The sequence below is a fragment of the Carassius carassius genome, chromosome 40 (assembly GCF_963082965.1).
Source record: "Carassius carassius chromosome 40, fCarCar2.1, whole genome shotgun sequence".
NCBI lineage: Eukaryota > Metazoa > Chordata > Actinopteri > Cypriniformes > Cyprinidae > Carassius > Carassius carassius.
Genome location: NC_081794.1, coordinates 7,437,090 through 7,498,037, shown reverse-complemented (window position 1 = coordinate 7,498,037; position 60,948 = coordinate 7,437,090). Strand labels below are relative to the sequence as shown.

Genomic DNA, 60,948 nt, shown 5'->3' with positions numbered 1-60,948 from the left:
AATCAAGGAACTGAAATCGTTCAGATGAACCCAAATAGAAATAGATGAGCATTTATAATTAAGAAATAACTGATATATTGTTGTAAAACATTAAAAAAAGACATCGTTATATTTACAAAATAGCACTACACTTGGAAACCTTTATTTTTAAGAGTGTGGTACAGTGATTTCATGTTATTTGATTAACACCCTGATACTGAATTATAATTACCACCATGTATTATATGTATTTATATCAAAGAAAACCATAGCATCGCAAAAATGTCGTGTCAAGATATAGTATTGCTTGTGATATATAGGCTAACATATTTGATGGTTAGTGAAAACTGAAAACTCCTTACACTTGCAGCATTTTTTCTAAATTAAAAGTGTAACACAATCTCCTGTCCAATCAAGAGACGCTACATCATACGACCCAATCGGATTGGTTTGTACTGCATCAAACAGACACTCTCGTGCAATCAGAGCACGCGTTCTTAAAGTCAACATGGCGGCGTTGGGGTGAAGGGAACGGAAGAGGATTGTAAATGAACAAAAACCTGATTCATTTACTGCATAAACTGGATTATTTTGTGGTAAGCGTGATTTTAAAAATAAGAAATAATGAATTTGCATTTTACCATATTTATTTTACACGTTATCTATATATTGTATACTATAAATATGTGTTATTTTTGTGAGATGAGATTGGAGATCATTAGTATCATGAGCTGATATCTGACTTTCTCCCTTCATACACAAGGATGTGACTCTAAAATCAGTTTATGCTTTTAATTAATTGATGTTTTGGTTTAGAGTTTAAAAACCAGACAGGATGAAGGTGGTGAATCTGAAGCAGGCTATCCTGCAGGCGTGGAAGGAGCGCTGGAGTGATTATCAATGGGCCATTAACATCAAGAAGAACTGTCCTAAAGGAGCCACATGGGACTACCTCAATCTCGCAGGTCATATCTAAATGTTTCACCTCATATTCACTAGACAAATTACTGTATCATATTATACACAACCCAGTCTCAGCCATTTGGGAGCAATTGATTTTGAAGACACATGCACATGACAGTGTTATAAGCAGTGCATGTTTTATTTGATTAAACATACAATAAATATATCTATCTATCTATCTTCCAGTCTATCTCTCTCTCTCTCTCTCTCTCTCTCTCTCTGTGTGTGTGTGTGTGTGTGTGTGTGTGTGTGTGTGTGTGTGTGTGTGTGTGTGTGTGTTTGTGTGTGTGGATATAGTGGCACTGAAGACTGGAGTAATAATGCTGAAAATTCAGCATTGCATCAAAGGAATAAATTATACCTGAAAGTATATTTAAGTTGAAGCTGTTATTTTAATTAGCAATAATATTTCACAAAATAAAGTTTTTTTTTTTCTGTATTTTTGGTCAAATAAATACAGCCTTTATGAGCATAAGAAACTTTGTTAAAAAATATTAATAATCTTACTGATCCCACAACGGGTGTGTGTGTGTGTGTGTGCGTATATATGTATATATGTGTGTATATATGTATTGTGTATGTATATGTTAGTGCTATCAAATGATTAATCGCATCCAAAATACCATTTTTCTTTTACATAATATATGTGCGTGTAGTGTGTATATTTATTATGTATATATAGAGACGCACACATACAGCATATATTTTGAAAAAATGTACATGACAATTTTTTTTTAAATATATACATGCATGTGTATGTATTTCTATATGCATAATGAATATATGCAGTACACACACTTTTATAAAAAAAAAAAAAAAAAAACAGTAATTTTGGAAGCGATTAAGTGATTAGTGTGTGTGTGTGTGTATATGTGGTGTATGAATATATACATATATAGCAGCAAAAATGTACTTGAATAAATAATATATTCTAATAGGATACTGTTATTTTCAATTGTAATAATATTTCACAAAAATACAGTTTTTACTCTGTTTAATCAAATAAATCCAGCATTGGTGATCATGAAATACTTCTTTTAAAAACATAAATTTTTCATACCTTTTTATATACTCATTAACTGCTAGGGGCTCAGAAATATCCAAAACTATTACACCATAAATTATTTCAATGAAAAAGATAAATTTCATAAAGATATGCTAATAATAAAAATAATAAATATGCTTTTTTCTTTGCTGCCCATAACCCTGTCAGAACAGAACTGCCGCCCTCTAGAGTTGCTGTGTTCGATAACACTGTGATACATGTAACCTGTCATGTAGTTGTTAAGGTATGATTACTGTTTCTCCTGATACAGAAGCTCTTCTGGAGCAGGCTATGATTGGCCCATCACCGAACCCTCTAATCCTGTCCTACCTGAAGTATGCCATCAGTTCACAGGTGAAAACAAGTCATATCATTAGTTTTTTTTTTTTTTTGGCATGTTCATTATCATCAATATAACTTGACTTATCATAGCTTTTTTATTTGTCACATTTGCTCGCATAATAAATGTCTTGCTAATAGTGCATTTCTAAAACACCAGGAATTGTAACCTTGTGCGTCACGAAACCACTAGGTGTCAGTGTATGTACGCTATAGGTCCAGCACAACTTTTTGGCATTATATTGATGACATGATATTCTTTCTTCCGCCTGTAGATGGTGTCATATTCCAGTGTACTAACTGCAATCAGCAAGGTTGGTGGTTTTTAATTATTTATTTTTTATTTTAAGCAAAGTTCTGCTTGACTGAATTGAAATAACCACACTATTTTTATTTGTTCACCTACAGTTTGATGATTTTTCACGGGAACTGTGTATCAAATCATTGCTCGAGATCATGGACATGTTCTCCAACCGACTCAGGTGCTCATCCACCTGTCAGTTACATCCATCGTCCTAGAGTCAGTGAGATGCAGTTTTTCTAGAATGTAGGTAATATGTTTTCTCTCTTGTGTTTCTCTCCTGCAGCTGCCATGGTAAGGCAGAGGAGTGTATTGGGCTGTGCCGTGCCATGCTGTGTACCATGGTTTGGCTTCTGCAAGGCTGTGCGTGGTACTGTGAGAGACTACGGGAGTCTGGCGCTCTGCCTGCGTTAGAAAACAGTCTGAGAGCCTGCCTGGAGCGCATGACCAATCTCTTACACAGCACCAAGAACAGAGCCCTGGTGCACATCGCACGCCTCGAGGAACAAGGTGTGTGTATTTAAGGATTTGTTTCTATAATAATAATATCTGACGTATTTACAAAGACTCTGTTGGTTTTATATAATTAATCAGCATTGTTTATAGTTTTAATTCTCCCTGTTTAGTGCACGTTCATTGTGTAAACATATCTTTTGATACTGAAAGCATAAATCAAACATTATAGGCTGTAGCAGGGGTTCACAAACATTTTTGTAAGTTGAACAAAAATATTAAAAGGGATAGTTCACCCAAAAATCTAAATTATGTCATTAATAACTCACCCTCATGTCGTTCCAAACCAGTAAGACCTCCATTTATCTTCGGAACACTGTTTAAGATATTTTAGATTTAGTCCGAGAGCTCTCAGTCCCTCCATTGAAACTGTGTGCACTGTATACTCTATCAAAAAACATCATCAAAGATGGTCAGTTAGAATATTTTGAAGCATCGAAAATACATTTTGGTCCAAAAATAGCAAAAACTATGACTTTATTCAGCATTGTCTTCTCTTCCGTGTCTGTTGTGAGAGAGTTCAAAACAAAGCAGTTTGTGATATCCGGATCGCGAACGAATCATTCGACTCGGCTCTTTGTTCATCTTCAGTTCTCTCTTCACACCAGTTCAGTCAGTGTACTGTTTGAGTAAATGAATTACTCCGGGATATTGGTTTGTTTGAACTCAGATGGAGTGTCAGCCAAATAAAAAAAGTTAACAGCTTAAGTCATTTATGGATTAATGCGTATTGGAAACGCGAACCGTTTAAAACGATTCAGTTCTATTTGGTGAACTGGTTCAAAAAGATCCGGTTACATCTAATGATTCGTTCACGAACCGGATATCACAAACTGCTTTGTTTTGAACTCTCTCACAACAGACACGGAAGAGAAGACAATGCTGAATAAAGTCGTAGTTTTTGCTATTTTTGAACTGAAATATATTTTCAATGCTTCAGAAAATTCTAACTGACCCTCTAACTATCCCTTTAAGTGTCCGCTGAGACTTTTAAGTTAATAAGTAAATAATTTAACAAACCATTTGCGTGTTTACAGTTATCTGATGTTGGTAAATGGTCACATGACATGCAATTAATTGGATAAAATGTTAATTTTGTTGTTGTATTTAATATTCACATTCTTTTCAGATCCTCTGAGTCATAAATACTCTGTAAACATAAGTGTATGGATAGTCACAGACACAGAGATATACCTTGAATTTCCTTTAATGTAAAACTTTAACCAGTGCTGTTACTGTTGGATAGTGTCACTGCTGTAAAATTAGAAATGTATACAGTATAATCTCATGTTTCACAATAGTGGCTTTGTTTTATTTTTGTACTGTGGTTTATTTTCTCATTCGGTTTTGAGGCACCCCTGCCAACTCTGTCAGTTGCAACATAATGAGGCCATGTGACACGACAGCGTACTGCTGTTTATTGCATAATCACAGCTGTTTTTTTTTTACTAAGTATTTCAAACAAATTGTGTCCACATCACAGGATTCAGTAGTTATCTAGTATTCCATTCCTAAAATAACCTTTTAATGTCCTGAATCAGCTTATTAAGCAGTGTGACGCTAAAGTCTGACTAATGTTCACAAATCATTTCTTTTAAATGCTCTCTTTCGGGGAATCAAATTACCAATTTGTTTGCATCACCAATCGGAAGTTTTTGTAGACATACGTACATGCATAAATATAATTTACCCACATAAATGTATTGTTTATTGAATAACAATGTAATATTAAAAAAGTAGTTATGTCATTATAAATAATAATAAATATAATAGTCATTATATGCCATTTAAACTTCCATGTGTCTTGCCTCATAAGCATCCTGGACTAATGTAGAGCAAGCTTTGCTGAAGTTGTCAGAAAATCTCAACGCTGTGACCAATCAGACGCTGAAGGAAAATCTTGAAGAATGTGTTTCATTGGTTAAGAGGTGAGAATCCAGAACTCAAGACCCACTATTTGAAGTGCACTTATGTTAGAGCTGGTTAAAAAAAAAATTACTACTCACAATGTGTTTGCTAAGATGTTGCTACCAATTAGAAAATTAAGCAACGATTTGAAAATCACAATTTGGCCATTAAGTCAAATTCAATTTGGCCACTAGTCAATTTGACTAGTTTCACAATGCTTGTGACTCACTAGGAAACATAGTCTCACTTTAAGTCATGTATATATTAGGTTATACTCTATATTAGGCAATGTATGTTAATTAATTAATTAATTAAACGTAAGTATTAGTTAGTTAAAATAACTACTGTGCACCTATAAGAAAATAATTGTTTGTAAATGATATATGTAATTACAGAAATATAAGTACATAACAAATGATCATTTTAAATGTTAGTATACAATAGTTACAATGAAGCTGGTTTGGAAGGAATATTATGAACCATTATGACAACATACAAAGATTCTTTTAAACTTTAAAACATTTAAACTTGCTTTAAAAAGAAAACAAAATCATTGAAACGTATTTTTATTAAACGGTGCACTTAGGAAGTTATAGTTAGAAGAGATTTTAACAGAGTCAACCCTTAATCAGCACTACAGTATTCATCTAAAGTGAAATCGCTCTTGTATAGTATTTCATCTCGTTACTTATCATAATAAGAGCAAAGGAACTAACCAATGAATTGGTATTATCAGTGTGTTTGTGACATTCTTTGTGTTTTGGTAGCATTCCTCAGATGTTGTGTCTTCAGAGTGATCCACCGGTCCACACATTGTTCCCTTCAGTCCATGCGTTTATCATGCTGGAGGGAACCATGAACCTCACCGGAGAGACACAGCCGTTAGTAGAGCAGCTCATGATGATAAAGAGGATGCAGGTGACTTCAGACGAAAGTGTTTGTACTTCAGATGAAGTGGTGTGTGTGTGTGTGTGTGTGTGTGTGTGGTTTTGCCAATGTGTTTTTCCCCCCCTCTCTTTATAGCGTATTCCAACTCCACTGTTTGTGCTGGAGATCTGGAAGGCCTGTTTCACTGGGCTCATTGAATCTCCAGAGGGGAATGAGGAACTGAAATGGACAGCTTTCACCTTTCTAAAGGTGTGTTTGAGTCACCAATCACTCTTGAACTTTGGATTGTAATATTGGATCTGGTAAATATTGGATTTTTCACTCCAGCAGCGTGTGACACAAATACAAGGATGCGTTTACTCTATGCAGAGCACAGTTAAGACAGAGCTCCATCTTGAGACAGACTCTTTCAAAAGAATGATTCAAAATACTATGAAAATATATAAAAATGTATGCTTTGTGCTCAACTATAAGTCGGTCATGACAAAAAATATGTTCATATTTTTTTTATGATTTAGATGGCCAGTAAAAGACAGCCTTCAAAGTGTTTTTTTATGGAGTCGTCAGCGAACTCCACAGCTTTTCTTAAAAAAAAAAAAAAGTCATTTTAAAAACATCATTTTTGTGATCAGTGTCTTTCTTATGATTCTTCTTTCTTGAATAAGACTATTGTAAGACTGACCGACTTTTGTAGGCTATAAGTAATTTTTGGTGTTTTTTTGTCCTCTTTAAAGTTTGGCAAACTTCTGCCTGCATTTGTTGTCATTCTGTGGAAAAAGCATCAGCTTCTCCTTTTGTGTTTGGAAAACAGTGATGAATTTTCTCAGAATTTTTTTTTTGGCTTTAGTAGCCAAGAATCACTTTAATAGAAGAACAAGGCTCCTCATCGTTATTGCATGCCTCTGTTCCATAAATTTTGTTTGGAGTTCACATAGTGTCAAGCTGTTGTTTATGGAGTGTGAACATTGAATCATTGTTTAGTTTTTCTGTTTCACGTCACATTTTCAGATTCCTCAGGTTTTACTAAGGCTGAAGAAGTACCCACAAGGGGAAAAGACACAGGTACTATTATTTGACTGTTTACCTCCCCTCCACCTACAGGGTTTGAGCTATATTGGTTCCGTTTCCAATTTGCGTTGCTCATGACACTTGTCACCTCATATGACAGCCATCATAATAAATCTTTCCACATCGTTCAAAATTTGAATCACTCCATCTGACCTTCCCGTCTTTGTATGTTTGTCAGGATTTTATGGAGGATGTGAATGTGGCATTTGATTATCTTCTGAATCTCACCCCACTTCTGGATAAAGCTGACCAGAGATGCAAGTATGTCAACAGCTCCTGTATTAATTATGATTGGCTATGAGCTGAACCGCAGGAAGTTAGAATAATGATCTGTATGGACAAAAACGTATTTTATTCCAAATGACTAACAGTGAACTCAAACTATTTATCAATACTATAGTGTTAGCTCAGCTGGTATGACATGTTATAATGCTGTTGTTGTTTATTTGTGTGTGTGTGTGTGTGTAGCTGTGATTGCTTGAGTCTGTTACTGCAGGAGTGTAATAAACTTGGCCTCCTCTCTGAGACAAACACCGCCAGTCTTACTGCAAAACGGTACGGTCAATATTTAATTCTTATTTTAAGCATAAACATATTCTATTAACATGTCTCTCTGTTCCATAAATGTTTTTTTTCTTCAGGAGTGAGGACAGAGAGCATGCACCTAGACTGAAGACGGCAGAGAACGCCAATATTCAGCCCAACCCAGGCCTCATCCTGAGAGCAGAACCAACTGTCACCAACATCCTCAAGGTTCTCATCTGGTTTTATCTTCTTTTTAGGGCTGTTGATTTAATAAGTAAAAAAAAGTAAATTTTTTAGTAATGAAAAAATAATGTTAAAATTATAATGCATTTAATGCACCTGCCCCACCCCAGTTTTATGTGGGTCATCTTACTTTTTTATACAGTTAATTGGTATTGAACAACATGTAGCCTATAGAATGCATTTATATACCCCTCAAATTCAATATATTGTTGGAAAAATGCCCTGTATGAGTTTTTGTCTCATGTTTATGATATAGTTAAGCATGTATTTTAGTCATTTTAAGTAATATATTAAACTAATGTTATAAAACAGAACCTCATTGTAAAGTGTTACCATTCAGTCACAGGTTTCCTTCCTTTCTGGTTGTCTAGACAGTGGACGCGGATCATTCTAAGTCTCCTGATGGACTGCTGGGAGTTTTGGGTCACATGCTATCAGGAAAGAGTCTCGATTTGCTACTGGCTGCTGCCGCAGCGACTGGAAAACTCAAGTCTTTTGCTCGCAAATTCATCAAGTAAGACAATATGAATAAGACTGGATACATTGCATCAGGATCAGTTTATATATTTAACCCAAATAAATACACGAACAGAGTGTCTAGGAGATGTATATATCTATATCTGCTGTTCTCTTTCAGGCTGAACGAGTTTCCAAAACACATCAGTGGAGAAGGATGTAAGTCATGTGCTTTATTTTGCAATGATTACATGCAGCCTGTTAAAAAATAACTTTTTTAGATGGGTGTTAGGCTAAAATGTTAGGCTAGATGAAATTACAGGACACCTCTAATGGTCCTCTTTGTGTATCTTTTTTTTTAATGATAACGGAAATATCAAGTGCACTCTGTTTAGTTCTCAAGTATTGAGGTTTGTTACCACATCTGCCATGTGAACTTGTCTCAGTCATTTTTAGCTTTAGTGTGTGAGAATGTGTGACGATTTAGTCACCCATGGAATCTGAGAGCAATTTAATTTGTAACATAATATATTTTCTAGCGAAATCTGCATCAATACGAGCTCTACTGTTCGACATCTCCTTCCTCATGCTGTGTCATGTCGTGCAGACCTATGGGTCAGAGGTCAGTTTCCACACAAACATTTTTATTTTAAAGAGCAAGTGTTTGAGATGAAGTCCGGATGGATGTAATTTACAATCTGATAAAGTTATGTACCATTCTTAATTCATAATCACATCTTGCAATGACTGATCACATCATTCACCAAACTTGTTCAGGTGATTCTTTCGGACCCCAGCCCATCGGGCGAGACCCCCTTCTTTGAGACTTGGTTGCAGACATGCATGCCAGAGGAAGGGAAGACCCTGAATCCAGACCACCCTTGCTTCAGACCTGAGTCTGGGAAGGTGGAGAGTCTGGTGGCCCTGCTTAATTCTTCCTCTGAGATGAAGCTTGTGTAAGTGTTGCTTCGTATCAGCTACCTATACCAATCATACCTGTCACATGAACATGTTCATGAAACATTGATTTCTACAGTATAGCACCCTCTCTAGTGATGTAAGACTTGGTTCAGTTCAGTTCATTTCTGTAAATTGGTTTAAATAGTTTACGAATCATTGGTAACACTTTAGAATAATGGTCCATTAGTCAATGTTAGTTAACTACTTTGGTTAACATAATCTAAGCAAGAACAATCCTTCTACAGCATTTATTAATCCTAGTTGATGTTCCTTTAATTTAACATTTACTAATGCATTATTCAAATCAACAAAAAGTTGTGCTTGTTAACATTAGTTAATGCACTGTGAATAAGCATGAACTAACAATGAATAACTGTATTTTCATCAACTAACATTAACAAAGATGAATAAATACAGTAATACATGTATTGTTCATTGTTTGTTCAGGTTAATTAACTAACATTAACTAATGGACCATTATTCTAAAGTGTTACTGAATCATTTTTTGTGCCATCACTCAAAAATATTTCCATACATTCCTCCATACATCAGCAACAGCATGCAATTATATACATCAATTTAAGAAGGCATACAGGTCTGGGCTGGTGCGGGGTGCATTAAAAGCATTGATAATTTGAATGCATTATTTATTTATTTTTCTTAATTGCACCAAATGAACTTTAAATATAGGTTAAATCGACAGCACTGGTATTTTTATCTGAGAAATGTGTAAAAGAAGTCTTCATTAATATTTATGTTAGTAAAAACAAATTTTTAATATGTTGTCTTGAAATGACATAACTGCTTAAATACCATATATAATGCTAGTATAGAATTTAAGTATTTCCTTGAATAAAATGACTATTTTGGCAGGCATTCCTACCAAATTTGACCTTGGACCTAAATAAAAAAGAAAAATACTGCATTTGATGAAGAATTTGAATATACAGATCCAGGACAGGGAAAGAATCTTAAGAATGTTTGGAGAAGTAATTTTTTTTTTTTTTTTTGTGTGTGTGGAGTCAAATTAGCTACAGATTATGAATTGATTTATAAATCTTTTCTTTTTTTATAGTTCACCCAAAAAGGAACATTTTGTCATCATTTACTCATTTACCCCTCGTGTCTTTCCAAACCTGTATGACTTTCTTTTTCTTATGTTGAACATTGAAAGAAGATATTTTGAAGAATGCTGGCAATCAAACAGTTGTTGGTCCCCATTGACTTCCATATGATTTCTTTCCCTACTATGGAAGTAAATGGGGACCAACAACAGTTTGGTTCTTTAAAATATCTTCGTTTGTGTTCAACATAAGAAAGAAACTGATCCAGGTTTGGAATGACATGGCTGTAAGTACATGATGACAACATTTTCCTTTTTGGATGAACTGATCCTTTAAGGATCTGTTAGTCAAACATGTGCTCTCTCTTCAGTCAGATGAAATGGCATGAAATATGTCTCAGCACTCCTGCAGCTATACTGGAGGTTCTGAATGCATGGGAGAATGGAGTTTTATCTGTGGAGGCTGTTCAGGTAAGGAGTTTCATAAGGAATTTCATTTCTAAATGCAATAAGGCATTTATTGTCATGGAGTCATGTGACAAAATAGGAAAATCATAGTTGGAACATATTGTAGGAATACAGAAGTTTCATTTGTATTATCTGTCATTAAAGAAGTCTCTTTCTCTTTCTGCGAGTGTAGAAGATTACCGATAACATCAAAGGAAAGGTGTGCAGTATGGCCATATGTGCCGTGGCATGGCTGGTGGCGCACGTTCGGATGCTGGGTTTGGATGAGAGAGAAAAACCTCAGACTATGATTCGTCAGCTCATGACCCCTATGTCAGGAGAAAACACTTTGCAGTTCTACCATGAGCGGTAAGGAATCTCTACACACACCAGGCCACATTCCCACATCATGAGTTTGATTTGCTAGTTGTCATGATTTGATTGGGGTTCAAATTAAACTCTGCAGATCTTGGTCCTCCCAGAACATCCCTGAATATCTTTGAAAGACTGTTATCTCCCTCTCTCTCTCACTATGTCCAGTGTGGTGATCATGAGCTCTATCTTGGAGCACATGTGTGCTGATGTATTTCAGCAGACAGGACTCTCCCTGCGACCAGCAGTCGAGGGTCAGGAGCCCATTCCCTACCGGAACCTACTCCCAGCACGTCTGCCCATCCGCCAGGCTCTGCAGACTCAATTTAGGGAGGTTCTGGAGAAGGGCTGGGTGGACTCTCATGCATTCCATCTCTTTGAGAACCTACTACATATGGGAGGAGTGTTCTGGTTTACTAACAACCTGGTAAAGGTAAATGTGTCTGGGTTTGCGCTACTACAGATTATGATTACTGTATCTGTTATCAGACCTGATTGTGTGTTTGTGTTGTAGGAGCTCCTGAAGGAGACCCGTAAGGAGTGGGCGTCTCGTGTGGTTGAGTTGTTGTATAGTATCTTCTGCCTGGACACCCAACAGATCACCCTCACCCTGCTGGGTCACATTCTGCCACGTCTCCTCACTGACCCTGCCCACTGGCACAGCCTGGCAGACCCTCCAGGGAGAGCCCTTGCAAAGTATGAGCTTTTTATTGCATTCTTGCCTTATTAGTTCTCACAGTTGGTAAATGGTAAATGGACTGCATTTATATAGCGCTTTCAACAGACCACATGGCCATCCAAAGCGCTTTACAAGTTGCCTCACATTCACCCATTCATACACTCATTCATACACCGACTGCGGTGTCAGCCATTCAAGGCGCCATCCAGCTCGTCGGGAGCAGCTGGGGTTAGGTGTCTTGCTCAAGGACACCTCGACACTTGGTCAGGTGGAGCCGGGGATTGAACCACCAACCTTCCGGTTTGTAGACAACCTACATGAACTACTGAGCCACTGCCGCCCCAATAGTTGGTCACAATTTGTGGGCTTTTGCTGGTCCACTCGCCTTTGAGGACTGACTGGCCATGGATCAAAGATTTCAATGTGATGGTCTTGGAGCCACTTCTTTATCACTCTTGCTTTGTGATATGTTGCTCCATCATGCTGGAAAATGTACGGATGATCACCAAATTGTTTATGGATTCATTGGAAGAAGTCGCTCAAACAGGACGTTTTGATACCATTCATTATTCAAAGCAACCACACACATGGATGGTCTCAGGATGCTTCACTGTTGGCACAACATGGGACTCATGGTAGCATTCACCTATTCTTCTCAAAGCAATACATTTTCCAGATGTCCCAAACAGTCGGAAGGGAGCTTCATAAGAGAAAATAACTTTGCACCAGTCTTCTGCTGTCCAATCCTTGAACTTCCTGCAGAATTTCAGTCTGTCCTTGACGTTTTTCTTGGAGAGAAGTGGCTTCTTTGATGCCCTTCTTGACACCAGGCTGTTGTTCAAATGTCTTGGCCTCAATATGCATGCAGATGCTCTCACACCAGCCTGCTGCCATTCCCGAGCAAGCTCTGCACTGCTGGTGACACAATTCTGTTGCTGACCCCTCAGGAGGAGACGGTCCTGGAACTTGCTGGACACTCTGGGACGTCCTGAACACTTCTTCACTGCAGGCAAAAATCTCTCTTTGAAGTTCTTGATGATCTGGTAAATGGATCTTTCAGGTGCAATATTCTTTGTAGCAATTTCCTTGTATGTGAGGCTATTTTGATGCAAAGAGATGATGGCTGCACATGTTTTCTGGAGGTAACCATTGCTAACAAGAACACAATGATTAGAAGCACTTCTTCCCACTTTTTATAGCAATCAGTCTGCTCTTACAATCAAATTAGTATTAGTACAGTTTCATTTACACTTTAACATGCTCTGCTGATATGATTAGTCAATGTGAGCTGATCATTTTGTATCAGGATCAAAAGACGGTAATTATTATTATTTATTTATTTTGCCCAATTAAGCTTTTAGCAATTATTTATGCATCTGATCACTCTGCACAATAATCTAGAAACAATGTGAATAAACACCACAACAGCTTAGGCAGCAAAACACATTTATGTCACTGGCAAAACTTTTGGCCATAAAAATCCATAGGTGAAGTCATGCAGTCCATGACTAACAGATCATTAACGGCTAGTCTATGGTAATGCAGTACGTCAGGCAGGACATCGAAACGCTCGCCTTCATCAACCTCAAATATGGCTTCTCATCTGAAATATGTAAGAATTAGCAACTTTACATGGCCGCTCAATCTTATGTAATCAAATATGTGCTGTTCAGAGAGTGAATCTGGGCAGAGTGTGGAGCTGAACAGTAGCGCTTGCTGCAGGCCAGATGGAGGCACCAGTGCACTCACTTGCTCTTAAAATGCTCCGTAATTTTTGGTCATACAGATAAATGTAATGCATCTTTTGAATCTGTAAAGACATTGTTTAATTGTGTGAACACAATACCGTGCTTTTGTAAAATAATGAAAGCAAACAGGATGCGCTTTCTGCAGTCTCGGTCTGTGAACTTAAGCCCGAAACTCTGTGTATAAATTTGCCTTACAGACGTTAAAAATATACCTATATAGAGTGAAATGTCTACTTTTCAAGTGAAACAATTCAAATGGAAAACAAATTCTCAGATTATGTAATCCGTATGAAACATTCATACAAGCACATCATACTACGGAGATAAAGAGTCAGTGTCGACGACTTCATATCTGTAGCTGAAAACAAAGAAAGCACTAGTTTATCAAATTATTAAAATATTAATGCAGTCTTCCTACTGTTTTTCACTGCCACATTCATAATCATTCCTTCTGCTGTGGCAAGCTTTATGCAATGTACTTGAGCGTTTATTAGGCTATGTAGGCGATTAAAGGCTCAATTATAATGATTTAAACAGTTTATTAATAAACGTGTGTTTAATCAACTAATGCTTCAAATGAACAACTACTAGTTGTACCAGAAAAATCCTTAGTCGAGGAAAGCCCTAGTCATTAGTGTCCCATCTTTCACAATATCCTCTATGACAATGACGTCTGTGTCCCTCTATAGTTGACCCCTATTATTGACACCACAGGAAAGTCCACATTGTCATGTACTTGAGTTAATATGGAAAGACAGATGGAGCCCTCACAATCTGTTTAAATACTTTCATTGGTTTTGCATTTGCAGGTCAGTAGTTTTTCTCCGAAAGAATTGTTTCATAAATGAATGGTGAATTTATGTAATGTATGAATGAACCCCAGTCCTTTATTCCCATTTCTCTTTTTACGTGCTTTCTTTGATCCACTTCCTCCCTTTTTCAGTCTGTGATTATAAACGAACATCCGTTTTGATATACATTGAGGTGTCAGCCTTTTTTCTTCTTGGTTTCTCTTTCCATTTTTTTTTTTCTGTAAATTTAATTAGAGTAATTGAATCAATGTATTACAGGAGGTCAAATATGCTTGATATAAATCTCCTGTCATCACACAGATTTTCCACCTGCTTTAATGCAGTGAGACCAAATGTTAATGTCTGTTGTCAATGTTTCACAGTACATGTAGTAGTATGTAGCTAACAAACAGGAACTTAAAGCCACCAAGCTCCCTTTTTAATTTCACAAGGTTTTTATATAAAAAAAGATATGTATATGTATTTCTGTGTGTATATATATATATATATATATATATATATATATATATATATATATATATATATATATATATATATATATATATATATATATATATAAATTATGTATGTATGTGATAATGTGTTTGTATATGTGTGTTATAGGTTGTCAGTATGGTGTGCTCTTAGTTCTTACTCATCTCACCATAAGGGTCAAGCATCAGCACAACAGCGCAAGAGACAACGCGAGGATATAGAGGTCAGTCCCACGGTTTCTCTCACAGCTTTTGTTAACTGTCATTCTTTGTGTTCTCACACATAGTCGCATACTTAACACACGCATGTCTTGCCCATTAAGCATGCAATTCTTAAAACCTAAGCATGGGTGTTATTAGTATTAAACACACTCTTCTTCTGTTGGTTGTAGGATTACACCAGTCTGTTTCCTTTAGACGACACACAACCGTCTAAACTGATGCGGCTGCTCAGCTCCAATGAGGATGAGACTGTCATGCTGTCCAGTCCAGGTCATTTCCTGCCTGCCACAAGCTGCACAAAAACATTTGAATGCAATTTTTATACATGTTTTTTTTTTTTTTTTTTATCTATTAGTCAATCTAGAAACTGTTAACCAAAACCGCATATACTGCAAAAATCCCCACAAAAATGCAACATAGCTTGCGATAGTTTTGTGCTTCCTGTGGCAGTATCACTCAATATGCCAGTGACACAAGATTTAAAAAATACTCATATTTACCAAAGACACTTATATCCTGTAGATGTATAGTCTGACATATTAGGTAATTGTCAGGAACAAAAGACATTTATTTAGACTACAGAATTTACCTTTTTTTGAGTATATCATATCTGATGCGTTAGCCTTTTGTGTCTCTTACAGTATGATATAGGAGAATATGTAAATAATATTTGAGGAGGCAAAAAAGCATTTATAGGATTATAAAACAGTACTTACAATGTGTATTAATATCATTTGTCACCCTATGTATAACTTAGTTGTATAACTTAGTAACATGATTTTTAAATGTGTAGTCTTATGATCAAAGCTTTGTACTTTTTATTGTTGGAGGCAAAACATATAATACAATGAAATACAATGTTGATTGAGAAAACAAACTACCAACATTTCTCAAAAGCACTGTGTATCACATTTGATTTTTCTAAATGATGTATGGATAACCAAGAAAACCTAAGTTGCTTCTGTCCATCATGAAGTATTACTAACAATATGCTTATTTTATAAAAATCGTTAAATATTTCACAGCATAAAGACATGTACCATGACCTGAAGGTGGACATTTTTGCAATTATATTAACTTTTTAGTAAGTAATACAAAGTTTTTGATCATGTTGCTAACTTAGAAGCCTTAGAATTGTGTGTAGCAAATATTATTCAGTGGGCTATAGTATTGTCGGTGTATAATGAACAATGGATATTTCATGTGGCACCATCCAAAAAAGCATCTCCAAACAATATTTTATTAATATATTATATTTGTGGATGTGTAGACAGAAAATCGAAATGGAGAAATAAAAGTTAAAGCAGTATTGTTATAAGCAGTGTCTGGAAGCAAGGACTATTTAGTCACTTTCACTGAAAAAAAGAAGAGCCGGAAGCGAAAGTGTTGATTATATTAATGCAGTCAATCGAGAAAGGGAAGTTAGCAGTATTTGATTAAGTGAAATCTGCTTCAGTAGCTGCTGTGACAGCACACATTTCCTTTTTTTTATTTTATATATATATATATATACATATATATATATATACAGTTTCTACCAACATTACATTTAGGTTAAATAAGAACTGACCAACTCATCTTATCTTTTCTAGGTGACCGTTCCATGAGCAGTTCACTGTCTGCCTCTCAGCTTCACACCGTCAACATGAGAGACCCTCTCAACAGAGTGCTAGGTTTGTGCTGCATCTCTGCTGATCACGTAGTGCCAGTAGATAGATTAATAACATTACCATCTGGTACCATATTTGTACCACCACCATACTGCTTATTTACAAGTCGTGCCATTAAAGTCTAAGAAGATTCTTGTCTTTTTTTCTTTCTAGCAAATCTGTTCCTGTTGATTTCCTCTCTTGTGGGGTCTAAGACAGCAGGTCCTCACACACAGTTTGTTCAGAGCTTTATCGAGGAGTGTGTGGAGTGCTCAGAGCAAGGTAGCCGGGGCAGCATCTTACAATTTATGCCCTTTACCATGGTGAGAGAATCATCTTGTATGCACACAACACATATTTATATACATGCAGTATTCTAGAAGAACTGCACAATTAATCAATTTTAACTTCTCTTGATTAAATAAGCATAGTCATCTGCTCACCTGAACAACCTCCTGTTATTCATTTTTGACATTTACGTTATCTTGCATTGGTAACATGCATCCACAGGCTTTCATGCTTGGTGTACACTGTGCACTGAAAGAAAAAAAAAGTACAGATGATCTGAAAATGCTGACAAACATGTATGGTTCCAGCCAAAATGATTTAACTTCCTGTCAAGGAAGCCATCCTGCCAAACATTCTGTTGTCATGAACTAAACTTTACAAAAACAGTTCAACTAACGCATTAATCATTATAGGAAGTTTAATGATACACATTTCAGTGATCCTTGGTAAAGTTGATGAAAAAAAAAAAAAAAACTCAGTTCTCACTACTAACTAGTTGCATATTACTAACATATTGGCTGTTTATTAGTACAAACCCGATTCCAAAAAAATTGGGACATTGTACAAATTGTGAGTAAAAATGTAATGTAATAATTTACAAATCTCATAAACTTTATTCACAATAGAATAAAGATAACATATCAAATGTTGAAAGTGAGACATTTTGAAATCTCATGCCAAATATTGGCTCATTTTGGATTTCATGAGAGCTACACATTCCAAAAATGTTGGGACAGGTAGCAATAAGAGGCTGGAAAAGTTAAACATACATATAAGGAACAGCTGGAGGACCAATTTGCAACTTATTAGGTTAATTGGCAACATGATTGGGTATAAAAAGAGCCTCTCAGAGTAGTGTCTCTCAGAAGTCAAGATGGGCAGAGGATCACCAATTCCCCCAATGCTGCGGCGAAAAATAGTGGAGCAATATCAGAAAGGAGTTTCTCTGAGAAAAATTGCAAAGAGTTTGAAGTTATCATCATCTACAGTGCATAATATCATCCAAAGATTCAGAGAATCTGGAACAATTTCTGTGCGTAAGGGTCAAGGCCAGAAAACCATACTGGATGCCTGTGATCTTCGGGCACTTAGATGGCACTGCATCACATACAGGAATGCTACTAAATGCTACTATGCTAATGGAAATCACAACATGGGCTCAGGAATACTTCCAGAAAACATTGTCAGTGAACACAATCCACCGTGCCAGTTGCCGTTGCCGGCTAAAACTCTATAGGTCAAAAAAGAAGCCATATCTAAACATGATCCAGAAGCGCAGGCTTTTTCTCTGGGCCAACTCTCATTTAAAATGGACTGTGGCAAAGTGGAAAACCATTCTGTGGTCAGGCGAATTAAAATTTGAAGTTCTTTTTGGGAAAACTGGGACACCATGTCATCCGGACTAAAGAGGACAAGGACAACCCAAGTTGTTATCAGTGCTCAGTTCAGAAGCCTGCATCTCTGATGGTAGGGGGTTGCATGAGTGCGTGTGGCATGGGCAGCTTACACATCTGGAAAGGCACCATCAATGCTGAAAGTTATATCCAAGTTCTAGAACAACATATGCTCCCATCCAGATGTTGTCTCTTTCAGGGAAGACCTTGCATTTTCAAACATGACAATGCCAGACCACGTACTGCATCAATTACAACATCATGGCTGCATAGAAGAAGGATCCGGGGACTGAAATGGCCAGCCTGCAGTCCAGATCTTTCACCCATAGAAAACATTTGGTACATCATAAAGAGGTAGATGCGACAAAGAAGACCTAAGACAGTTGAGCAACTAGAAGCATGTCTTAGACAAGAATGGGACAACATTCCTATTCCTAAACTTGAGCGACTTGTCTCCTCAGTCCCCAGACGTTTGCAGACTGTTATAAAAAGAAGAGAGGATGCCAAACAATGGTAAACATTGCCTTGTCCCAACTTTTTTGAGATGTGTTGATGCCATGAAATTTAAAATCAACTTATTTTTTCCTTTAAATGATACATTTTCGCAGTTTAAACATTTGATATGTCATCTATTTTGTATTCTGAATAAAATATTGAAATTTGAAACTTCCACATCATTGCATGTTTGTATTTATAGAGTACATATTAATGCCCTATTCTGCATGATCATATTTTTAGATCCCTTAAACCTACCCCTTACCTAAACTTAACAACTACCTTACTATTAACTATTAATATCCAGCAAATTAGGACTTTGAGGCAGAAATAATAGTTAATATTTTAGTTAATAGTATAAGTTGGAACCTAAAGTAAAAAAAAAAAAATCACATTCACTCAGATCACTCATAATCTTTTGTTTTAAGGAGATTTATATCTGGAAACTGAACAGGCCACTCAAGAACAATCTCTCAACCAAGCTTCAGTAAATTTGGTCGTGTATGCTTGCCCTGCTGGAAATTCCTGTGATCATCAGCTTCAGTCTCTGCACAAAAGACATTTCAGTCTTTGAGAAAATGGCCTAATACTTCAGAGAATCCTTGATGTCCTTAATACATTTAACACTTCCACTTACTGCACCAGCCAAGTACTCCCATAATGAAACTGGTCTCAGTTTGGTCTCATCGCTCCATAAAACTCCACAGGTCTATCCAAATTATTTTTAACATATTTAAGCCTGCCTTTTCTGTCCTTCATGGTCAAGAGTGAAATGCACATCAGATGTTTTGGGAAAACTGCTGTGTTCGCGCAAAACATTGTCATTGTTGAAAGACACTGCTCAGCTAACCTAGAGTTTCTCATGGTTAAATGTAGACCTTTTTATCTGCCACGGGAGTTCACTTCCACCATAATAACCGCGGTCTATATTCCACCGGATGCTAATGCCAAGCTTGCTTTGAACGAACTTCATGCAGCCATTAGTAAACAACAGACTGCTCACCCGGAGGCTGCTTTTATTGTCGCGGGTGATTTTAATCACTGCAATTTAAAAACAGTGCTCCCCAAATTTCACCAGCATGTTTCCTGCCACACCAGAGGAGACAAAACTTTGGATCATGTATACACAAACATTAATGGAGCTTACATCGCGACCCCCTCCCCCACCTCGGACAGTCTGATCACCTTTCTTTGTTTCTCACCCCTAAGTATTCACCCCTCGTCAACCGTGTGAAGCCATCAGTGAGGACCATCAAAGTGTGGCCAACTGGAGCAGACTCTTTACTTCAGTCAGTGTGTTGAAACCTGTCTTGGAGTATGTTTGCTTCTCAGGCTGCCTGTGGCTCTCACACGGACATTGATATCTACACCTCCTCTGTACTGGATCTCATCAACTCCACCATTGACAGTGTAACAACAGAAAAACAGATAACAACATACCCTAATCAGAAGCCATGGATGAACAAGGAGGTGCGACTTCTGCTGAAAGCCCGCAACACTGCCTTCAGGTCAGATGACGCTCAGGCCTACAGTAAATCCAGGGCTAACCTGAAAAGGGGCATCAAAAAAGCCAAGTACTGCTACAAGCTGAAGGTAGAGGAACACTTTTCCAACTCTGATCCCCGAAGCATGTGGCAGGGCATCCAGATCATCAGTGACTACAAGTCAAGCAACTCCACTCCAACGGTCACAGACGTCTCCTTCCTTAACGAGCTAAATGATTTTTATGTTCGCTTCAACAGCGACAACAAGGAGACGGCCACCAAAATTACACACTCTGCAGACCACCAACCTCTCAAACTCACCTCCACAGATGTCCACACTGCACTGAGCCGGATCAACGCACGCAAGGCTGCTGGCCCTGATGGCATTCCTGGACGTGTGCTTGCAGGGGCCTTCACAGACATTTTCAATCTGTCCCTCACTCAAGCAACTGTGCCAACATGTTTTAAGTCCACATCCATTGTGCCAGTACCGAAATACTCCTCTCCAGCGTGCCTGAATGACTATAGCCCCGTAGCACTCACACCCATCATTATGAAGTGCTTCGAGCGACTGGTCCTAGCACACCTCAAAGACTGCCTCCCACCCACACTGGACCCACACCAATTTGCCTACCGCAGAAATAGGATCACGGAGGATGCAGTATGCACAGTGCTGCACTCTGCACTCACACACCTGGACCATAACAACACGTATGTTAGGATGTTGTTTGTTGATTTCAGTTCAGCATTTAACACCGTCATTCCCTCCAAGCTGACCACAAAACTTGGAGACCTGGACATTAACACCTCCCTCTGCAACTGGATTATGGACTTTCTGACCAACAGGCCTCAGCATGTTCGGTCAGGCCACACCCACTCCACCACCATCACACTTAACACTGGCGTATCACAGGGCTGTGTGCTGAGCCCATTCCTCTACTCCCTTTACACCCATGACTGCAAGCCTGTGCATGGATCCAACTCCATCATTAAGTTTGCAGACGACACCATGGTGATTGGCCTCATCACAGACAACGATGAGACTGCCTACAGCAGTGATCCTCACTATTTTTTTCACAAGAGCCACATTGGCAGAGCAAAATCAAAAGGCGAGCCACTTTTACAACAACATACTAAGTCACCTTTGCAAATGTGCATTTCTACATATAAATTGGACATCCCACAAAAAATAAATAACACGGCCAATACATTTTCGTTTAAGAACAGATTTACTTTAATAGTGCGATGAGCGAAAGCTGGCATGCATGTCAAACAAAATGCCCCCAAAAGAAAAAAAATCTCTATGTTTTCAGTGCTGATGCATTCATGTAACATTTAAGGGAACCTAAAAGCTGTCACAACGAACCGGCAAAATTAATGATTATGAATATTGTAACCTTCACACACACAAGCGGAGAGAATTAGCTCTGGGGTTCAAATTAAATCATTCACCAGGCCGAACTGTCACTGGAGCAAACTTAAAGTTCTTTATTTGTCATAAAGCAGGGTTCAGGGTAACGGGGAGAAAACTTGAACTTAGGTACTTCTCTCTCAGGTTGCTCCTTTCTGCATCAATTTACTTCTGGAAAAGAGGCAGAAGAGGTGTAGTATTAGTCAAGGAGATTCACTTTACTCACGCCGTCACTTAAGCCTCTATCTTCAAGAGGGTATTTGGGCTGGCTGGGCTTGAATGCATCCAACACTGTGTCTGTCCTCTTCCCCTTCGTCTTCCCCTTCTGTGGCTTCTTTGTTCACTTTTATGTGATTACTAATTGGGCCCAACAGCCTGCAGCTGAGGCTGCCTGTCAGAGGGGAATGCTGCACACCTGTGTTAGAGCTGTCCTTGGTCCTGAACACCACTGTTTCACCCAGACCTTGTGTCCTCTGATGGTGCTCTCCATGGTGCTGCAGGTGACTGTGCTGCGTTGTGATGGACGGTTTCCTTCTGGCCACCACATACCCCCTTTTCCAGCTCCAAACTCCTATTTGGAGCGCACGCCCAAGAGCAGTCATGCCTTCTGGACATGGCATCAGCATTCGCATGAGAACTCCCAGCCCTGTGTTCTACCTTAAACTGGAAGTCCTGCAACTGAAGAAACCAGCGAGTGACTCTTGCATTTTTCCCTTTGTTTTGAGACATCCATTTTAGGGGAGCATGATCAGTTATTAAAACAAATTTTCGACCCAACAGGTAATACCTCAATTTTTCAATAGCCCATTTTACAGCAAGACACTCCTTTTCAATTGTGGCATAATTCTTCTCATGGGGCAGCAACTTACGGCTAATAAACATGACGGGGTGTTCCATGCCATCCTGCAACTGAGACAGAACTGCTCCAACCCCTACTTCAGAGGCATCGGTTTGTAGAACAAACGGTTTGTTGAAGTTTGGGGCTTGGAGGACTGGTTCACAACAGAGGGACTGCTTGAGTTCGATGAAGGCCCGTTCTGCTTCTTTGGTCCAGCTCACCTGGTTTGGGAGGTACTTGCGGGTCAACTCCGTTAGGGGGGCTGCTTTTGTGGCGAAGCTAGGTATGAATATTCTGTAGTAACCAAGTAGCCCAAGGAAGGTTCCCTGTTTCTTGGTTTGAGGTCGGGGCCAGGTAAGTATGGTGTCAATTTTCTTAGGATGGGGTTTCACATTTCCTCTCCCAACCGTGTACCCTAGATAGCTGGCCTCCTCTTGGGCGAGTGAACACTTGCCTGGATTTGCTGTAAGAGCTGCCGACCGTAATGCTTGTAATACAGCCTCTAGATGGTGAAGATGCTCCTCCCAACTCCTGTCATGGATAACAATGTCGTCGATGTATGCAGCAGCATATTGCCGGTGGGGACGGAGGACTCTATCCATGAGTCTTTGAAACGTGGCTGGTGCCCCGTGGACCCCAAAAGGAAGAACCCGGTATTGAAAGGTCCCCTCAGGAGTGGAGAAGGCGGTTTTTGGTTTGGCTTGGGGGGTTAGAGGTACTTGCCAGTACCCTTTGGTCAAGTCAAGGGTTGTGATGAAACATGCAGGGCCCAGTCGCTCGATTAATTCATCTATCCTTGGCATAGGGTAGGTATCGAACTGGGAAACTTCATTCAGTTTTCGGTAATCATTACAGAATCGTGTACTCCCATCTGGTTTGGGTACGAGGACGATAGGACTTGACCACGCACTTTGGGACTCCTCTATAACACCTAGGTCAAGCATTTTCTTTACTTCGGTCCGGATGGCTTCCCGTTTTGCTTCTGGGATCCTGTATGGTCGCAGCCTAACTACCTTCCCTGGTTCAGTTATTATATCATGGGCTATAAGGGAGGTCCGTCCAGGCAGACCTGAGAAGATGTCACGGTTTCGCCACACAAGTTCACGTAACTCCTGCTTTTGCCTAGGGGAGAGCTGGTTACCCATCTTTACCTGCGGGGTCATAGGAGAAGTGACACTGGCTGTGAGCACATTGCTTGCAGGCGCGATAGGTTCATGCCACATTTTCAGAAGATTTATATGGTAGATTTGCTGGCCTTTCCTTCGGCCAGGTTGGCGCACTCTGTAGTTGACCGGGCCCACCCGCTCTACAATCTCATAGGGTCCCTGCTACTTGGCCAGGAACTTGCACTCGTTGGATGGTACTAGTACTAATACCTTTTCTCCGGGGTGAAAATCTCTTATCTTGGCTCCCCTGTTGTATATTTTGGCCTGTTGTTGTTGGGCCTGTTGCATGTGTTCCCTTACTAGCGGCCATATCTTTGCCATTCGGTCGTGCATCTGTTCAACATGCTCAATGACGGTGCGGTGTGGTGATGGTTGCTGTTCCCAACTCTCTTTAGCGAGGTCCAGAATCCCTCGAGGTCGTCGCCCGTAGAGGAGTTCAAAGGGTGAGAAACCAGTGGAGCTTTGTGGGACCTCTCGAATAGAGAACAAGACATATGGTAACAGGTGATCCCAATTTTTCCCGTCAATGTCAATCACTTTCTTTAACGTGTTTAAGGGTTTTGTTAAACCTCTCTACCAGCCCATCAGTCTGGGGGTAGTATATGGAGGTTCTGATTTGTTTTACCTTCAATTGCCGGCAGGTCTCTTTCATAACCGTAGACATGAAGCAAGAACCTTGGTCAGAAAGGATCTCATCTGCGATCCCCACCCAGCTGAAGAGTTGGACCAGTTCTCTGGCGACGGCCTTTGCGGTTGCTGATCGGAGAAGTATGGCCTCTGGGAATCGGGTGGCATAGTCAAGGATGACTAGAAGGTACCGGTGTCCCCGGTTTGATTTTGGCAGCGGTCCCACAATGTCCAGTGCAATCCTGCTGAAAGGGGTCTCAATGATTGGTAGAGGAATAAGGGGGTTTCGGTAGGTTACCTTGGGGCTGTTGAGTTGACATTCAGGACAGTGACGACAATAGTCTTCTACCGCCTTTTTAACCCCGGGCCAATAGAAACACGTGAGGATCCTTTCATAGGTCTTCTCTGTCCCCAAATGGCCCCCAGCAGGTGAGTGTGGGCGAGATATAACACTTTAGTGGTGTATGGCTTGGGGCCCAGCAACTGATTTATAGTTTCACCCCTTTGCTGATCCACTCTATACAACAATCTGTTTTTGATCATAAAATGTGGATAAGTGAGTCTACTCACCCCAACTTGTGGCTGGCCCTCAATCACCTGGGCATCTCCCCACGCTCGGCTCAGTACCGGGTCTTGCAGTTGAGCGGTGCCGAACCATCCCAGCCTTTCTCCTTGGAGGATTTCTGCCGGGGGAAATTCAGAGAACACTTCATGGGATTCTATATCGTCCCGAATCTGTACACATTCAGCGTCTTCTGAGGCAGTGGCAGTGGAGTCAGAGTGATGCTCCTCACCTCTATTACTATTGTGGGGCTCTTCAGGGCTGGTTTCATCTGCATCTGTGGTCCCTGCATTGGTTAGAAAAACACAGTGATTGGATAGATGGTCTCTTCTTCTGCGCCGAATAGATTTCCTCCCCCCTGTAGCTCGGCTTGTCCAGTATGCAGAAAAGGCTTGACAGTCTCGGCCCACGAGGACAGGGACTGGCAGGTGATCGACGACCCCTGCTCGTACTCGGAACTGGCCCTGTGGGGTGACCATGTTTAATTCTGCAGTGGGGTAGTTTCTGGTGTCCCCATGAATACAGGAAACGGAGATCTCTTTTCCCATGATAGGCCCTGCAAATTCTGGCCGGACTAGTGTTACCATACTGCCTGAGTCTATAAGTGCTTCTGTGTCTTTGCCCCCAATCTTAACAGGGACTTTAGGGGCGGCCGTCCCCTCATGAGCCCAACAGGTGGTAAGAAAATGGCAGGGGAACCTGGATTCCGAGGTACTGGCGGTGGGCATCGGCTCCTCTTGGCCTGGGCAATCCCGGGCCAGGTGTCCCTCCCTCCCACACGTAAAGCATCGGAATGGAGCAGGATTTCGTAGAGGCCTCTCATCTTTCCAGTTTCCTTGGGTTTTTAGGAGTCCAGTTTGGACCACGTCAGGGTGCTTCCTAGGAGGTTCTCGCTCTTGTCTTGGTTTCCAAGAGAGGTTTTTGGGTACTTCAGGTTTCATCAAGCTCACAGTCACCTGATGGTTTTCTAGGAGTGCAATCAAGGCATCTACACTTTGTGGTCCCTGTTGAGCCACATATTTTTTTGCATCTGTAGGCAGGCCACGTGTGCACCGATCAATCACCACCCTTTCTACCGCAGGTGGCCCCTCTCCTTCGTCTAGCCAGCTTCTTACCATGCGGGTTAACGTGGTTACTTGGGCCCGTGCTGGAAGTGATTGACGGTATTCCCAGTTATGGACACGCTGGGCCTTGGCAGGCAGGCTGAGCCCATATTGGGCCAGGATTGACCTCTTGACCACTTCATAGTTTGTTGCCTCATGAACAGTGAGGTCACGGCAGGCCTTCTGGGCTTCCCCAGTTAGCAGAGGGAGTATCAGGTTCGCCCAGTCTGCCCTGGGCCATCTCTCTCTTTGGGCAGTTTTTTCTCGACCTAAGGTCGAGGTAGGTTTCAACATCATCTTCTCTAGTCATTTTGGTCAGATAATCTTGGGGCCTCCTACCGTGTGCCTCAGTCTTTCGGCAGAGCTCTGTGACTGCAGCATTCAGGGTTGTTTGGGCCTGCAGAATGGCGGTTAGGGCTTCCTCCATTTTCTTAGCGGTTCTCTTTACTGTCTGAATCCCAGGCGAGGCTCAACTCATGCCCGCATTCTCCACCATATGTAACCTTCACACACAAGCGGAGAGAGTTAGCTCTGGGGTTCAAATTAAATCATTCACCAGGCCGAACTGTCACTGGAGCAAACTTAAAGTTCTTTATTTGTCATAAAGCAGGGTTCAGGGTAACGGGGAGAAAACTTGAACTTAGGTACTTCTCTCTCAGGTTGCTCCTTTCTGCATCAATTTACTTCTGGAAAAGAGGCAGAAGAGGTGTAGTATTAGTCAAGGAGATTCACTTTACTCACGCCGTCACTTAAGCCTCTATCTTCAAGAGGGTATTTGGGCTGGCTGGGCTTGAATGCATCCAACACTGTGTCTGTCCTCTTCCCCTTCGTCTTCCCCTTCTGTGGCTTCTTTGTTCACTTTTATGTGATTACTAATTGGGCCCAACAGCCTGCAGCTGAGGCTGCCTGTCAGAGGGGAATGCTGCACACCTGTGTTAGAGCTGTCCTTGGTCCTGAACACCACTGTTTCACCCAGACCTTGTGTCCTCTGATGGTGCTCTCCATGGTGCTGCAGGTGACTGTGCTGCGTTGTGATGGACGGTTTCCTTCTGGCCACCACAATATGTAAAATATAGCAGAAGACATTTAATTTTTTTTTTGTCTGTCGGCTAGAAAGATGCTGACTCGTGATCTTCGCAGTAGTGAACGCGCCTGAGAGAAATGCACATTTCATATGGGAGGGAGAGCAGTCTGTTTTCTTTCGTTTTGAATTTTGTTTAAAAGTAGACATTTCAAGCTTTATATATAGCCTATTTGTCGGGTCTGTGAGGCAAGTAGGCTATACGCTGAGTTTCGGTTCATTCATGAGACAAACTCCAGGTTCACACCGGCTCCTTCGTATCGTGGTTATCTATTTTCGATTTACTTCTTATTAAATCCAGACAATTGGTTGATGAAACCTTGATTAAAATTAAGATACAATTAATACAAAATGAAATCAAATTTAAAGACAGGCTTTGTGCTTTCTGTTTGAGGTCTCAGTGAAAGTTTTAAAGCAGTCTTAGTGCCGCTGTCAGAGCGCTCACGTCCGTAACGGAGAACTGTCCCGTCCATAAGATTTTTTTTTATACATTTCTAAATAAATGTGACTTATAGTCCAGTGCGAGGCTAGGCCTATATGTTTTTTCTTCTTCATGGCGCATTTTTTGACTGATGCGCCTTATAGGCTACTCCGGAGCGACTTTTGATATTTTGATATTGATAGGCTACACCTGTATGAATTCTCATTTTACTTTTTGAACTCCATTATTGAGCCGAGTTTTGCTTGAAAATAGTCTACTGTTGATGACTGTGGATTCAGGGTCAGGCTTGACTGAGCATGCTTCAGACTGTTGGTGTAAGCAGAGCGAAATTGGAGCGGGAAATGCGACGCTCCGTCCACCGTCCTTTTGAAATTGCCGCTCTGCGCTCTGTCCAAGATCCGCCCGCTCGCGCTCCCCGCTCGCTCCCGCCTCACATGCTCTGAAGGCAAGTGGCAGTGTGATACTGTAAGCTACTATGCAAGCCGCCAGTTATAGCTTGACAAGCCGCATGCGGCTCGCGAGCCGCGCAATGAGTAACTGTGGCCTAAAGGGAAGAGGTACAGCACCTGGCCACATGGTGCGCTGACAATAACCTGCTCCTTAACACCAATAAGACTAAGGAGCTCATTGTGGACTTCAGGAAGAAGAAAGGAAGCACACATGACCTCATCCACATTAACGGGATGGTTGTTGAACGTGTCTCCAGCTTCAAGTTCCTGGGAACCACAATCTCGGAGGAACTGTCCTGGGCCACAAACACCTCCAGCCTGGTCAAGAAGGCTCACCAGCGCCTTTTCTTCCTCAGGACACTGAAGAAGAACCAGCTGTCTTCATCCATCCTGGTGAACTTCTACCGGTATGCGATTGAGAGCATCCTGACCAGTTGCATCACAGTCTGGTATGGGAACTGCTCAGTGGCTGACCGCAAGGCACTGCAGAGGGTGGTGAAAACTGCTCTTGAGGACATCCAGAGGAAACGCTGTCTACGTCGAGCTCGCAGCATTCTCAAGGACTTCTCTCACCCTGACCATGGACTGTTTAACCTCCTGCCCTCCGGGAGGCGCTTCAGGAGCCTCCAGACAAGGACCACCAGATTCAGGAATAGCTTTATCCCTAAAGCTGTCTCCTTGCTGAACTCTGCCCTCTGACACCCATCAACACCCCCCACACCACACACACAGACTGAATAATCCATTTGCACACTGAAATATTTTCTATGCACTTTACTGTCCATTGCAATAGTGTAATTATGTTCATATGTTCATAGTTCTGCCTATAGTGTACATACACTTTTACATAATCCATCTGTATAGTATGTTCATAGTACACCTATCTGTAGATCATGCTAATAGTATTTAAAATCTGTAAATTATGTCCATAATACTTATCTGTATAGTTATTGTACATATTATAGACCTTGTATATTCTGTACTTACTGCTTATTGCACTTCTGGTTAGATGCTAACTGCATTTCGTTGCCTTGTACCTACATGTGCAGTGACAATAAAGTTGAATCTAATCTTATCTAAAATAGGCACTATTTTTGGGAATCAGCACCTCAAAAATTTGTAAGAAACAAGTATTTGATTTCCTTCAGCAAATAAGATTCAGGGAGGCGCACAATGATCATAATTATCAGTTTAACTATTATCATGCCAGCCCAAAATTGTACAGTGAAAAGTCTTTCATGAAATACTTTGTCTTCACAGATTTCAGAACTGGTGAAGCTTCAGGCACTGGCAAAACCCAAAACTGTGCTGTCCATCACAGACCTGAGCCTTCCACTGGGCCGGAGAATAGCAGCTAAAGCCATCGCTGCTCTGTAGAGGAGTTCACTCTAACGCGCCTCGAAGAAGATGTGGTTTTGGTAGGTGGACGACAAAGGAAACCGCTTCATCTTCCCTCCCCAGGAGAGAACAGACTTTTTTTTCCCTCATTCTTAACATATGATTCCTGTAACTGCTGGTGGGTTTCATATCTGACGTCTCAAGTACAGCTCAGTGTTAGTTCTGATTTGACATACGTGGGCATACCTGAAACTGAAACAGTCACTGACTGCTGACTGCTCACATTAACTTTCCATTTATTTCCATCAATCATAAGTAAACAAAGTAAAATTTCAGCATGTTTGTTTTTTTATATATATATACACGTTATCAAAGTTCATGTAGTATTGCGTGTTCACAACTTTTTGTGTGTTTTTATAAACAATGCCTGTGAGTTGAATTTCCTACAAAATATAAAACCCCATTATTTTATATTTTACTAAAATACTAATAAAATGGTAAAAATGTTGAAGATCTCTATGCCATTTCTTCTGTTAGAATTTCTTCATAAGGTGTATTTTACGCCTGTCAACAAGCATGAGCAAAAGTGTTAGTTCAGCAGTGGTTACAAATAAGATTTCCACTGAAGTCAGAATAATTTTTGGTTTCACACTCTAAAATATCTTTACCATTAGATATTATCTATGTACATAGGAAAAACTATTGGGGGTGTATTTTACCATTAGTTGGCCACCCTTTCTCAAACTGTTCTTTATTTAATGAGAATAAGATTTACTAAATGTAACACTTTAGTATAGGGACCAATCCTTGCTATTAACTATTTGCTTATTAGCATTTCTATTATTGAAATATTGGCTGTTCATTTGTACTTATAAAACACATATTCTACATTCCTAATCCTACCCAATACCTAAATTTAACAGCTACTATTACAAACTATTACAAACTATTAATGAGCAGCAAATTAGAAGTTTATTGAGGCAAAAACATAGTTGATGGTAAGATGTGTTATTTGTTTTTAAATCTTAAAATCAGTGTGTGTGTGAAAAAAAAAATACCCTGAAAGTTTTATTTCAAGTCATTGGTTTAAAGAGGAGAAAAGACTTCCATCTAATTTGCTTATCTTTTACGATCACATCAGGTGACGCAGTACTGCAGTACTGGTGATGTTCAGTGTTTTTGAATTTATGTAGTTCAGTTTAATTATTTATTTGTATTATATATACACATAAGAAGGAACGGTGATATGTGATGTGACTGCAGTAGGCATGGTGGGATAATGGACCAAATGAGTCAACTCGATTTGATGTGAGTCAGCAAATAATTTAACTTGTTAGAAACCAAATAGAGCTTTTAGTACTGGAAAATAACAATGTATGATCAAGTGGAAAACAACACCACTAAAAAAAATCTAAGAACTGGATAGAAATAGGACATTGTGTAACATCATATCCTGTTACGTCAAGGAATGCCCATAACGTCAGCACAGTGTCTGTCAGAGGGTATCCTATTTTTTCTCTTTCTGAGAATTGTAAAATGCATTGTCATTCTAATTATTGGACAGAATTCTACAATTCTGTTCAGATATTTTTATAATCCAATAAATTTTGTGTAAAGTAAATCCAAGTGAAATCCCTGAAAATTTGTCAAAATTATTAAACAAAAATTATAAACTGTTTTAGTAGTCACTGAAAAAAGTAATTATTATTATTTTTATTATTATTATTGTTAACCCAAACTAAAACAATATTTTTACCACAATTAACACTGTTCAAAAAAGAACAATGTGGATGGGGAAGATAAAGGAACACTCCACTATTTAAAAAAAAAAAAGGCTCATTTTCCAACTCCTTTACCTGACAGCTAAGTGACTGAAACAGATGATCATAATTAACTGAAACAGAACTGGTGTGCAACAAAACCCTCATAATCTTTAAAAAGAATACTCCACTATTTTTGAAAATAGGCTCAATTTTACAACTCCCCTAGAATTAAACCGTTGAGTTTGACCGTTTTTGAATCCATTCAGCCGATCTCCGGGTCTGGCGGTAGCACTTTAGCTTAGCTTAGCTTAGCATAGATCATTGAATCTGATTAGACCGTTAGCATCTGCTCAAAAATGACCAAAGAGTTTAGATATTTTTCCAGTTTAAAACTTGACTCTTCTGTAGTTACATCGTGCACTAAGACCAATGGAAAATGTAAAGTTTTGACTTTCTAGGCTGTTACCACTGGTGCAGCAGGCACCGTGATATTACGCAGCGCCTAAAAATATTCCCCAGTTAACTTCCAAGTTCTAACGGTAGCCTATTTTCTGGCGCTACGTAATATCAAAGTGCCTGCTGCACCCATGGTACGGCAGCAAAGATCCTTGATTATTACGCCTGATTGAGAATATAGTCTATTTATTATCTGATATCTAATCAGATTCAATGATCTATGCTAAGCTAAGCTAAAGTGCTACCGCCAGACCCGGAGATCGGCTGAATGGATTCAAAAACGGTCAAACTCAACTGTTTAATTCTAGGGGAGATGGAAATTGAACCTATTTTCAAATATAGTGGAGTGTTCTTTTAATCTTTTTGACTAAAGATTATGAGGGTTCTGTTGCACACCAGTTCTGTTTCAGTTAAATTATGATCATCTGTTTCAGTCACTACGCTGTCAGCTTTTTTTTTTTTTTTTTTTTGTGGTTTATAGCGTGTTGCTTTTCCTGCTACGATCTCCTGTGTTTTCTTGTTGGATTTATTATTAAAAACTGCAATGGAATTCTACTGCGTTGTGCACTTGATATGCAGCAAAAAGGTGTGCATTATTTTTCTATAGTTCATTGGGCCTTTGTCTGTTTCCTAATTAATTGTCAACTGGCTAAAAATTACACAATTAAATCTAAAATACAAATAGCAATAAAAATAGAAAATATGAGCAACAACAGATATTTAACATGCATCAGAAATGTTTATTTTGATCACATATAAGGCACATCTTCAAATATTCCAAAATATCTTAACAAATAATGGCAAAAAATAAATACATGTATTTTTAGTTTAAATAAATAAATAATACTGAATCATAAACTCATCTGAAATCTCATTTACTTTTCATGGGTATAATATCACATTACATATCACATAATATCACATGAAATTACTAATAAAAACAGTGTGTAGTTCTCATAGAGATCAGGAGATCAATCCAATGACCATGTTCTCATTTGGCAACTTATGAGACATGGTCATATGCTCAGATTGTATGACACAGTAAAGTATTTCACAGTGAATTAAATAATACATTAATTTATGAGGCTGTAAAGAATGCAGTCATTTAAGGGAGTTCCTCAGTGGCTAAATTAATAAATATTAAATAAAATGTCAAGTTCAATATAAAATAAATAACCTAATCAATAAATAAACAAATATACTACATCTGAAGAAAAATACAAAGAAACAAATACCATTCTCTCCATGTCCTGACTGATGGTGCAACATGATTCCAGCAACAATAATTTGACTGTTTACCTTGAAACACATATTAACTAATAATTTGTATTTTACTTGTCGCTGTATCTGTTTTTGTGTAAAGCCCAAAGTTTACTTTAATTTTAACGTGTATGCTAGGGTACAATGCTGTACATGCATAATCCATTTTTTGGTCACACTTTATTTAAGGGTCCAATTCTCACTATTAACTAACAATTAACTATGACTTTTGACTCAATTAACTCCTTATTTGCTGCTTATTAATAGTTTATAAGGTACTTGTTAAGTTTAGGGTATTGGGTAGGATTATAGGATTATAGACATGCTAATAAGCAACTAGTTATTAGTGTGAATTGGACCCTATACTAAAGTGTTACCCAATTTTTTAACAGCCAGATTAATTTTTTCCATTGGGAAGTCGATTTTTGTTAGGCTATAAGTATATTTTGAAAGGCCATGTGTCAAAACTCAGGTATACTTTGGGCTTTACAGTCTAGGCTGCTCATAGAGCTGCTGCATTTACGCAGAGCTGCACAGTTTAGAGTTCTCTGCCCAGCTGGAGGTCATACTGCGAATACTGCAGAGGATGTCACAGCTGAAGTCCTGAAGCTGTTGCAGGGTGAGGTGGGCTGCCACCTGGGCCAAGTATTTATTTGTCAGACGACTGACCAGATCATGCGACTGCTCATCTGTTGCCTGCGTTGATGTGTCAAATCCTGCCTGGTTCTGCAACTGTGAAAATACGCGAATACATAAATACATGAACAGAACATTCAAACATGCAAAAAAACAACATAAGACTTTTATAGTTAGTTTTTTTTTCCTATCACAGTAACAGTAATGTTTCCATTTTTGCCATCTTGTATACATTATTACCACTTCTCATGAGATAAGGTGGACCTTTTCTATTTATATATCACTATGATTTAAACAGAATACTTGACTGCTATCCAAAGACAGGCACTGTAATATGATGCCAGACGTAATTTAAATTTAGCAGTACATGAAAGTGAGTTTCTAAATCAAGGCATGACTAAACATTCTTAACATCCACGAAATTCAGGAACTGATACTACAAAACAAAATACCACCAAGTCAAATACCATACCTCTTCAATTAGGTCCAGAAGTTCTTGAATTTGAGCTTGAAGGTCTATCACTCGTTCTGTCTGAGGCAGTTTGGTTGTTTTACTGACCTCTTTTAAGAGATTCATATGCAGTTGCAGTCCCTTCGTTATATTTGCAAGGCAGGTTTCCTGTGACAGTCACAGAGAGATCTCACAGTTTATTTGCTGAACTTACAAATAAAAAAAAAAGTTATATTTTTTTCTTTTAATTCCACAAGCAATACATCTCCACAATACTAGTTTTTATCACTAATCTTAAGTATGATAAAATAAAAGTAACAGTCAACAGTCAGAAGCCAGTCAAAAAAACAAAAAAACAACAACAACTGAATAAAGCTTACCATGCTGAATTTATTGGAGACAATCTGAAGAACTGGGGCATAGGGTATATGCATATCTTTCTTCAAGAACTCCAACTCCAGCCTAGTCTTGCTGTCGCCCAAGGTCAGACTCTAAAAAAAACAAAAAAGCATTTGACTTGTTTAAACATGACAGCGACAGGACAAAGTTTTTTGTTCTTGTGTACATTCTCCTCACATACATGGATTTGCAAATTTGCATTCAGTTGCCCCAAAAAGTATTTGACACGTTTACTGTGTGAACTATCAAAGCTTCATACATTCAAGAAAATAACAGAAATAACACAAAATAACAGAAATTCAAACTCATTTCAAAGCGAAGCTATTCTGAGAAATGTTTTCGAATCATTTGTTTGAGAGAGTAAGAGATGCCTCTTAATTTGATCATTTCTGTCTAATAACATTCCCCAAGTATGAGTTTCCAAACGACTTTTAAATCTATACATAGCTAGAACTATCAATGTGTAGTTAAAGAAAACTTTGTATTAAAATTTGCATTTAGGTTTGTTGATCCAGAGTGAAATGGTGATACTTTCAAAGATCAACTCAACGTCTCTTCAGTTGAAAGCCCAGATCTTTGGCCACTTGACTATCAACCACAAGCCAATGCACATGTAAAAATACATATATAAAAAGATTTAACTACAAGCATTTAACCAAATACTGAAGATTTGAGAGACCAAATGTCAATCACTGAAAACCCCATACTGACTGACTGCTCTTCTGAATACAGGGGACGGTACGTCCCTCTGTGTCTGTGGTGGTTATAGTCCTGAAATATGCTTACCGTGTTGTTTATCCAGACTGCATGAGTTGTAGGAATGTCTTGTAGAATTTTGTTGATTAAACTGTGAGCCTGTTCAATAGTGTCCTTGCTCATAATGTCCAGTTTGTCAGAGATTGGGGCAGATACCACAATACCCACAAGTGTGACGAATAGAGCCGCTGGAGGAGAGAGAAAGAGAGAGAGAGAGAAGTGAGCAGAAGTGCGTAACACTGTGACGCAGACCTCACACACATAGCTTAGGCACTCACATGCTTTAGCCAAGGCTGGACAACCTGATTTCACATAAATGCACCTGATTTCAGTTTGCGCTATAAAAGTTACCAAAGCTTCCAAATACTTTATTTTAAAAAAATAAACTTGAAAACATGAATCATCTAAACCTAAACCATCTAAAATAAAAATGGTGTGAATAGTGTAGCATCATTTAAAGTATTATTGAAAAAAAGCATAATAAACTAAATTCTCCAGAATCCTATGATTCAGAACTAAAAACAAAACTTACCCTGGAAGTTCATTATAACAACAGTGATCAAAAAGAGAATGCACAAAGTCACCAAACTGCAGCAGTAACGAAGTCCCATCATGTTCACGATTTATATATCCTGCAGGGGAAATTCCTCTTTCTGACGTCAGCTTGAGTAGATATTGAGATCTCAAGATATTGAGTAAGATTAAGTTTAGATATAATTTTTATTTTACTAGATATTTATCAATGCCCTCAACTCTGTCCAAAAATTTAACATAATGAGCAGAGAACAATACAAAATCAATACAAAAAGTGCCATAAGTTTTTAAATACTGTCAACTAATACTACAAAAAAACCTGACAATTATAACAACAAATAACAAATATATATATACACACACACACACACACACACACACACACACACACACACACACACACACACTCACACACACACACTCACACACACTCAAAAAACATTCAATATGGATTGACACAATATGAATTGACACAGATCGCTACTTTTGTGAGACACAAAATTCAATCAAACCACAAAAAGAAAGCATACTGATGTCAGCATTGTTCTCTTTCATTTCTTTGTGTTTCACAATAGTGTGTATTTTTTGGGACCAGTAAATGTTTAGCTTTCACTCCTAAGCAGAAACAAAGCTACCAATAGACGCAATGAGGAAACAGATACTCTCAAATATACCTGTATTGCTTTGTGGTCTATATAAGTAAGGGATAAATCAGTGCTCCCCTGGAATTCCATGTTGTAATAACCTCAAACTCTGCTGGCAACATAAGTTATGTAATAAGGGCTTGACGTAAAGTTGGATTTTCAATAAAGATCTGATAACTGTGAGTGAATTTCTATGTATGAGTAATTATTTCCATTTGCACAATGGATCATAATATTTAAGTGAAAATTCCATGCCGATTGGTCTTCAGCCATGACTGGATTCAAAAAGATAGATGGATGGATGGATGGATGGATGGATGGATGGATGGATGGATGGATGGATGGATGGATGGATGGATAGATAGATAGATAGATAGATAGATAGATAGATAGATAGATAGATAGATAGATAGATAGATTTATAGAATAGATAGAAGTTGAGTCAAAAATCACTCAGATTTTCCTACTCTGTCATCATCACATCAAAACCATTGGTAGAAACATGTGGTGTTACGTATTGTTGTGTAAGTCTTTCTTTCAAAGGAAGGAGCAGAGATTGTGTCAAACAGATGAGGGTAAAGGGGAAGAAGTGCTTCTGTGGAAACAAGCAGTATCAATTGAAAGACATAACCAAGTGATCTCACCATCACATAATTTATATGCACAGTGTGAAGTCTCTGATTTTACCAAAAAAAGCTTAATATTTTTCATTGTGAGAGTGGGAGAGAAACAGAAACAGATAAGACAAAGGGGAAGAATGGTGTTGCTAAATTCAGTATGTTCTCACAAAACCCACAATTAACATGAACTCATTCATTCCTCTAGACAGATGGAACATATACTCATTCTTAATTGAAAGTGCTGCTAAAATTGCACATCATGATGACACTGCAGTCAGAAAATGAATCTTAGATTTCTCAGATTTTTTTTTAACATTTGTTTTTAATTTTATCTCAAAACATTAGCAAAATTCCAACTCTGAAATGTATCCTAAATTGTGCCATTTAATCTACTTTACAACAAATTCTAGAATAATCTTTGCATATGCAGATCATTCAAAGGACGACAAAGAGGGAAAATTTTGAAATTAATAAATCTAAAAAGGATGATGGCCTAATCATGGTGTCAATGATAGAGGCAAAATGAGTCCCTTCCGTTCCATGAGCTTAAAATATTTGACCATTCACCCTTTATGACAACACTCCTAATGCTTTTAATTTCAAGTTGCATGTTTTCATTTCAGTTCATTTCACCATTCAGTTCAATCAGTGAATAAAAGGAAAATAAGACAATATAAAAAAGACAAAATACCTACAGGTTAAAACTAAATTATTAAAATATAGATTTCATGTACTATAAAATATAGTAGAAGGAGAGAAACAGCAGTAATATGTCATTGTTAATAATATGTCAATTAATTAAGCGGTTTAAAATCGTATATGTTTTAAGAAAAAAGAAAGTAGGAGCTGACAAAGAAAAATGCTTAAGCTTTTAATCTGTACATCCTTAAAATTCATAACCAACCTTTCATTCTCTAAGGGTTTATTGTTTGATCAAAAACTTGTCTGACGAAGATGCATCCTTAGCATGAATAAAGGACGTCAGAAATTCTTTGAAGTTTTTAATTGCCTGACTCGAGCTGTGTGGATTTTTTTTATGGAACAGAGATCGGTCCCAATAATGAGACACCTGAGCTTGTTTTGTGGGGTCTGTGGCTCTGCTTTGCTTTGATTATGGTCAACAATCCTAAAGAAAAATAGAGTTTTTTTAGCACCTCAAGCTAAGTGAAGAACCACAAGAACTACTCAAAATTATAATGTGCTAAATTATTAAAATGACATAGATTTGGTGAAAATATAAAAGTCGAATTTCTTAGCTTGCTAAAAATAAATATTTAATCTGTCTACATAAAAAAATAAAAAATAAATAAATAAAAAAATTTGGAAAACGTACTCGGTTTCTAACGTAACCTCGGTTCTCTCTAGAATAGGGAATGAGTACTGCGTCTTAGCTAAGACGCTATGGGAAAAGTCTCTTTTCACGAAATACTGAAGCAAAAAATTATCCTTAATTTTGAATTTTTGTAAAGCGCATTTGCAGCAGTACACAGCCATAGGTGAGACGGCTCGCTCGCTCATTGGCTGCTCTGCGGCAAGTGCACAGCCTATCGAGCGCAGGCTGATGCAATATCAGACCAATAAGGGCGCTTCACGCCCTCCACGCCACTTCCCGCCGAAACGGGTGTGGCCCAACCCTATAAAAGGAGCTCGAAAAGGCTGACTCACCTGATTTATTTCATCGCCGAAGCGAACCAGAGTGAATCGTACGCACGGCAGAGAACGCAGTACTCGTTCCCTCTTCTAGAGAGAACCGAGGTTACGTTAGTAACCGAATACGTTCTCTTACGAGAGTTCTCTCGTACTGCGTCTAAGCTAAGACGCTACGGGAACCCCATGTAAAACGCCGTGCGCGCAGGGATCACACACCAATAAACCTGAAGCAACGCCCAGGATTTACAGTGCACAGTCATCCGAGGGACTCACAGAGAGTCTAGGCCAGGAGAGGGGGGAAGCCCTCCGTCCCATATCTAGCAGCACCCGTAGATGCGGCAATACAACATCACACAGTCGAGGCAAGGCCTGACCAATGTGGCAATGCGGGTCTTACGCAATACTGCCCATATAACAGTCGGCAGCGCATAACGCTCACGAACTCAGAATTCCCATCAGGGCCCTGATTCGGCTATACCGATAGCAGCCTTGCTTGCAAGGTGGGAACCTCCAGGTTATAGAACCTGATAAATGTAGATGGCGAGGCCCAACCTGCCGCCATACATATATCCTGCAAGGAGATCCCAGTAGACCACACCCACGACGAGGCGACGCCCCTTGTGGAGTGTGCTCTGACGCCCAGAGGGCACTAAAGGCCCCTGGAAGCATAAGCTAACACTATGGTGTCAACTATCCATCTGGATAGAGTCTGTCTCGAAACAGCCATTCCCTTGGAACGTCCACTGAACGAGACAAACAGCTGCTCAGTCTGTCGAAAGACAGCGGAGCGAGACACATAAGCTCTTAAAACCCTAACAGGGCAAAGAAGACTCGAGTCTTCATCCTCTCCTGATACCGACAGGGCAGACAGGGCAATAACCTGAGCCCGAAATGGCGTGTTTAGGGACTTCGGCACATAACCGTGCCTAGGCTTGAGTATGACCCTTGAGTCATTAGGCCCAAACTCCAAGCATGACTGCCTCACCGAGAGCGCGTGCAGGTCACCCACACACTTCACTGAAGCGAGAGCCAACAAGAATACTGTCTTGAACGACAGATGCTGGAGGCTAATTGATTGGATAGGCTCAAAAGGGGGACCCTTCATGGCCTCCAAAACCGCCGCGAGGTCCCACATAGGGACTGACGGAGGTCTGGGAGGATTCAGCCTCCTAGCTCCTCTAAGGAAGCGGATGACCAAATCGTTCCTTCCTATTGACTGACCGAGCGGTGTTTCAGAAAACGCTGCGATGTGCCGCCACATAAACTTTGAGCGTGGATGGGACTCTGCCCTTATCCAACAGCTCCTGTAGGAAGGAGAGAACCTCCGTCACCTCACAACTAAGGGGTGAACATCCCCGAGCTGTGCACCAGCTGCAGAACACCGACCACTTCGAGGCATACAGCCGTCGTGTCGACGGAGCTCTAGCCTGAGTGACGGTATTTAGCACTCCCACTGAGAGATCAGCGGGTAACCGTTGAGCGCCCACACATGGAGGGACCACAACTCCGGTTGAGGGTGCCAAATCTAGCCCCTGGCCTGCGAGAGGAGGTCCCTCCTCAACGGCACTGGCCACGGGGCGATGTCTGCTAACTGCATCAAATCTGGGAACCATGGTTGGTTCTTCCAAAAAGGTGCTACAAGCAGTATTGAAAATCTCGTTTCTCTCACCCGTTCTATCACCTGCGGAAGGAGGGAGACGGGAGGGAAAGCTTAAAGCGGGCAGCACGGCCATCTCCGTGACAGCGCGCTTTCGTTCTTGGAAAAGAACGCGGGGCAGTGAGCGATTTCGTGGGATGCGAAGAGGTCCACCTCCGCCCTGCCAAATCTCTCCCACAACAGCCGGACTGTTTGCGGGTGTAGAGACCATTCGCCCGTGGGAATGTTGTCTCTGGACATCCTGTCTGGACCCAGATTCTGTAGCCCAGGCACATGAACTGCCCTCAGCGAGCACAAGTTGCGCTGAGCCCAAACCAGGAGGCGTTCCGCCAGCCTGTACAGGTTTCGGGACCCGAGACCGCCCTGGCGATTTATGTAGGACACCACAGACATGTTGTCCGAACGGACTAAGACGTGGCGGCCCTTGATTCGGGGACAAAAGCGCGTCAGCGCGTTCTCCACTGCCAGCATTTCCAGACAGTTGATATGATGGAGCTTTTGCCATTCTGACCACAGGCCAAAGGACGGTCTGCCCTCGAGCAGCGCTCCCCATCCCGAAGTGGAGGCGTCAGTCGACACCATCTTCACTTTTGAGGAAGTCCCCAGGCTTACACCTGATTGGTACCAGTCGTTTGCCGTCCAGGGTTTCAGGGCTGTAACGCAGCTCTGATTGACCCTGAGACGCAGCCGACCAGATACCTGCGCTCTCAGCCAGAAACGCCAGGGGGCGCATGCGGAGCAGGCCCAACCGAAGAACTGGAGATGCTGAGGCCATGAGACCCAGCATCTTCTGACATTCTCTGAGCGAAACGGTCGTGCCACAGCAGAGAGAATTCGCTGCGCGCTGAATGCCCAACGTGCGCTGTGGTGACAGCTGCGCCGTCATGGAACGTGAGTCCAGAGCTATACCCAAAAACAGTCTCGTCTGACTGGGGTTCAACGAACTCTTCGTCCAGTTAACACTGAGACCGAGTTTCTCGAGGTGATCGAGTAAAATGGCCCCGTGTTCCACGAGCTCCTCCACTCGTGATTAAGCCAGAATCAGCCAGTCATCCAAATAGTTCAGCACTCGCATGCCTCTGAGTCTGAGAGGAGCGTCCACGCACCTCATAAACGTACGAGGAGCCACGGACCAGCCGAACGGCAGGACTGTAAACTGGTATGCCTGGCCCTCGAAGGCGAATCTCAAGTATCGCCTGTGACGTGACGCTATCTGTATTTGAAAATACGCGGCCTTCAGATCTATTGACATGAACCAGTCTCCTCTGCGAATATGCGCGAGGAGTTTCCTGGTTGTAAGCATTTTGACACTGCGTTTCGCCAATGCTTTGCTCAGCTGTCTTAGATCCAGTATGGGTCTGAGACCCCCGCCTTTCTTGGCCACTAGAAAGTATCTGCTGTACAGCCCCCCCCCCCCCTCACTTTGAGCTTGAGATACAGGCTCCACAGCCCCTCTGCTCAACAGTTTTAATATTTCAACAACCGCGCTTAGGTGATAGTTTGGCCGCGGTGACTCGTACACCGGCGCTTTCCCCGGATGGCTTCGGGGCTTCCGGCCTCACCGTAATCCTCTGCCGTGGTCCCCGCGGGGCGACGGCCGGTAGAGCGAGAACGGGGTCTCGAGCTGCGTTGCTGAAGCTGTTGTGATAACGGCTTTTGTGTGCAGGCAAGCGGGCAACTGTGCAGGCTTGCGCGTTGCAGAAAACGCTGAGACAGTCGCAATTCCTGGAACTGAAACAGCGGCGCGTTTGGGTGAGAGCTCGGCCACAGCAGAACTCAGACACCGGCGCTTCGATGAAGCAGCAGGAGGCATGCAGAACCGGAGCGCTTGCCATGTCTGAGAGCATCAGATCGTGTGTAGCGCAGATGCAGCCTGCTCAGCAGCAGAAAAGATTCACGCGAGCAGAGGTGACGTCATGCGGCAGGCTTTAGATGGCAACACCGCTTTCGTCCGCCGTCCAGCAGAGGGCGGACAAAGGTGCGTCGCTATCGCCTGTTCCACCGGCGGAAGTGACTGGTAGTTCCTGTTTTTAGCATCATCCAGTGTGGAGAATGCTAGTGAGACAGACCAACGAGTTCGCACTGAATATGGAGCGTTCCAAGCCAAGAAGTTAGCAGAGAGCACGTGTCCTATTCCCCCGACGCGGCCCTGAGATCAAACAGCGGGCGCTGCCCCTCGGGAAGCGATGCAGGGGAGCTGAAGACGGTTCCGGAATCCGCTGGAAGCGGCGCTTTTACGGCGCCTCAGCCGAGCGGAGAATGCAGGCTCAGAGAAAAAGGCCAAGCGAGTCCTCAGAGTCACCATGGCAACAGCTCGCAGTGAGGGCATCCGCCATCAGCGAGCGCGAGCGCTGCATGATCTTCACCCAGGCAGGAGACACAGATGACGTACCAGTCTCCCTCGCTGAGTGGGGCTCTGACGAGCCGCAGGAAGGCATCTTAAAAAAGACGCAAGCTCTTTTACGAGTGTGTGTCGCAGGGCGAACACACACACACGCATTAAGAACAGTTGGATATAACAGAATTAAAAGGATATGTGCGCCGGAACGCGCAGCAGGAACGGCAGTGGAAGGCAGCGAAGGCCAGCAGCTTCAAAAGTGGCTCGTCCCGCTGAGATCAGACGGTGCTTGCTTCCTTGTGATCCAGCGATGCGTGAGCTTCGCTGAAGAGATGAAAAATCAGGTGAGTCAGCCTTTTCGAGCTCCTTTTATAGGGTTGGGCCACACCCGTTTCGGCGGGAAGTGGCGTGAAGGGCGCAAAGCCCCATATATCTTATTGGTCTGATATTGCATCAGCCTGCGCTCGATAGGCTGTGCACTTGCCGCAGAGCAGCCAATGAGCGAGCGAGCCATCTCGCCTATGGCTGTGTACTGCTGCAAATGCGCTTTACAAAAATTAAAAATTAAGGATAATTTTTTGCTTCAGTATTTCGTGAAAAGAGACTTTTCCCATAGCGTCTTAGCTAAGATGCAGTACGAGAGAACTCTCGTAAGAGAACACACAGAAACATGGAAAGATTATGAACTGGTAAAACAATGTTAAATATAAAACAACTTACATTGTAATCAACTACCATTAAGAAGTCTAGGCATGCTAAAGGGTAGCTCTCTTCAGGTATAAACCACCCTGGTCAGTGCACTGAACCCACAATAAGCTCTTATCCATCATGCTTCTGTTCTTAATCACACAAGAATATAGAACCCATTGTTCAGCAGACATGTTTGGAAATGTGTGCTTCCACAATATTCAATAACACCACTAGGTAATATAGGGAATAGTTATTAAGTGTTTTACCAGCATTTGCCTTTAATGCAGATTACAACCTTCTTAGAATAGATTTATATGACTTTTGAATAGTGTCCAGTGAAATGTTGTCTGTCAGAATATCTATCATTTGCTTTGGTGACACTGAAGCACAGAATCCGCTTCTCACTCTCTTTAAAACTTGGTTTCAGTCAGGTGATGGCCAGGGCAGATGTTGATGTTCACCTTGGTGCTCCAACTGTCCAGGTTTTATGACCATGAGACTAGTAATCGCAGGTTGTTCATGGATTTTGGTTTTGTCAAGTTCTATGTGGCAAGTTTTTGTTGTTTGGAGACGATCCTTCTTAAAACACCAACAACTGTGATTGTAAGGTTACAGATGCTGCTGCAAGTGCAAGTCCCCCATTTCACCCACTGTTTATACCAAAAACTGCTAAAAACTTGCACTACTCTGATATAAAATATAGAGAATATACACCAAGTGTTTTTTCTTTTTTTTATTCAGTGTAGCCAACCCAAATTATATTAACCTCTATAATAACGGATGTTTACATCAAAACATTTAGTACTTACCTGTAGAGGGCAATGTTGTTTATAGAATCAAGTGAGAGAGATATGAAAATAATGTGAAGTAACCTAAAGTATCATGTAAATGTCATATATATATATATGAAGAAATATTAAGAGTGATTATATCAAATGATGACATGACAACCACTGTTTCATAACCCATGAAGCAAAAGCAGAACACTTTCAATTATACATAAGTATTTACAAATTATTTACATAAAAAATTTGTTCTGCAGGAGTTTTTAATCCAGAGTCATTATTAAGCTGAAGCGTGCACACACACACACACACACACTGCCTCCACACAAGTGCAAGGTGAGCTAGTCTGAAATGTAAATGAACCTGAGGCAACAGGTGTGTGTTTTGCAGAGGACTGTAACATTACCTGTTAAACCAACCCCTTCTACACACACACACACACACACACACACACACACACACACACACACACACACACACACACACACACACACACACAATGCTGGACTTCTTATTTTACTCTTCTAATGAAATGTCAGGGACAAATGTTTCTTGGCTACAACTACTGTACATACTATACAATGTCTATAATGGCTTGTTTATAAATATATTACTGTTGTGTTTGCACATTGTCTGATTCTGTCCATTTTTGTCACATGAGTGAGTGAAAGTAGTAGTACTGATACTTTATGGAAACTGATGGCTTCAGGAGGAGAATATTTCTCCCCAAAATGAATATTCTTCCTTCATTTGCTCATCATTAGTTTAGTCTTTTGTTTCTGTATGGATTTCTTTGTTGTTAGGAAGACAAGATCAGATGTGTTTGTGAATGTGTTTTCCAGACAATGGGGCTGTTGAACTTGGAATCATCATAGCTATACTAATTCATGTACCAAAGTCTTCTGAAACCACACAACAGCTTTGCACAGCAGCATTTGGTCTCATTCAGTTGCACATATTTAAACTTGCTGCCTCAAGGTATGTCCAAGATCTGACCTCACTGACACACATATTTAGACCTAAATTTAAAATGTATTTTTCATCAATTTGGATTGCAGTTTTAGCAAACAGCAAACTATTAAGTGTAATATGATGCATATTTGTCAGTAATACATGAAACAGGAAACAAACAGGTTAGATTTCTGCCCTCAATAAAATTATACCATACTTTATTATTAACTGTTTGCATGCATTTGGTTTTATTTAAATAATCACAAATTACAAATTTAGGCCTAATTATTTTTTTTATTTCACCAACAACCATTGGTTTTTGCTGATCTGACAACACTAACCTGATAATCATACTGTAGATCAACATGTACCATTATCACATAATTCAATAAATGAGATTAGATATTTGCCAAAGCAACCTTCAAATTCATGAGGTTATGGAATTCTGTTTTCAAATGTTCACACTTTATGAAGTGTTTGAAATGACTTCTGATTGTTTTACTTACCGAATGTGCTGTAACACCCAGATTCTGGAATTGCAATCTTGATTGCTTACACCTGCTCATAATTTTTCGTTGTTCTGCATTTATTGTCACATTCACTCTCTGCAAAATTTTTGGTCAAGTCTTGCATGTAATTGCTGCTGCAGTTTTCTGTAATCATAGTCCTGTCTGTCGTGGTTCATCTGACTCCTGTCTGGTTGTCTTGTGCCTGTGCTTTTAGACTGTGTGATTTGCATTTGTTTACTCTTCGTCATGCCTGACAGCATATTTTGACCCTTTGGAAATTCTCTTGCGATTCTGTACCTAGTTTTGTTAGCTATCAGTGTTGCTCATTAAAATCTCTGCACATGAATCTAAACCCAGCATCTCTGTATGACCTCCTTCAGAAAATACACAGACCTGTTGAGATCCACCACACAATATCTTTGTGATTTCAAAATGTTCAAAGATTGCAATGGGATTCAATATTTTTCATGGCACCACAAAGAATTAAACTGTCTCGTAAATTGCTTATATTGTTGCAGGATTTGACAGTGACAATATATTAATCGCATTGCTTTAGTTTAGATATAACAATGTTATATTTCACATTCCATATTCTGCGGCTGCTATGTCGACATATTACAGAAGGAAAATAATTCATTTAATTAATAATTGGTGTGTGATGTAACTTATTCCCTTTTGCCATTTGTTCATGAATGATACATCAGATTGATAAACTACAAAAACAACAACAATAACAATAACAACAGGATTTCTAGGTTCATGTGGTATGCATCATATGAAAATTATAGCAAATGTGTTGGTGGTTTATGGAATGAAAAATAGAAGAAAAGAAAAATAATAATAATTAAGCATGTGTGATGAAGCAGAAAAAAAATACACAGTAAACATCATGTCTTGAAAATAGACATTGAATGCATTCTTCTGTTTTATGAATAATACACAATTGACTGCATTGGTTAAATCTTGTATATTTGTTTTAATAATAATAATAAACTATATTTTTTATATATGCTTCTCTGTTTGTCAGAATTTAAGAATGCCATAGATCTCATTTTCATTCCATTTTCACGTTTTAGAGTTTAATCCTTATTTAGTTACTAAAAGTGCTAAGGCTAAAGCTATCATTTTTCAATATAAAAACACATACAAATGTAATTGAAAATTAAGAATAATGTAAAATAAAAACTAGTAAAAATGTCAATACTGCAGTAACATTGCAAGAAGCAATTCATGCTGCCCTTAAGATCCCCTCCTATTATCTTCTATGTTGAACCAATATATAACTGCTCTAATTGAGGCAGAAATGCTTAGGTCTTTCATTATTACCAGTATATAATACTAGTGGGACTCACATTATTTCAAGCGCTGTAACTAGACTAGGCCATGTTTTTCTTCTCCTGTGTTCGACTTTTTAGTCCCCATAGGAATACCCTTTCAGAAACATCCTTAGCTGATGGGAAGATTCCTCAAGGTTCTCTGGGCAACATTCCAGGTCAGGGAAATCTGCCTCACAGTAACCCAGTAAGGAAAACACATAAAGAAGGAGGGCCGTCACCTCTGAGGCATCTTGATTGATTGGCATGTCAGAATATTTCATGCATTATAAATTACATTGATTGCACATTTAAAATGGTGTTTGGGGAGTATTTCCAGAGGTTATTTCAAAAGTCAATCAAAGTTCTTCTGACAGGACCTACAATCTCAAGCAGATGCCAAGTGTATCATACCCAATTTCTCTCCGGTAACCAACTATCAGTCAAGGGGCTCACAGGTTCTGAAGAGAAGCTGTAATCAGATTTCTACACATATATTAAAAGCATTTCTCAAATGCAGATTAACTTTAAAGGGTCATGCATCGGTGGGGCATGCACCCTCCAAGACAGCTTGTTTGTTTTTATGTATTTTATATTTCCATGTACATTATAGCTTGGAGGATTATTTATATATTTTGCAGAAATTTCTAACCAAAGCAACTCACGCTGCCATCAAAGTACAACAGTTTATATATTTAAACCATAATTTAAACCATAACCTTATTGTTGATCATATGCCCTATCATAACAACATCCTCTGACTAAAACATGCCTAAGAAACACATTCACTCACATACATAAAGGCCTGTAATATTAATAATATTATTTGATTTTAATGTGTTAGTAAATGTTGAAATTAACATTAACTAAGATTAATAAATGCTTAATAACATGCATTAAAGTAAACCAGGTAATGAACAGGTTAAAGTGCACAATCCTAAGTAAAAAACAATGAGTGTTACAGACGAAAATCAGGTTAAGTATGAGTTTACCTTTCATTTTCGGCATGACATTTATATAATTCTTGAATAATGTTATAGGATCAAGGGGTTGAATACAGCCTGTGATCACAGAGACATAAACAATGCCATGTTGGCACTCTAAATGCAGATAACACTTTCAAATAAACCACACAATGCATAAATTTTCTGTTGCTAACACTGAAAGAGAAGATCCAACATAACGCATTATCAGCAAATAATGTATTTCAATAACATTTGACAATAAGGTTGTACACATTAAGGTTAGTTTACACAAAAGTTGAAATTATGAAAACACACAAAAAATAATTCCACATAGACTAATAGATAGTACGTTTTCCTTTTTTAAATTATACGTAACATATTTTTATAAATTAACACTAGCATAAAAATAAATAAATGCTGCAAAAAAATGTGTTCACTGTTTGTTCATGATATATAATGCATTAACTAATGTTAATGTTTAGAACCTTATTGTAAAGTGTTTTCTTTCTTTACTTCTTAATAGAAAAACATAGAAACCAATTTACAACCACTTCTGGACTAACGTTATTACCTAGTGAGCTGCCTTGTTTTCTACTGGCTACAAAGCCAGATGCAAGCAAAATTATGCCTGCCTATCATTTGAAACAGCTTTCCTGTCAGGAGCGCCTATGATATCTTAAAATGTTTTGCTAGGCAGCTCATTAGGTTTTGGAACAGAGTGCATTTTTCTAATGAACTCCAAAACATCCTTCACTGCCTTTTGTAAAAATGAAAAAAAATAACAAAATGCTATTTTCTTAATTTACAGATTTGACTTGTAAAGCTTTGTAGATATTAAATCACACATGCCGAACATTCCGGTGGATTTCGACATAAGATTTATCTTGGCAGACATTCTGAATTATCCCTGCTGGCACTCAACATAAGAAACTGAACAATCACACAGTATTGAATGTGACAAGGATCCGCTCTAACAGTGCAAACATACTATGTGGTGGTCAACATCATCTCATTATCTTTAAACATAAAAGTTATGAAACATTTTAACTCATTTTTTTTAAGTGTCTCAGGGGTTTCCCTAGAAACGACAACATTTATCTTACAGTGACTGATGACAAAAATGACAAGCTAACCTGTTTATTTCTTTTAAGTCACAGCATCAGTAACACTGCAGGATTCATGCAGAAAATAATTAACCATTTTCTGTTCTCTCCTAAAAATCGGACCAAGTATCAAAGCAAACTACAGTGCTGTTTACTTTTGCACAGTTTGTACATGTTTACTGAGACACCTGAAAAATCATTGATGCATGCAAGAATATGTTGCTCTGTAAAATTTTGATGTTGCCTGCAAGGACAACAACAGTACTTTTTGTAAATACCCAGTAGGATGAGTGCTTTACGCTCCGTGTGTTTCCTGCCAAATGGGGATCTGACTGTAAAAGTACCACTGGGTAAAAAAACAAAAACAAAAACAAAAAAAAAACAGATAACGCCTCCTTTAAAAGCATGCAGAGCAGACAAACCTCTTAGTCAAGATGAGCCTCAAGCTCGGCCATTTCTGAATCAATTATTCATCTGAACTGGATTAGATGGCCCCTGTGATTTCCCTCCTTCTGTCTCCGGTCATCTCTGTCCATGTGTGTCTGTGGATGGTTTTAGCATGATATGTTTCACATTTCCCTGTTGTGAACATTGCAATCCACTGACCACAATGTATCCTATGTCAGTTCTTCCTTATTCTTTGGGAGGGTACTGATCAGTCCTGAGTGGTACTTTGAAGTGAGTGGTCTGTTATTCAAGGGATACAAAGCCATTATTCTTTGTTTTTCAAAAGGTTTCAACAGGTTTAATCAATTTTATACTTTAGAGACAGGTAGCCCATTGTCCAGTGTGCCATTGGCTTTTGGCAGCCTGAGAAGCTTCCTCCACATGTCATGAGCACTTGGCCTGGTACTATACCACAGTGCTGATGGTGGAAGACTCCTCAGACTTGCCCTGCCTGCTGGGCAGAGACTTGAGATACTCCAGGTGGCGCCTGGCATCTTCCTGATTGTGTCTCACATAGTAGACCAGGTAGGAGATGACCATGGTGAACCACCCAAACATGGTCACCAACATGGCCACGTCCGTGGTCTTTTTGAGCACCACACACAGGTCCAGGTCTTTGGCCAGCAGGAAAGGCACACCTTGGGCTCCAGAGTCTGAGGGTTCAGATGTCTGACAGATAATCCCAGTCAAAGACACAGGCTCTAGGTCTAGGCGTGGAAGGGCTGTTTGCAGCCTGCAGTCACAGTGCCAGGGGTTTCCAGTAAGGTTGGATCTTGCTCTTACACCTTCAAAGGCATCTGGGTCCAGTGTCGTGAGCTGGTTGGACGAGAGATCCAGAAATTGTAGAGAGACTGCCAAGCCTCTAAAGGCTCCAGGTTCAAGCAAAGCTAGTTCGTTATGGGAAAGATCAAGTTCAGCTAGCTGTGGAAGATCATGAAAGGCATTGGCAGGGATGCTGGTCAGGAGGTTGTAGTCCAGGTAGAGGCGTTGTGTGTCATTGGGAATGTCCTGAGGGATCTCAGTAAGAAGCAGGTTGCTGCAACGCATAGTCTTACCACCAAATGAGCCCTCGCTGTCTGAACAGTAGCAGCGTTTGGAGCAGGAAGTTGCAGCATGGTGGAAACACAGTGTCATCAGTACTAAGCTGTGAAACAGCAACCACATAACCACAGAGTGCCGAAGCAGCCAACCTGAGGGTAGCAGCATTGTTGGATGGTGGGCATAATCCCTTTAGAGTAAAACCTGTGCTGAGAGTATCCAGGATGCTGTACCCAACATCAAAATGCCCGACAGCTTGCAAGCCTAGAAGATTGAAGAATACAACGAGTTAATGGAAACGTTTCATGGAAATTGCATATTTTAATGGGGAAAGAAAATTCTTTAATGTTTCAGATTTCAGAATATGTAAAGATCATAATGTGTTTCTTTTGAATGCTGCTGTGAGGCCTGTGTGTGATAATTCTGAAGTATGAGAATTAATAATGAGAGCAAAAAAAAAACCCAATTATGAAGTTTTAAAGGTTCCTAATTGTGCCTCCTACAATTTTAGGTAATAGTGGGCCCACAGCTGATAAACAGATGAAACAGAAGCAGATGTCAGTAAAATGATGGGTGCACAACAATAGGTTGGAGTTATACTGCTATGCCATCATTATAAAAATTTACTTTTTACCACTTACTTTTTGCATCCTTATCCTTTGGAAGTGTAAACAAGTAAAACTGCTTTCGCACCACAGAAATCAGTGTCTTCTTGAAATATGGAAAATACAAATCAAGTAAAGTGTGTGTCAGGGGTTTGTCAAATAGTTTGCAGGTAGCCAATGAAAAGCACATACTGATATTATGCAAATTTCTAATGGACCTATGAAGATTAGTTACAAAAGTCTAATAGAAATTGCTGATGATTCGTTTCAAGATTTTTTTGACTTGTTTTTAGTTATATTTCCTAGTCCTTTTTAATACTTTATAATTTCATTGTCTTAATATTATGAATACCAATTAATGAAGCCATGCCATTGTTTAACTGCATTTATCTCTTAATAAAACTAATTAAAATTTTCTTGCCACCTCTTGTAGCAATGCCTCACCAATCTCTTGTGATTTAAGAATTTGTACATAGCCTACTTTGATTGTCTCTAATAAACTTGCATTAGATCCCTTATACACTATAAAAAATGCTGGGTTATTTTTTACCCAAATGCTGGGTTCAGGTGTTGGGCAATTCTATTAGGTTATTTTTTTTTATCCAGGTGATGGTTAATTTTTCTCTAATTAAGCTGCTGTTCCATTTTTAATGCTGGGTTTTTTTTTTCCAACCCAACCACTGAGTTGAGCCTGTCTCCAATGAAACAACCCAGCTGCTGAGTTTTTTTGCGGCCTCAACAGGAGAGAGTGATTCGCAGTGCCACCACCGTATTGGTTCACTTCTTCTGTGAAATAAAGGTTTGTATACATTTGATTTAATTTATAAAGTCTTTACTGTGCTGTAAATTATATTATTTTATGCAACGCAGCATACAAGGCCGAGATGTCAGCCGTGTCAGCAGCAGTCATTTCACATGACGGTAACACCTTTTGCCTCGCAGAACATAAATTGATTTTATACTGAATGGAATTTAATTTGATGTTTATATATGTTCTATAATCTCAGCACAATTTGATTATGGGCAGGTTATGGAGTCAGAAACTGCATCTTTCAGCTACGAGTGAAATACGAGGCAGCGGTCTGAGGTTCACAGTTCCCTGGAGAACAGCAGCCCATCAACTGCTCAGATTTTCGGCAACATATAAACCTCTGGCAATCCAAACATCATCTGGCTTGCCAATTAACCAAGGTTGGGTTGTTTTTAACCCAGCAATTTTTAGAGTGTATCTTCCATTGTCTCTGTGATATATACACAGAAAAACATACAAAGAACCATACATATGCAAGTATCACAAACACATACAACACAGAAATTAAATTTTCTAATAGAAAATGATGCGCTTGATGCTTAAAGCAGTGGGGTTTTAGATATCACCCTAATACCCTTTTAGCCAGACACACTAAGCAATGCTTAAAAAAAACTTCAAAGAATATCAGTTCACGCTGATATAATTTAAGTGCCACTTCCTCAAAAGTGTTGGTTGATTGAAATCCCTGCTATGATGGCCTAATTCACAACTCTGCCACAGGCATTAATAAAATCCAGGACTGAAAAAAAAAAAGACTTGTGAACAAGATGTTTCTTCCAGGACATTTTTATAAATAGGCAGAATGTATTGCTGAACTTCCCTATGCTCACATAAAACATACGAAGTGACCTTTAAATACCTCTTAGTAACTGTTGTCTTACATAAGAACTATGTTATTTATATTCAAATTACTTAGACAGACAGGCCCAGGTAAAGAATTCAATTCCGTGCTTCCTCCGGAATTGTGACAAGACAACTTATAAGGTATAAGAGTCTAATGTACATGACACAGTGCATGTTGTCACAAAAGCACTAATATATGAGATTGGACTGCCATGGTTTCGCAATACTTTTCTTTGATCTTTTTTAAATCTCAAGTTCTCCTGGGGGTCACTGGAGAAATATTATTGGAATTTCTTATTAAAAACATAATAATATCAAGTAGAAATGTAAAAGGATTTGCTTAATCCATCCTTTTAATCAATTCAACTTCTATCAAAAACCCCACCATCCAAAGTCATATCGGCAAACCCAAATGTGCTAGGTGACAGCTGGAAAGATGCGTGACAGATTGACAGATGGACAGAATCAGGTTTTTTTTTTTTTTTTTTTTTTTTTTTTTTTCAGAATGAAATTTGCACATATCAGACTTGCAAAGTACAACATATGCTCTTTTATTCTGGTTTTTGATAAAGTGCCCAAATCAATCTTCATTTGAATGTTTATATTAACTTCATTAGCCTTACCACAAACAACAGTCATTCTAAATATTTCAGATGGAAAAGACAGTTGCCCAAACGATGTACAGTACAAGAGAGGGCAGGTAAGGAACACTGCCTGCTATTCGATCTGTGGTTGCCATTTTTGATATTTAATCCCACCAATGTTGTAGTCAGTAATCCATAATAATAGTTTAACTTAAGAAGCAGCTCCTTCTTTCTGAAGAACAAATATTAACAACAACTTGTTTTTTTAATTTACCATTTTTTATTTATTTGGTCCAACCTTCTAAAAATAGCTTCCCACCTTGGCTCATTAATATATGAGTAGCATATAAGAAGCAGCTATCCTCTTACAAATCTTCAGGATAACATGCTTTCGAAGGCAGCTGTCTTGGTTGGCTACAGTCATTTCCAGCCTTGACCATTGTAAGAAAAGCTACAAAACTAATTTCAACTCTGCACAAGCCTGCAGTTTCAACCAATATAAAAATCACTGGTTCTCTATTTATGTATTGCATCACCCTATTATTACCTATAATTTTGAATTTTCCAATTGCAAAAGTCATTGGGTTTGTAGTTGACAAATGGCAGCGGACCCGCCACTGTCCACTTACGCAGATTAAAAATGAAATCGATCTCTAAGTACCTCTTAGTATCACATAACAAGTGGGAGTCTCCTAAAGGAGGGACTGTTTGTTGAAGGGAGGGGGAATAAGATGTTCTAGACTACAAAAAGAGCTGAAATGTCAGGCAAATAGATCCCTAACTGAAGGCTGAAGAAGGGAGAGAGAAAGAGAGAGAGGGAAAAAGGAAGACATTAGCTCAGCTTTCATGCTTCAGTGACTTCCTTCCCTGCCAAAAACAAACCAAGACAGTTATTTACCCGGGTTTAAAAGAAAAGCGATTTTAGTCTTGCTGTACCACAAAGTATTCTCTATTCTCTATTCTCAAAGTATTCTCTAAAGTGTCGAAGGGTGAACTAAGGATGAGCAAAGTCATGGAAGATAGGCTAGATAAGAGTCACAACCCCCCTGGAAAATCTGTACCGCTCATGAATACACAACAGGGTTCTGTCATGACATTTTCGCAAATGATAGTGTGGGCTGGACACATAAGGAGAGACCGACAGACAGTGAAAGATGAGGACAACAAAAACCTAAAACACAGATCTGCAGAGAAATACAGCTGAGAGGGAAAGGAAAAATCAATGATAGCTCAATGGCAGCTCAGTGGACAGAGACGGACAAAATAAAGGTTGAAAAAAGACATTAGATGGAAGCATGTAGGGGGTTAGGAGAAACCACACAGGATGTTTACATGATTCAACAGAGAGAACAAGAGAGGAAACAAGAGAATCCGAGGAGCAAGTCTTACATTACAGAAGAGAAGAAAGTAGAGAAGGATGAAAAATGGGGTTAAAAGTTTCAGGACAGAACATTTTGGGTGAGAAAACCAGTGTGACCTTGCCCCTGCAATGAAAGGCCAATGAACCCAATTAGACTGGAAAAGGAAAATAATACAATGAGTTATTGATGTAAATGCTGCAATTAATTAACATAATGGATGAAAGTCACAAATTACAGACACAAACATGATATGATTTATGAAATGACAATTTATACTTCAGCTTGATTGAAGAGTCATCAAGACTTGTGTTTTGGATTCTTGCTGGGAGCATGGGATGCTTGTGTGCTAGATTACCCACCACATTTCTTAATTAGTTAATGTAGCAAAATTCCTGTTGATCATCAAACCACTAAACCAGCACTAATCACCACAAATCACAACTCAGTTCAGAAATGCCTGATTTATAATCAGCCATTGACACATACATATTTTTGTCTTCAGCAACTGCTATGACTTTTCAGTGAACTGCCATAAGTTTGTGTCCAGACTCTCAAACAAGAATACAAGTTATGGCGAAGAGAACGAAAAATACATTAGAGTGGGGATGGGAAAGGAGGAAAGAAGCTTTGTCGGAGCTGAACTGGACTGTATTGAATAACGTGCCATTTGATAGAACTTGACTGAGACGATGACTGGCCTGATATTGCCACTATGTAATTTTATAAAACTGTTATTGCTCATGCTGAATGAAAGCATTATAGGATGAGAAAGCCTGGTAGATATCTGCCTCTGGAAATCTCTAACATTAAGAGCTGCAGTTAGGTAAAAGTTAACGGATATGTTTTATTGACATCTTTGGCTATATTTGGGCTAAAGGATTGTTCAAAAGAACCATGTTTCACTATTTAAAATCCTGTTGACTCTCAGAGTAGCCTACTTTAAATTGATTCATTAGTAGGGAACTGTAAAACCCTTTTTTCCAATTGTTATATTTCACAAAAGTGGTAATATTCAAATGTCTAACTTTATTCAACAGAAATGGATGAAATGTATTACGTTGAAATGTAAAGTATAGTTTCCAGGGTCACATCAAATTGAAATAGCTCTTTAGGGTAATTGCACATTTTCAGTTTTACAGAGTTCAGTACACTGTAGCCTAAATGTAAAATATATGTGGGTGCTGAGAGAACAGAGAATGAAGCTTAAAAAAACAACTGTAGGTTATAATAGCTGTTGGATGTACACAAAATATGTTTGAGGCAGCTCATCATTTGGTTTAGTCTGAGTCTTTTGAAACCATCACAAGCTTTAATCTTGGGAAACAGTTCTTAGTCTACAAACTGTTGTGCTTCCTCATCTCTAGTCTTGTTTAATAATTCATTTTAAACAATGTCTGAGTGCTCCTGTCTGCTGGTAGTGTGTGATAGTTTACACAGAGACCCTGCTGTCAACCTGTACTGTTCAATTATCTGAGAGAAAAAAAAAACCTACAGAAACCTATCAATGACCATCACGCACATACTCTTTCATATTACCTTAAAGGTTTAAACGTGAACAGACAAATAATGTATAAATAAAGAGAAGAATTAATGACCTTGGTGTCTCCACATATATCACTAAAGGTATTTATTTATTTATTATTTTTTGCTATAGGCCTATGTTGCAACATCTAAATTACCACATAATACATTTTAGTAATTAAAAAAGTTTCATTCACACAAACCAACCTGAACATATTACTACATTTTTAAGCATGGGTACAAATGACTCCTCAAGGTATATTTTCAAACTTTTTCCAACATTTCCACATTTTTCAGTGTATTAAATGATAAGAAAAAGACGAAAAATATGATAAATTAAACAGATTGCGTTTTGCCAATTTTACAAGTCACAAGTGTCTTTTAATCAGTTATGCATCGTTTTTCTATAGTGTTTCTAAATAAAAGCAAGAGTTTACACTGTGATTACAAACCTTTGTCAAACACCTATACACTGAAAAATCTTACTCTAAAAGCTTACTGTAGAGTAGTTAATTGTGTATTTCCTTATTTAAATGCGTCGGATTGTACCGTGCGTTCAGTGCACTTCTCATTCAAATACAAGACTGACTCACATTTCTCCTCTCTTTCTTCTGAGATCTCCTCTGCTCTTCTCTACATTCGCCTTCGCGGGTTTGCTGTAGAGAAGGGAGTTCATTGACATTTGCAGAAATATTCCGTCTTGTTTAGTGCTTGAGATCCGCACGCAGCGCGAGCCGTGGATGCGTTTGGACGCGGACAGAAAACGAGAGAGAGAGAGAGAGAGAGAGCGCGCGCACTGATCAGTTTCCACGCAACCAGCAGCACAGCAGCATCAGACGCTACAAAATTAGTCTGGTGATTCTAAATGACTTGGTATGTTAACTTCCATGAACTACATATCATTCGTTCAGTGTTCATGACACTTGATTCAGATTTTATCCATGTGTGTTCATATTTTAATCTATTAATGAACTACTGGACTCAACTGTTTATGTAATTATGTCATAATTTGGACAAATCATAAAAGGACTAAGATTATTAAATTAGAATCCATGTAGGCTATCAAAATAAGGTCCTGTTGGATGCAGTGAAACTCATAATAACAGTACAGAATAAATTGTTGAAAAATAACATAATAAATAGTTGCAAATGATAATAAACCTTTAGTCTGCATTTAAGACGTATTGTATTATTATCATTATAATCAATAATGCCATATTCATGACAGTTAGCAAGTGTATTCTAAAATAATTTTTGTCATCTAATAAAATAACGTGTTGTAGATTTTGAAGTGAATAAGTAGCTTGAATTAAGATAAATAGAGTCTATATGCATGTACTATTTATAACAGCTTGAGTTTATTTTTCTCATTGATATAATGTTAAGCCTGTGGTGTCTGTCCAGTCACATTTAAAGGTTAATCTGTGAAAAGATCACTGATGCCCCCCCCCATGCTGAAAATATGACTTGTTTCATATTATTTATTTCTGCAAATGTAGCTGCCACACACTGGCTTGACAGGCATATTGCAGTATTGTTTAATATTAAAAAATTAATTGAGCATTGCCTCTAAACCCAAAGGCTATTTTTTCTACTGCAGATTCTGTAATTTTGTTTAGACAGCAGAATAAAATACAGCCGTTGGATTGATGAAAGTAATCTTTCATTTATTTCACCCGCCTGTGTTCTTTCTCTTTCTCTGTCTAACACACTGAAACTAAATCAGACAGCTACTTAAAATGATGACCTGTGTGTGGGTGGGCTGCTGTTAATTCGGATTGATCTGTGGCCTGCTGGAGCACTTATGGACTTAATGTAACAAGATGTTTGTTTGTTTGTGTGTGTGTGTGTGTGTGTGTGGCACTCTAAATGATTGTCTAAAATTATTGTCTGTTATACTTTCATATTGTCCAGTGATATTGTAACAAAGAGGAACAAGATGTATGTCGAAGCTGCACCGTATTATATTAAAAATCAAAATAAGGAGGGTTTGTTACAGAATTCATCATCCCGGAGCATCTTAATCTATAGAAAATTGTGTTGCTCTCACTACATGGCATTGCATGCTCTGTGATAAGCCCAAAACTTCAGGACAGAATGTACACACCAGAAAACATTCTGTGCCCAAAATATGACAGGTTTTGGATATACATTAGCATCCTATTCAAAAAAGTACTTTTTACATAAACAACATACTTTAAAATAATATACTTAAGTGAAACTTAATGTAATACTTTCAGACATACAGTGTATGCAGTTGCAGTTGCATGTTAATACAATGAAAATGTATTGTAGTTTATTGAAGTTTAAGTTTACAGTTGATATTGTAATCAAGTACTTTATATGCATATTACCTGTATGTACAGATGTTTAACAGTAAACTGCAAGTGCACATTAGATACATTTAAGCACACTACATTTTCACAAGGGTCAACATCAGATACTGTAACAAAATCATGTTAAACTCAGCATTAGGCAGATGATATTCCATGTCTATTGATAAGAACAGGTACCTGGTTTTCTTCATTAGTGGTGAAAGCATCACTGTTAGTCTACTATTAAATATAGCTAAGGTAAGTAATAAATAAAAAAACTCTAGCCCTGAACTTTAAACTTTGGCACGTAACTAGTTTGTCCTATGAGACTGAATCATGTGGCTTGTTGAGAAGAGTTGTGCAATAATATTTCTGTTATTGGACCTAAAATTCTTGTCTAGGAGAAAGGCAGTGGACAAAAATGAGCAAAAAATACCCATAAATGTACAATCATTGAAGGAGGGACCTGAGCCCGATCTTTTCATCCAACAAACCACATTTAGACTCTAGGCTGAAAGTAGATCAAAGCACTTCAGACTGATCTTGAACTGGATTCTGAAGTAGAGCCTCTCTCTCATCGTTCAATTTCAATCATCTCACACAAAAAGGAAACTCAATATAGCCCTTACTGATAGCAGTCTGATAGCAGTCTTGACATGGTGACCCAACTTCATTGTTCTGTGAGTGGAGACTGTGATGGTCAGGGAGTGTTTTCTATTCTACTGAAATGTTCCAGGTTCATTTATTCTGTCAGTTACCACAGATAATCATTTAAATCTTTCTTTCTTTTGTAAAAACAAACAAAAATTATATTTGCATTGTCAGAAAAACATGGACAAATTTATTTTTACCTTTAGGGGTACAATAGCTTGTCACCTTCTTATACATTTCTTTCTTACGCTTACAATGTCTGCTGCAGCAGTATAAATGTTAAAATATACACAATTTCTTTCAATATGAGAATAAGCGTTAACATTAAAGGGGTGATTGGATGCCCATTTTACAGTTGATATAATTATTGATATGATTCTTAAGGATCTTAATGAACAGTCTGTAAAATAGTTTGGTTAAAATTTCTCAATGGTATAGTGTTAAAAACAAATTTTTTACCCTGTCAAAAACAGCTCTTTTCAGAGCAAGCAGTTTTGTAGCATTTTCCTTTAAATGTTAATGAGCTCTGCTGACCCCGCCCCTCTCTTCCAGCCTCTCTCAGAGGGACTGTTTACTTTAGCTGCATTCATCGTGAAACTTGCTAATTATCACATTATTAGGAAAAGCGATTTGCAAAGATTCATTAAAAAGCCTTATACTCACTTTTTCTGTAGTCGAATCTGGACCATGAATGATGAATTTTAGTAGATCACGGGGCACATTCCCTTCAGAAACAAATGTAATCCACTGTATCTTCAGCCACTCAGATGTCGGGAGTAAATGACGACTGCTATGTTCATTATTACATCCAACAACAAAACACTGTCAGGACTGGACCTGTTGTCATGTGTGTCAGTTCCTGTTTTTCCATATTTGGTCTGTTTCCTGTCCTTGTTTATTTTGATAAGTGATTCCCTGCACCTGTCTGTTCCTCGTTATCCTGCCTTTATAAGCCCATGTCCTTTCTGTTTAGTTTTGTCGGGTTTACCAGTCAAGTACGTGTGTCTTTCTCCTGTTCTCCATGTTGGATTTACCCTTGTGTTGGATTAATAAAGACTCTTTCGATTATTCTCGGCTCCGTGTTCCTTCTGGCAACATAGTGCGACAGAAGACCCGACCAAAACAGTGTAAATTGCATGTCTACCCTCCATTTGTTTTCCATGTTTTTTCCTCAGTCCTTTTTCTTTTTGTTTGGTTGTATGGATCTCCTCCTTCTCCCAGAATACCTCTTCCTCCTGCTGGAGCACACACCAGACTGTTCTGGATCATGGCACGCCTCACCAACTACCTGTACAGTGCCGTCGTCCGAGGATGGTCCACGAGCGAATTTCGCCACCTTCATAGAGTGGACACTGGTGAGAAATGGATCTCCGTTCCCCACCTGTTCCCAGGGACTGATCGCCATTGCCACTTCCAACCCAGAGCCCAGCCCACCATCTCCCCACGGTAAGGAGCATAAGCCAGAGCCCACCAATGACGGAGACCCAGAGCCCAACCCATCAGACCAAGTGCGAGAGCTGGCTACAGTGCCCACCGCAAGGGAGAGAGCCACGGACGGTGTGAGTACAGAGTGGAGCTCTGCCCCCTGCACCGTAGCTGAAAATGAGCAGACTATGGAACACCAAAAGGGCCAAAATAAGGAGGAGGATTTTATTGACTGGGAATCAGAACTCTCCTCCCGCTGTCATCTCCGCTGGTCCCGTCCAGCCCTCCTTCATCCTTGGTTTCCTCATCCAGCCCTGAGGGGGCTTCAGATCCTCCAGTGCCCATTCCTAGAATGTGTCCTCCAGTGGCCGCTCCTCCAAAATGCCCATCCTCCCATCTGCTCCTGCCTCCTCCACCGCTGTCATCTTGCAGCCCCACTGCTCGCCCTCAGCCCACCATCTATGCGGTGCGAGCCCCGTGGGACTGCCATCCTCCAGCATTGCCATGGTCAGAGTCTCCTTCACCTCCTCCTCCAG

At 39.5% G+C, this 60,948-nt stretch overlaps 3 protein-coding genes across 3 annotated transcripts; 1 reads left to right on the top strand and 2 right to left on the bottom strand.

Moving 5' to 3' along the window:
• Positions 1–407: 407 nt before the first annotated feature.
• LOC132122060 (mediator of RNA polymerase II transcription subunit 24) lies at positions 408–29,823 on the top strand. Its single transcript, XM_059531929.1, has 26 exons — positions 408–575; positions 796–944; positions 2,259–2,341; positions 2,602–2,640; positions 2,735–2,808; positions 2,914–3,137; positions 4,957–5,068; positions 5,816–5,966; positions 6,072–6,185; positions 6,945–6,998; positions 7,183–7,265; positions 7,473–7,559; positions 7,646–7,757; positions 8,144–8,286; positions 8,410–8,447; positions 8,768–8,850; positions 9,006–9,184; positions 10,623–10,722; positions 10,892–11,067; positions 11,239–11,503; positions 11,585–11,766; positions 14,913–15,006; positions 15,175–15,274; positions 16,597–16,677; positions 16,828–16,976; positions 29,254–29,823. The coding sequence occupies exons 2-26, from the start codon at positions 815–817 to the stop codon at positions 29,368–29,370; spliced, it is 2,970 nt and encodes a 989-aa protein (XP_059387912.1). The 5' UTR covers positions 408–575; positions 796–814; the 3' UTR covers positions 29,371–29,823.
• A 3,380-nt stretch (positions 29,824–33,203) lies between these two features.
• Positions 33,204–35,698, bottom strand: LOC132122608 (uncharacterized). The gene is made up of 5 exons (XM_059532987.1): positions 35,585–35,698; positions 35,083–35,240; positions 34,278–34,388; positions 33,919–34,065; positions 33,204–33,542 (listed from the first exon to the last, which is right to left on the bottom strand). The coding sequence occupies exons 1-5, from the start codon at positions 35,664–35,666 to the stop codon at positions 33,330–33,332; spliced, it is 711 nt and encodes a 236-aa protein (XP_059388970.1). The 5' UTR covers positions 35,667–35,698; the 3' UTR covers positions 33,204–33,329.
• A 13,133-nt stretch (positions 35,699–48,831) lies between these two features.
• On the bottom strand, positions 48,832–56,756 carry LOC132122607 (leucine-rich repeat-containing protein 3B-like). Its single transcript, XM_059532986.1, has 2 exons — positions 56,615–56,756; positions 48,832–50,560 (listed from the first exon to the last, which is right to left on the bottom strand). The coding sequence occupies exon 2, from the start codon at positions 50,462–50,464 to the stop codon at positions 49,664–49,666; it is 801 nt and encodes a 266-aa protein (XP_059388969.1). The 5' UTR covers positions 50,465–50,560; positions 56,615–56,756; the 3' UTR covers positions 48,832–49,663.
• Between the last annotated feature and the right edge of the window lie 4,192 nt (positions 56,757–60,948).

What these genes read in the sequence shown, in the direction of transcription:
- LOC132122060 (XM_059531929.1), top strand. Translation starts at nt 815, where the DNA reads ATGAAGGTGGTGAATCTGAAGCAGGCTATCCTGCAGGCGTGGAAGGAG. An exon ending in TGATGATAAAGAGGATGCAG is followed by an intron (nt 5,967 to 6,071) that starts GTGACTTCAGAC and finishes CTCTCTTTATAG; the next exon opens with CGTATTCCAACTCCACTGTT. An exon ending in TGCAGACCTATGGGTCAGAG is followed by an intron (nt 8,851 to 9,005) that starts GTCAGTTTCCAC and finishes AAACTTGTTCAG; the next exon opens with GTGATTCTTTCGGACCCCAG.
- LOC132122607 (XM_059532986.1), bottom strand. Translation starts at nt 50,464, where the DNA reads ATGCTGCTACCCTCAGGTTGGCTGCTTCGGCACTCTGTGGTTATGTGG.
- LOC132122608 (XM_059532987.1), bottom strand. Translation starts at nt 35,666, where the DNA reads ATGATGGGACTTCGTTACTGCTGCAGTTTGGTGACTTTGTGCATTCTC. An exon ending in CAGTCTGGATAAACAACACG is followed by an intron (nt 34,389 to 35,082) that starts GTAAGCATATTT and finishes TGTTTTTTTTAG; the next exon opens with AGTCTGACCTTGGGCGACAG. An exon ending in TCTCCAATAAATTCAGCATG is followed by an intron (nt 34,066 to 34,277) that starts GTAAGCTTTATT and finishes TGACTGTCACAG; the next exon opens with GAAACCTGCCTTGCAAATAT.